The sequence below is a fragment of the Syngnathus floridae genome, chromosome 3 (assembly GCF_059516105.1).
Source record: "Syngnathus floridae isolate MCC-2025c chromosome 3, RoL_Sflo_1.0, whole genome shotgun sequence".
Lineage (NCBI taxonomy): Eukaryota > Metazoa > Chordata > Actinopteri > Syngnathiformes > Syngnathidae > Syngnathus > Syngnathus floridae.
Window position 1 is genome coordinate 2645001 of NC_142415.1, and position 66911 is coordinate 2711911.

The 66911-nt window shown below is 45.1% G+C and overlaps 2 protein-coding genes across 4 annotated transcripts; one reads left to right on the forward strand and one right to left on the reverse strand.

The window, feature by feature from the left end:
- Positions 1-12511: 12511 nt before the first annotated feature.
- tlnrd1 (talin rod domain containing 1) lies at positions 12512-15655 on the reverse strand. The gene has a single exon (XM_088371490.1). The coding sequence runs from the start codon at positions 14145-14147 to the stop codon at positions 13083-13085; it is 1065 nt and encodes a 354-aa protein (XP_088227616.1). The 5' UTR covers positions 14148-15655; the 3' UTR covers positions 12512-13082.
- Positions 15656-30851: 15196 nt separating this feature from the next.
- mesd (mesoderm development LRP chaperone) lies at positions 30852-46405 on the forward strand. Of its 3 annotated transcripts, none has more exons than XM_088371492.1 (4): positions 30852-31044; positions 34937-35017; positions 45581-45813; positions 45916-46405. In XM_088371492.1, the coding sequence occupies exons 1-4, from the start codon at positions 30889-30891 to the stop codon at positions 46172-46174; spliced, it is 729 nt and encodes a 242-aa protein (XP_088227618.1). In that variant the 5' UTR covers positions 30852-30888; the 3' UTR covers positions 46175-46405. The 3 variants fall into 3 exon arrangements, with proteins under 3 accessions (XP_088227618.1, XP_088227620.1, XP_088227619.1); XM_088371493.1 differs by lacking the exon at positions 30852-31044 and adding an exon at positions 31900-32001; XM_088371494.1 differs by lacking the exon at positions 34937-35017 and having other exon boundaries at positions 30855-31044.
- The last annotated feature ends 20506 nt before the right edge of the window (positions 46406-66911 follow it).

Genomic DNA, 66911 nt, shown 5'->3' on the forward strand with positions numbered 1-66911 from the left:
GAAATAAAGAACTCAAACACAAGGTTTTGTGTGCTTTGGAATTTGTGGATTGACTAATATTTACACATATAAATTAGGTTTCTCGTTAATGTATCAACATTTAACAACATGCTATTTAGCCAGCAGTATCTGAGAAATCTACATTTGTTCAGATTCATTGCATTGGTAACACAAGTATTTTTTGATTCGCTTGTTTTTTTTTTCACTCCGTATATTTGTGACGGCGGCTTTGTAGCAGACTTTCGTGACGCCCACATTGCTCCACTCCCGACTACAGTAATGGATTTCACACTGCTAGACACGCCTACACAAGCTTGTCGGAAACGGAAATGAAAAAGCTTTTGCACGCGTTTGTTCGTTGTTTCCGGTGGAGCATTTACTATGAAGTTCCAGACACGTGTGGCGTGTCAATGCTCGGGCACACGCGTTTCATTCTGGGATACGACCGCCATCCTGGATGCTAGTTCTATTGTAAACAAACCCAGAGACGGAGACAGAGGGGGTAGATGGAAGCACAGTTTGAGCGAGAAAGAGAAAGACATGTCTGACAAAGGATGTGGGATATACCGGGACACACTGTAGAAGGAAGCCAGAGATCGGTACGAACAGAAGATTGGAATTATAAAAGGGCTGGACCCTTACGAAGTACGAAGCAGGGACTAGACTAGAGTGTCGATAAAGATTTAATGCCGTCGTTCACCATTTCGGACGTATTTGCCTACCTTACCAACAGTTTAGATCTTACAAGTCACTAGAAGCGTACAAACAGCTGACAAGTCGATATATACACAAAATGAAGCTCATTATACCAAATGAGAATATCGCCAGAGCAGAGGTAAGCCAAGTGTTTTAAAAGTGTATTTAAGGCTCACAGGCTAGGTGTAACGTTAAACATCCACCTCTATCTCAGTAAAAGCATGTAGCCATGTGCACACGTCCTACGATACAAATATTAACATTAACGTTCCTGTCTTAAGATTCAAGAGTTTTTATTCGCCATGTTTGAGCGTGCCAAACAAGGAATTTGATTTCGGAAAATCACAGCCTCTGTTCAACATTTAGGTAACTAACAACACTCAGGACATGTGAAAAATGACAAATATTTTCATGTGAAAAATGACAAATATTCTCAAACATCCCCTGATCTTAAACTCCCAAGAGGGCAAGGAAAAACTCAAAACTCCAGCTAGGGGAAATGAGAAACCTTGAGAAGAGACCACAGATGGGAGGGTCCCTCTTCTAGGGTGACCAGGCTGCAATGGATGTAGAGATGACACATAGTACAAACAGTGTAGACAATTCAAAAAAGGTGTGGAGAGCAGGATGTTATTGCACAGTAATGACTCTGAGACTCTAAGAGTGGTGTGAGTTCATCAGAGCAACAGCCTGGGGGAAGAAGCTGTCTCTGTGTCTGCTAGTTTTGGCGTAAAGAGCTCTATAACGCCGTCCGGAGGGGAGTAGTTTAAACAGGCTGCAACCTGGGTGAGAAGGGTCTGTAGAGATGTTACTTGCATGTTTCTTGGTCCTGGACAGGTACAAGTCTTGGATAGATGGGAGGTTGATTCCAATTATCTTTTCTGCAGTCCTGATTGTCCGTTGCAGTCTGTGCTTATCTTGTTTGGAGGCCAATCCAAACCAGACAGTGATGGAGGTGCAGAGGACAGACTGGATGATGGCAGTGTAGAAGGTCTTCAGCAGCTCCCGCGGCAGATTGAACTTCTTGAGCTGTCTCAGGAAGTACAGCCTCTGCTGGGCCTTCTTCCGGACAGAGTCTATGTGGCCGGTCCATTTCAGGTCCCGAGAGATTGTGGTTCCCAGGAACTTGAAAGTGTCTGTGGAGAGAATAGTATTACTGCGGATAGTGAGGGGTGAAAGTGGTGAAGGGTCTCGCCTGAAGTCCACTGTCATCTCCACGGTCTTGAGCGGGTTCAGCTCCAGGTGGTTTTGGCTGCACCAGTGGACCAGCCGCTCCACCTCCTGTCTGTACGCAGTCTCATCACCGTGCTGGATCAGTCCGATGAGAGTGGTGTCGTCTGCATACTTCAGGAGCTTCACAGGAGAGTCACCTGAGGAGAAATCGTTGGTGTAGAGAGAAGAGCAGTGGGGAGAGGACGCACCCCTGAGGGGCTCCAGTATTGGTGGTGCGGGTGTCAGATGTGATGCTCCCCAGCCCCACACGCTGTCTCCTGTTGGTCAGGAAGCTCGTGATCCACTGACAGGTGGAGGCAGGCACCGGGAGATGGATGAGCTTCTGTTGGAGGATGTCAGGAGCGATGGTGTTGAACGCCGAGCTGAAGTCCACAAACAGGATCCTGGCGTACGTTTCTGGGGTGTCCAGGTGGTGCAGGATGTAGTGCAGTCCCATGATGACCGCATCATCCACCGACCTGTTTGCCTGGTAGGCAAACTGGAGGGGGTCAAGCAGGGGGCCCGTGACATCCTTCAGGTGGTTCAGCACTAACCTCTCGAAAGATTTCATGACCACAGATGTCAGTGCGACAGGTCTATAGTCATTCAAATCTGTGATGGCGGGCTTCTTGGCCACTGAAACGATGGTGGAGCTCTTGAAGCACGAGGGCACCTCACACAGCTCCAGGGAACGGTTGAAGATCTGTGCAAAGGTGGGCGCCAGCTGCTCAGCGCAGACTTTCAAGCAGGAAGGTGACACGCCGTCTGGGCCCGGTGCCTTCCTGATCTTTTGTCTCCGGAACATCTGGCGCACTTCCTCCTCACGGATCTGGAGTGCGGGCGCGGCCTCTGCAAGAGAGCGAGTCGGTGACAACGGTGATGGAGGTGTGGACAGAGCAGTTGTGGGGGGAGGTGAGTATGGAGATTGTGCTGCAGGAGGTCCTGTTGTGTGGGAGGACCGATCAAACCCGCAGTAGAACCTGTTTAGCTGGTTAGCAAGCCTTGGGCTCTCCACAGGACGGGGGGTTCGTTTCTTGAAGCCCGTGATGCTCTGCAGACCTTTCCACACTGTTGAGGGATCTGGATTGGCAGAGAGGTGTCTCTCCAGGCTCTCCCCGTAACACCTCCTGGCTTTCCTGACCTCTCGGTTCAGCGTGTTTCTGGTCTGCTTGAACAGGTCCCGGTCGCCGCTCCTGTAGGCCTCCTCCTTGACTTTGCGCAGCCTCCTGATGTTCGGTGTAAACCAAGGTTTGTCAGCAGAGGACAAAGAAAACACGCAAAATAAGACAAAGAAACAGAGAGCGACTCACCGTGGCGGCCATCCGCGGCGCCATCATGACGTTAAATGACCCAAGGTTCCTGACAAAATGTTATCCTGACTAGTCGCAATTGTCACTATGAATTATAGTTACACCACAAACTGTTCAGACAGAAGTCGCAAACAGCTCAGCCTCTCCCCTTAACATTCTTTCAATGAGTATAGCAGGCTAACACTGGTACGTGACAGTTAGCCTTTGAGCTAGTGGTTTTGGTTAGTGTTTTCTGCAGAGCATGAAACGTACTGACATTAACTGTCATTGTTACAATGTTAAGTGGTATTCTACTGTTACTGTTTTCCTACTGAAGGAATGAGGTAAAAATACAAAAAGTCCTGCCGAGCTAAAAAAACAGATATGCTCAAACCTCATTGAATAAAGTACATAAGCAGACAAGTATATTCAAATATTAAATAAATAAAAGAAACATTTTAAGCATATAATTATACCTACACGCCAAATCAATAAAGAAGACATAACTAGACATTTTTGATAAGTGGTGATGAGAAAGGTTTTTATAACTTTATGATCTGATATATATTTCTGAGCACTTTGAAATAACAAATGACTTTTGATATATTGCCTAAATAGCTTAATGACCCTTAAGGAACTGTGTAATACATTCCTGATGTTTTTTCTCTAAATCATGGACACGGCCAGAGTCGTCTTGACCGTTCAGTACTTGATTGTATCTTATGTTTTGACTAATGCCAGTTTTTGATTACTACTGAACGCTCTCATAATTTCGTACAAAATGACAAAATTGAAAGAATGAGGTACGACAGTGTATGTCCAAGATTGGAGAAGAATGTTCACAGGAAGGTCACGTGGAGATAAAACCAGCAGGTGCCAGAGGGAGCCAGCCAAGGACTCGGCCAAAGATGATCGCCAAGGCCGAAAGATGGGATGGAAGACAACAGCCCCCACACACACCAAATCGCCCATAACCAGCACCCACTCCCATGGCGAACTTGCCCCACCCCAAAGACTCATCACCCATCAATCTCGGCCCACAATGCGCAACTTAATATAAGCTGATCAAAGAACATTGCCTTTTCTGAATCGAGACTTTCCGCTTCAGTGTCTTAGCATTTTCCTAAATCTGAAGAAATCAAACGAGCACGCAGTGAGCAAATTGGATAACAGGTGATTGGCAATGGCTTTTGCCGTGAGGCGCAGATAACGCGCTCCCTAAATTGTGGACAGAATCCAGCACTACTTAAGGCAAATGAACAATGTGTGTCCATCTTTGTCTCCTTAGGTCATGCACTCCCAGCACCTATATGACATGCAGTCAAACCTCGGTTTTCGAACGTCCCGGTTCTCGAACAAATCAGAATTCGAACGAAAAATTCGAGATTTTTTGTGCTTCAGAGTTCGAACCTCGCGAGATGAGGACCCGAGAAAACCAGACCGCGCGGCCCGGATGCCGACTGACTCGGTTCGTTATTGTATTTTCGTTACTTTGAGGATTGTATTAATGCGACCAGCGCGCTGCGGTTGCGCGATCGGACCAAATTAAGCTCCCTGCGCACTGAGGTCTACTTAAATTTTGGAAAGTACATCAGGACTTTAAAAATATTTTTTAAATTTCAGCGACGGCTCTGTCACAATAATGCGACCAGCGCGGTGTAGTTGCGCGGTCGGCTGCGTGCTACGGTTGCGCGTTCGGCGGTGCACTGCAGTTGCGCGATCGGACACAAATGCGCAAATGAGACAAATGCTTGAAAAAAGGCGTTGTTTTTTTTTTGTGTTGGAACGGATTAAAAGTTTTTCCATTATTTGTAATGAGAAAAATAGATTTGGAATTTGACCAATTCACTTCTCAAACCGCCTTCTGGAATGGATTGTGGTCAAAAAACGAGGTTTGACTGTACTTCTAAAGCCATGGGTCATCATAACCTGCAAGGGAGAGGTTAGCTGTGCCCACTATACCTGCATGCCTGGAACTGCAGAGTCCTGTACTCATGTTGGGGCTCTGCTCAACACAATAGAGGCACATGACCGCTGCTGAGAAGCGAAGACTGTGAGTGATGTCCCTGCTTACTGGAAAATTCCATCTGGGATCAGGAAAGTCCGTGGACAGGTTGGTCTCAAGATGGACTTCACGTCGGCGTATTGCAACGTATTGCTATGAATAGAGTAATCAATGATGACATCCCCATGCCTGGCCCACGGACACAGCCCAGAACATAACCCACACCATGAATCACACTGGCTGATCTGGCGCCACTGCATAAGAAACGGGCAGCGTGTATGTCAACAATGGAGGGCTACTGAATATGCTGACCATGTCTAGCCAGCAAAAATTCAAGTCCACCTGCTTGACCCCGGGTTGAATTAACGCCTCAATAACAGACATCTTCTAGCATTACAAGAGTGACACACACTATGCAACAACTGCATAGTGAAATTTGCTGACGACATGACTCTGGTGGGTCTCATCACCAAGAGTGACGAAACTCAATACAGGTTGGAAGTTGACCTTCTGACCACATGGTGCAAGGACAACAACCTCCTGCTGAATGTTAGCAAGACCAAGGAGATTGTTGTTGACTTCCGAAAGGGTCACACCCAACACCTGCCACTGACCATCGATGGTGCTGTGGTGGAGAGTGAGCAGCACCAGATTCCTGGGGGAATTCTCAGTGCCGCCTGTACTTCCTGCGGAAACTCAGGTGAGCAAGTGCTCCATCAGCCATCATGACCACATTCTACCTAGGCACCATTGAGAGCATCCTCTCCAGCTGTATCGCTGTGTGGGGTGGAAGCTGCACTGAATACAACAGGAAAGCCCTGCAGCGCATAGTGAACACAGCTGGAAGGATTATTGGTGCTACACTCCCCTCCCTGGAGGACATTTACACCTCCCATTTCACTGGCAAGGCGACCACAATTGTGAGTGATGTGAGTCACCCCGCTCACAATTTGTTTGATCTACTGCCCTCTGGGAAGAGGTACAGAAGCTTGAGCACCTGCACCAGACTCACCAACAGCTTCATACACCAGGCTGTTAGGATCCTGAACTCTCTCCCCCCTCCACTGCATAACATCCTGGCATTTTGGGCCATGATGGCTGCCTTGCACTACGCCACTTGTACTTTTGCGCTATTGTACTCACAATTGCTCCATTTCAGCCAAGTTGCTCTTATTTATTCATTGTATGTGCCTTCTTATTTTCACTTTTTGTATTGTTTACTTGAATGTTTTGTTTATCTGTGGACCAATTGGGTGTAATATGTCTTGTCTCCAACATGGGATAGTGCAGGGGTCTCAAAGTCCAGTCCTCGGGGGCCGCATTCCTGCATGTTTTCCACGTTTACCTCATTAAACACACCTCATTCAATTATCAGGCTGCTGCAGAACGTGAGGATGAACTGATCATTTGAATCAGGTGTGTTTAACAAGGGAAACTTGGAAAACATGTAGGAATGCAGCCCCCGAGGACTGGACTTTGAGACACCTGGGATAGTGGGAAACGCAATTACGATCTCTTTGTATGTCTTGACATGTGAAGAAATTGACAATAAAGCAGACTTTGACACATCACAGCTGTAACACAAGAAGAAGCTCAGTACATCACCACAGGAACGGAGTATTCTGTGTCCTCAGGTTATTGCTAGTTGTACTTTACTGTATTTACACAGTCATTCTAATGTCACTTTAGATTGTTTTGTCATGTTACTCGAAAATAAATAATGAAACGCACACTTGGCTGTATGTCATGGCATATTTATTTCAGACACCAACTTTGCACAGCACTCTTGCTCATGTTGGTCAGAGCACTACATACAGACAATCTTGTCAAGGAATGTTTTGTCTTCACCTTGGCATGACAACACTGTCGATTGGTACTTTTGCTGACTAAAATGTGTATGTTTCTGACAGTTCAAATGACCCTTTATACATAAAGTCCGAGATGGGCAATCTTCCTTGTGTTTTCCACATCTCTTGCTTCCAACTGACAGTGTCCTTTTATGAAGGTCGGGATTTTTACCTCGGCACACAAAAGTCCCACACTCTCCTCAATCTCAAAGCCGCGATCAGCTAACACCACGTCTCTGGGTAGTAATTTATGTGAGGAAAATTATGTTTGGTCGTCTTACAGCAGTGATCCATGCTAAGCGACGACGCTTATGTTGGGCACGTGGTCTCCGTGGAGGCGCCTTTAAAGAGCAAAACGGTAAAAAGAAATAATATTGTCGATTTCCCTCACCTTACTGTCACGGCTTGTGCTATTGCACCCCACGACACAGCAACGTGCGACCACAGCAGACCAAATAAAATTTAGGAACACGACTAGGCGATTGTACGTCCTTGGCGCGCAGTGGAAGCAACGTAAACACACCAGCGTTAAAGGCCTAGAGACATCCCTTTTTTTTTTTTCAATTAGAACGGAATTTGATAGAATGTATAAAGTGAACACATTTGCCGCATTGGAAATTAAAAATGGACACCGATTACTAAGAATAAAGCTAAAATGAAATGCCAGTTTATCGATCGGGTCCCGCACGAAGCCACACTGGCGGCGCCATTACTGTGACGTCACAAGTTGTACATCTGGATGTCAACAAACTCAAACAACATGGCAGATGATAGCGACAGCTCCGTTTCTAGCGGCAATATTAGCATCATTTTATCCTATTCAAAAACCTCTTTTGACGCAGAATATGATGAATCTAGCAGTTCACTTGGGCTGAGCTGAGCACATTTTCTGAATTGTGCCCCTCCCGTCACTCTGGTTAGGTTGGCATAGTAAAAAGTGCTCTTGGGGGCTTTAGAGTGCCGAGTTGATCTCGGCACATGAAGACATGACTACCTGCAACGTTTGGTTTAGGTTTTATAAGCATTTTTAATTTTATTGCTTAAATCGCATTTTCTCGACGAGCTGAGCACGTTTTCTGAATTGTGCCTCTCCCGTCACTGTGGTTAGGTTGGCAGAGTAAAAAGTTCTCAGGGGGCTTTAGAGTGCCGAGTTGACCACTGCGCATGGAGAAATGAACATCTGCAGCGTTTGGTTTAGGTTTTAGGCGCATTTTTAATTTTATTGCTTAAATCCCATTTTTTCGATGAGCTGAGCACGTTTTCTGAATTGTGCCCCTCCCGTCACGCTTCGACATACTTTTCAAAGTCAAAGTCTCAGTCTCCTTTATTGTCAATTACTCCGCATGTTAAGACACACAAAGAGATCGAAATTACGTTTCTCACTATCCCAGGGTGACAAGACAGAGTTCACAACGCACATACAAGTAAACAACACAGGAAAATTGAAACAAGAAGATGAACAATAAGAGTGATAGCACGCTAGCCGCTCCCGATGCACAGCAGAGTCCGGAAAGATGACAGTCAACCAGGCCACTGTGAACACGAGCACACAGCAGGCACGCACTGTCCGGTTCGTGGATCCTATCAGGCGAACGCAACCCATCTTGTCGTCCCGCGAACGAACGTACGCCGGGAGAATGGTAGGCACGGCTAGGCGAGCTGGGTTGGCCGCAAACCTGGCCCGACGTCTCCGCGCTGGCCCCTCTTCTCTTTTTGTTTACATTCACTGAAGCTAAACGCGTACAACTTGTGGCGTCATGAGACGTCACTTCCGGCTGGCGGCTCGGTGCAGTCAAACTCGTCTGCGCGGCAAATTTAAATTATATTTTTCAGAGCAACAGCTTCATTTTCGTTGTTTCGATCGTCAATTTATATTTATAAGCCCATAAGCTAAGTAAAACCGATTTATACATATACCGGTGTCTCTGGGCCTTTAAAGCATCCAGTATGGCCGGCGCTCAAGTGGTGACGTCACACACCCGAGTCGCATTAAACGCCGAGGTCAGGAAAGCGTTGAAGAAGACAGAGGCAAAATGAAGGCTGCTAAGGTCACATTTTCATAGCCTTAACCCACGGCCAAATTTGACGGCTGGTTGTCGTCTGCGTGAATTGGGACACCTGGGGTTCGGTCTTCTCGCGCCGGAAATGACGCCACGTCGTCGCCGCGAAGTACTTTGTAGGACGCTATCTATTAATTTGTACGGAGCTGTTCCGCCTGTCCAAATTCGCCACGGCTTGTGCTGTCCACGGAGGCGGAGCTTCTAGGGCCGGGAAAGAAGGACCCAGCCTTCGAACTGGCCTTGGAGGACGCAGCCTGCGAATTTGTACACAGCTGATGTGAGAGCAGTACGTGTATAGGCAGGGCACATTGAAAGTTTTTAGAACGCACCCGAGCGTGGCCAGAGGTTTGCTGCCATCTTCTGCTGAAATGTTGTTCTCACCAACAGAATAATGGAGTTCAACATTTGATCAATCAACGTTACAGTCATCCACTCTTAGTGCAGCTTTGTGTTTGACGATTTGCCTGTTGCAACCACGTGAACAAATTGGACATAAAATTGACAAGTGGGGTTCGGCGTCTTGATGATCACGCGCCTCTTTCAGTGAAAATCCTAAGAATAAGCTAATAGTGGCTTTGTGCAAATACAACGGTATTGAAAGTATACACAAAATTGCAACAGATGACAAATATTAGGGCTCGTGCTATTACAGAGAAAACAACTCCTGTTTTTTTTTAAAGAACATATCGTTACAAAATACCTTTTAAGTTAAGTTCTTAACGTAGGTATTTTGTCAAAAAGTATACAACTACAATGTCAAGAATGCTCAGTTCCCATTGGCAGGGGTATGAATTCCACAATGTGTTATTGTAGTTCTCATTTGCCACAGTTGGATTTCACCCCATCATAAGAGATGTAATCGAATAATTTGATTACCTTATTTATGTCATAAATAAATAAATAAATAATCACCTTTACAAAACGTTAGTGCTTAATTTGAGTATGTCTGTTACAGGGCAATTATGTTAATGATAGAATGGAAAGATAATATTTAAACTAACACACTTGTGGTTGTCACAAATTTCACACATTTAGAACACAAACCTGACTCAGGTCTGATATGAATGGTTTGATTGATGCAGTTATCTTTCTTTTTAGTGTCATTGTCGAGTTAATGGTGGAAATCTTGGGGCCATGCATCTCTTAGTAACAGGCTTTATTGTGAATTTGGCTGCAACAGTAGAATGGCTGCTATGCCACTCAATCAGCCAAAGGTATACATTATTTAAACAGGATCAGTTGCTCTTATCGGGTTGCCACAACACAATGTGTTACAAAGTAAACGGAGATGACAACAGTTTTGTCGTTCTGCTCTTGTACCACATGGATTTTGTTTAGTGCTAAAAGGTTAAAAACTGGAAAGTTCCTTTTGTCATTTTTTCCTAATTACAGGCATCCGGTTTCCAGGTAACAAACAATGTAAACAATAATTTTTGTGTTTGTGAATCAGCATCCTTATCCTTGGGTCCATGGATGGAAGCCCCTTGGGGGAAACGGATAGGCAAGTGTTCCTCTCGTGAAGCAGGAAATGGGCGAAGCCTTGCCTGAAAATTATGACTCCAGTCCTTTGTCATGTGAAGGAAGCCACTCCTGATAGCACAGGCTAAAGGTTTCCTGTTGAAGGCCAATGGTTTTGTGCAGGCAGGAAGGCTGAAGAATGCTGGGAGATGAGCTGCCTAAAGTTGTACGGGATCATAGCACAAATAGCTAGTGAGCTGCTTTTGTCATAATTGTATACACATAAACATTTAAATGTGTGCACACACTTTGACTCCTGGTCCCACAAGTATTTTTGATTTCTTGGCTTACTGAAAATAATCAGGTCTAACAAAATAATTGTAATTCAATATATGATTAAATTATAATTATATAATTATATTATATAATTAAATATGATTTATAAAAACACAAAATAATTATATTTCAATATATTATAATAATATATATAATAATATAATATATATATATATAATAATATATTTCAATAATATATTATATAAATTATAATTATATTATATAATTAAATATGATTTAAAAACACACACACAAGGAAAAAGGGAAACACACCCCGGGGTAAAGGTGATGGACAAAAATGTCTTCCATTTACATTACAAGTTACTTATGTCCTCTTCTAACTACAATTATTGACCTATGTGTGCAAAAAACTGAAGGAAACCTTTTTCAAACAACTTTTGTTCAACTATATTGTATGTGCTAGGTTGTTAGGTTAAAATGACATTGTATTTTTTAGGTAAAGTCTTCCATACTAAGTCTGAAATTCACTTTTTTCTTATACTAAAGTAAAAAACTTTAACACTCAAATAATTAAGTTGATATTAATAACAAAGATCTTACTGACAAACCAAGGCAAATTGTTAGTTTGGTTCATGTTTGTTAGTTCATTTGGGTTGCACGCCAGTTTTCTTTTATCCTGCATAGTAATCTGACACAAAGGTTACCTTTATTTTCTGAAATTAACAAAATAATTTCCTTGTAAAATATAAAGGCATCAATGATTTTAGACATACATTTTCAACATCTGCAGAACAAATTTTTAATCACTTTACAAATTAAATTTTGCTTGAAGAAAAATTAACTTATCAAAACTGACAGGATTTGTCATGTGACTTGTTGCCACAAAAATCTTTTACCCACCCTCAAAAACATGTTATGTATACATAGCAGTTAGGTTTACCTTTGGGTAAATCTTCACTGATCATACATAACGCGTATACTTGACAAATATATTAGTACGTCATGACTGTGAGATTGAGGCAGTGTAAACACCAGGGCCTCAGTCTTTATAGTTCTAAATAACCATGTTTGTTTCCTCATTGTTACCTCAAATACCATCATTAAATGAAGAGAACCTGGTATCTGAAGCATTTTTTTATTTAGTATTAATGGCAATTTACTGGCAGCACATAATGCCAACTCACAGGTGCATCTTTAAGTCACATAGCTAGACACAGAGGCTCGAGGCGAGTGTCTGCTGCTGCACAACACTTCAGCTTCTGTTGGCTGACACAGAGACATGAAGTCTTACTACTCAATGAAGTATAGTGTAAAATTTTAACTGAAAATTATTATTTACTGTACCTAAATACTTGTATGTATATATGTGGGGTCACTATTGTCTTGTAAGTTAGTTCTAACCAACAACATCAAGTTGTGCTACCTTAATTCTATGGGAGATTTTAGAGTCTACAAGAACACTTAATTTAAGTTTAATAGGATTGATGACATTTGGAAACCCAAAGACCCAGCTTTTCAAACAAAACTAGTTCTTTGAAGTCTAACAAAAATCAATCAAAACAAACCCTTTATTATGTATATTATGGGTAATTGGGTGAAATTAAAAATCAAGGTTTGATTAAATAAATAAATGAGTCAAGCAACAGCTTATCAGAAACATTTTAATTGTTAAAATAAATACTCCATTACATGCATTGTTGAACACATTAAAATACTATATGAAGTCTAAAAATGTGTAAAAACCTGTGGCACACTCACAGCAGCTTTACCAAGTAGGAATTCACACACATTGAACAAAGCAAAATCGAGACACCTCACTCCTACCAAGCTGGAACAGGTCAGTTAATCATAGGTTCACATAGCAAGGCTACATCCATCCTACATCAGGGCTGGTATTTTCACCAGAACTGAAAACTGAGGTAAACTTTTCAGGTTAGGAGGGTGGCGTCAGTTTGTGAAGATCAGGAAGTGGGCCTGAGCTCACTTTAGAGTGACGGTGTCAAAGTGGCCTGATTACATAGGTTAAGAGTCACATCCAGCATGACACAAAACCCTGAAGAGAATTGCTCATTGATGTTTCAGCGCTCTTCATGAACACCAGACTTCCGAGCACGTTTGTCGAAACCTTTTCCTAACCTGATGAGCGGGGATAATATGTCTCTTTGGTATGTTCTTATCGGACAGAGTTGGACCAGAAATCATACTGGCTCTCCCTGAACTAGGTCACAGATTGAGAGTTGACTGGCGGCAGAGTCCTTGGAGACGAGCGCTCTCTGAGTGCCTGTGTGAGCAGGGTGCAGCCATCTGACACTGCACACGCTGAGTTCCGTAGGCGTTCCCGGTAGTCGGCCATTTTGGAGCTGCTCTCAGGGTGTTGGGCAACATCCCTGAGTCCCTGGGTGAGAAGGACACACGCTGAAACCACACTCATGGCACCCCCTAACACTGCAGTCTGTACACCCTTCCCTTCAATAGAAATACTTGCAGCTCTCCCCAGGAACTGAGGCTCTGTGGCAAAGCCGACCAGCGCATTGACTGCTTGGACCAGTGCGGCACTGAAGAGAACACAACGATTCCTTGTTAGCTCGCTGGGCTGAGTTTTGACCTCTTTTACGCAAGCCAGGAAAGCAGTGCCGCTCGTGCTCATGCTCTTGACGCTCAGTTTGAACTGCTCTTTTCCAAAACGGTCCCTGGACCTTTCGCTGGCCAGCGATGAGATGTCTGTCAGAGTCTTGAGGTTGGTGGAGATGTTCTGGGAGAGCTCGAGGAGGAGCTGGGGAGTGAGGTTCAGCAGTGGGGTGACTCGGAGGACGCTGCAGCTTTGTTCAACCTCATGCCGACAACGGGTCACTTTGTAACGGTCCACAAGACCAGGCAAGCAGGGCTGTGAGCCAGTGGTCTCTACTGCTGCCAGATACGCAGCATGGGCAGAGCACTCAGTCAAAGAAACCACTAGATCAGCCATCTCCGACAGGCGATCCCCCACCTCTGTGAATCGGCCCATGTTGAGCTGGCTTTGTATGTCATGGGTGAGAATAGAGAGCTCTTTCGTCCTTGCAATGACCGTGTCGCGACACTGGTCAAAGGTGTCCGCCACTGCCACACCCTCAGAAGTCATGACTGGCCTGGTCTCACTGGACAGTAGGAGGAGGTCGGCCACCAGCTGCATTTTGCCCTTACATGTGTCACAGATAGATGAAAGGCGCTTTCTCTGCTGAAGACTGCCACTGGGTGTGCTGATGGATCCCTCACTAGTCGATTTGCCAGAGCCACCACTAGCCATAATAAGGAGGGGAGTGCCAGTTGGGGTGGTCAAACCGCTCTTTTTGACAAGGTTATTTATAGTTTTCCGCTGTTGCTGCAAACTGCATTGTTCTGTTGAAGAAGTTCCAAGCCGATGCTCACTGCAGTTTAAAATTTCAGAGCAAAACAAAAAGCAACTGGCCAAAAGTGTTCCTTAAATTTCTTCAGAATATGGCAAATCAACTGTACATTATATGCTGTTACACTGGAGTTATTGGTTATAATGCTATTGTAAACACTGGTGAAAAGCAAAATAAATGTACTGCATTATTGAAGTGACAATCCAATTGTCCCCCTGTTATTTACTTCAATCAGTTACTAATACTAGCGTATAAGAGCTTGTGCTGACCGATTAATGCAAATGCCCTGAGTTAAAAATACAAGTATCAGAATAGCCTCAGGCAACAGAAACAGAAAAATTCACAGATTGAATTTGAAATGAAATCACAAACTGCAACTAAATGCCTTACGATAGGCAAAGTGCAGATGGAAAATGGTCCATTATGCAATTTACATAGAAAAGGGACAAAAAAAATCTAGTTAAAAAACTTTGAATACATTTGAAAACTGTGCTGTTTTAGTAAAATTAGAGATTACACCTATTTATCTGTGACAATGAAAAAAAACCTCAAACTTTTTAGACAACTATAAAGTCTCTTTCAGTTTAACTCAATGGGATATCATCTTGTGTCCACTCGAATAAGGGCGGATCTTGAACAGCACCTTGCTCGACTGGTTCCCGTTAAGTTTGACCGGTCTGCCGTACTCAGGCTGGTTACAGACGGAACACCATCCGGGCAGTACTTTTGGACAGCGAGAAAAGGTGGTTTTCCTTCCAGCGCCATCGTTTCATGAATCCCACTGGAGAAAAAGAAATCAATCCTCTCGGTTAAAGTCCATTCACCCAGACCCCGCGATCCAGTTTCAACCTCGTCTTCTTCAAACACCAGCCCGGGTTACACTCTAGCGGTCGCTTCGACTCCATATGCATCGCCCGTATGTCCACCTCCTCCTTGACGTCTTAACCCGGGACCAGAGCGCGTGAAACCCCGCAGAGACTCTGTGACCACTCGCTTCTTACACCCATACCGTTCGATAGTCGTCCCACGTGTAATCCACTTGCGAGTACAGGCGGCAGTGTCCCCAAAAATAAAAATTGGTTTGCAAGAGGTGGCCGTTATTCCCAGAGATTCAAAGCGGGGTCGCGCGCTCCCACTGCAGTACTTTGAGGAAGCGGGGAGGGTGTGGTCGCGCTGAACGGCCGCTGGAGTGAGACAACTTGGAGCGACACACTGATACAAGGCACCTTTTGCTTACGACGAGCCACGCTCCACTTTGGGGAACTCCACAGCACCAAATAAGACTTCAAAAAGGCGATCTGGTGATCATGGTCGGCGTATTTAGAGGCGTTTTTAAATTTGCTCTTTCACACTCCTCGTAGTTCTGCCATGAGACATCCCCGAGTCAAGTGTAACACCAACTCACCGAGCCGACACATACCGGATGTTTAAAAAATAAAGGCACAAAACGTTAAATTCTGTGTAGAAATGTTGAGAATGATATTTAGTACAAGTTAAAATTCAACACTAAACAAATTAAGTTAAAATCGTTTAGGATTATTTTGGTCCACAATATAATGCATAAATGTCAAACTTGATTGTATTGGTTCTTTCCAATAAATTTGAACATTTATAAATAAGAGACACCTAAAGTATTGTGGGATAAATGTATTCAATATGCGGTAACATGAGCATATATGTAGAGTATGTAGATTGCTTTTGTGTCAGTCTTGTTCATCTATCTAGGGGCACAAATTCCTCAGCACTTTGTGATTCAAATAGGATGACTCTCATGGCAGTTATGAAAAAGCCCCACAAAATCTTCCTGGCAACTATGTTTTTCTCATTATTTTTATTTTTTTGCTTCGGACGTCGGACGAAATTTTGGTTGTCGAACCTCGCGAGATGAGCGGAGAGGACCTGCATGCCGACTGACTCCGTTCGTTATTACATTCTCGTTACTCTGAGGATTGCATCAACTCTAATCATGCCTCCAAAGCACAGGTGTCAAACTCAAAGCCCGGGGGCCAGATACGGCCCGCTACATCATTTTATGTGGCCCGCGAAGACAAATTGTGCATCAAATTCATGTGTCATTACTAGAATTGCAAATTGTCTTCACTTTTAATAATATCATTTTTTTAAATATTTGACCAGTTTTTACTCGTCTGATTTGAAAACGAGTTATTTGTCAGTTTGTTTTGTAGCTTTTACTGTATATAATAAGGAGGTGCTCATACATTTATTTGGGTTGACAGTCATAATGGCCCTCCGAAAGAAGCTGACTACAATGCGGCCCACCAAAAAAAATGAGTTTGACACCCCTGCTCCAAATGAAGCAAGTGGAAACAGTAAAGCCATCCTAAAACTCAAAGACGCTCCTAAAGCAATGCAACAGTGAGCGCCCGGCGCGCTGCGGTTTCGCGATCGGACCAAATCAAGCTCCCTGCGCACTGAGGTCCACTTAAATTTTGGAAAGTCCATTAGGACTTTAAAAATATTTTCGAAATTATAGCGACCGCTCTGTCACAATAATGCGACCAGCGCGGTGCAGTTGCACGGTCGGTGGCGCGCTACGGTTACTCTCAGAGTAACGACAATGTAATAACGAACGGAGTCAGTTGGCATGCGGGTCCTCTCGGCTCATCTCCCGAGGTTCGACAACCATATTTCGCCCGACATCCGAAGCAAAAAAATCTAGAATTTTTTGTTGGAATACCGATTTGTTCGAGAACCGGGACGTTCAAAAACCGAAGCTCCACTGTATGTGTGTGTGTGTGTGTGTATATATATATATATATATATATATATATATATATATATATATATATATATATATATATATATATATATATATATATATATATATACACACACACCAACAGTGGATATATATATAATATATATATAGAGAGAGAGAGCGAGAGAGAGAGAAAGCGAGAGAGAGAGAGAGAGAGAGAGAGAGAGAGAGAGAGAGAGAGAGAGAGAGAGAGAGAGAGAACAGACAGACAGACAGATTTCTATGAGTCCACTTGTTCGGGTTTACAAAATTGACACAGGTGACAGGTCCTGACAACCCATGCTAGGCAATGCTAGCTATAAAATTATTAGTGGTGTACAGGTTCATACAATTACACACAGACTTTAATTTTCCCATAATGTGTATTAAATAATGCTTGAAGTGTATGTTTAGTTGAAAATTATAAGAAGTAGTAGTAATAATTCAGTTCAGGCACCTGTGCGGGTAGGAGGCTTTGTTCTGCTCTCAAGGTTATGCTGTAAACTGAGAGATAGAGGCATACAGACACACGGACATGCAAAATACAAATTACTCAATACAAAATAGCTTTACTTGTACAAGGAATTAGCAGAAGAAATATTTTCTTTTTCTAATTTTTGATCGATGGTGCCAAAAAAGGATCAGATAATGTCCGATGCTTTGGAAGAAATCAAAAATCAGCTGAAAATTCTGCGAACTCTGGAAAAAAATCAGCAGAAAAGTTTGAACACTCTTCAAGAGACTGGTGAAGAGATCAGAGACAATAAAAAGTGTATCATGGAAATGGAGGCTCGAATGACTTAGAAACCAAGATGGAAGAGATTGCATTTCTCAAAGCTGAGAATTCCAAGAAAGACCAGCCGATAAAAATTCTCACCAACAGTGGAAGATATTCACCAACAATATAAAATGAATGATGTGATCATCTCTGGGCTCAAGATCTCACCTAGAAAATGGGACCGATGGTAGAGACGAGGTAGACAATTGATCCGTGGAACAGCAAGTGGTGGATTTCCTTACAACAACAAAACAGCACTGGACAAGGCAAATGTGGATTTCTGTCCACTTCTTACCAAGAGGGGCAACTGGAAGTAGGGTAAGTGAAAATCATATGGTACTACTGGGATTACAGTGAACAGATATCTCTTGTATTATGTCTACAATACAGACTGGTGCCTGAACTGCTGATGTGTGCAAATGTTATTATGAAATTCTTCAACACTGTCGTCAAATGCTGATACCGAAATACACAAACAATATTGTGGAATGTTGAATAATACATAAATAAGAGGGAGTTGCAAGCTGTGCGCGCTCCCGCGGCAGGGGGAACAAAATCTCACGGGGGAACCAAATCGAGCACAACACCTTCCGTCGGTGGAGACGATTCCCGGGGTACCTTTGGGATTGTGACTCAAACCCTCTCGAAATTGATTAAACTGTCTTCGTTGTTTTCAAATCAAACTGTTAAAACATATTGTCACTAAATCAACTTGGCTGTATTCAAAACAAATTGATATAGTAAGTTGTTATGCAAAATTTCTGCATTTGTCACGTCTCGTCTCCGCTCCTCATTGTTTCCTCGTGTGCCAGTGATTTTAAAGTTTTCTTTCGCGTCTCTGTCCCGCGTCTGTGCATTCGCCCCTTCCCGCCTGTGTCCTACCAGTAATCAATATAATCACCATCACCTGCCTCTCGTTACCAGTCTTGTATTTAAAGGGCTAGAGACACCGGTATATGTATAAATCGGTTTTAGTTAGCTTATGGGCTTATAAATATAAATTGACGCTCGAAACAACGAAAAGGAAGCTGTTGCTCTGAAAAATATAATTTAAATTTGCCGCACAGACGAGTTTGACTGCACCGAGCCGCCAGCCGGAAGTGACGTCCCATGACGTCTCAGGTTGTACGCGTTTAGCTTCAGTGAATGTAAACAAAAAGAGAAGAGGGGCCAGCGCGGAGACGTCGGGCCAGGTTTGCGGCCAACCCAGCTCGCCTAGCCGTGCCTTCCATTATCCTGTCGTACGTTCGTTCGCGGGACGACAAGATGGGTTGAGTTCGCCTGATAGGATCCACGAACCGGACAGTGCGTGCCTGCTGTGTGCTCGTGTTCAGAGTGGCCTGGTTGACTGTCATCTTTCCGGACTCTGCTGTGCATCGGGAGCGGCTAGCGTGCTATCACTCTTATTGTTCATCTTCTTGTTTTAATTTTCCTGTGTTGTTTACTTGTATGTGCGTTGTGAACTCTGTCTTGTCACCCTGGGATAGTGAGAAACGTAATTTCGATCTCTATGTGTGTCTTGACATGCGGAGGAATTGACAATAAAGGAGACTTTGAGTCTTTGACTTTGAAAAGTATGTCGAAGCGTGACGGGAGGGGCACAATTCAGAAAACGTGCTCAGCTCGTCGAAAAAATGCGATTTAAGAAATAAAATTAAAAATGTGCCTAAAACCTAAACCAAACGCTGCAGATGTTCATTTCTCCATGCGCAGTGGTCAACTCGGCACTCTACTCTTTTTACTATGCCAACCTAACCACAGTGACGGGAGCGGCACAATTCAGAAAACGTGCTCAGCTCGTCGAGAAAATGCGATTTAAGCAATAAAATTAAAAATGCTTATAAAACCTAAACCAAACGTTGCAGGTGGTCATGTCTTCATGTGCCGAGATCAACTCGGCACTCTAAAGCCCCCAAGAGCACTTTTTACTATGCCAACCTAACCAGAGTGACGGGAGGGGCACAATTCAGAAAATGTGCTCAGCTCAGCCCAAGTGAACTGCTAGATTCATCATATTCTGCGTCAAAAGAGGTTTCTGAATCGGATAAAATGATGCTAATATTGCCGCTAGAAACGGAGCTGTCGCTCTCATCTGCCATGTTGTTTGGGTTTGTTGACATCCAGATGTACAACTTGTGACGTCACAGTAATGGCGCCGCCAGTTTGGCTTCGTGCGGGACCCGATCGATAAACTGGCATTTCATTTCAGCTTTATTCTTAGTAATCGGTGTCCATTTTTAATTTCCAATGCGGCAAATGTGTTCACTTTATACATTCTATCAAATTCCGTTCTAATTGAAAAAAAAAAAAAGGGATGACTCTAGGCCTTTAAGTCCTCCCTGTCGGATCGTTCTGTTGCTACCCCTGCAGCCAGCTCTGTTTGCCCGTCCCGTTAATTCCTGCCGGTTAGTCCTACCATGCACCAGGGATGAAAATCTTCCGCAGATACGCGGATTTCTGTGTTTTTTTCCGTCGGGAGTATCATCTTCGTGAATCGTGTAGCTCCGTTGAGAATTTTTTTTTTTTATATGGGGGGAGCGGCTGGCAGGAGTATTGCGAAAACAGCCGCCCTATTTTCGGCAGCATTTTGGCGCTACTTTCGTCACATCATTTGCCTACTCATTTGCCTAATTAGCAAAAGTTTTAGCCAGCATGGCAAAAGTTTTAGAGAAAAAAGGCGAGTATTGTGCCAGGGAAATAGACAAATCGAACGGGATCAGGAACTGCTTCAGATGGGCATGGCTCGAGAGAAGCGTCATCTTACAACTCGGAACACAGTCTGTAACCACCTGCCTGATGGAACATATCCATAAATTAGATGTCCCGGGGAAGGTTTTGTGCATTCTTTGTCAAGATGTGATAAGCTATGGAGGTCGCGGCACTTCGAACATGAAGAAGCACATCAAAACAAAAAAACACAAAGGTACGTTTTTACTTTTACAAGCATGATGTTACATGTAAGCTAATGTTAGGCTATTGTCATGATATCTTTAAAGAATAAATCTTCAGTGATAGATAGATAGATAGATAGATAGATAGATAGATAGATGATAGATAGATAGATAGATAGATAGATAGATAGATAGATAGATAGATAGATAGATAGATAGATAGATAGATGTTGCAAAAAATTAACAGTTTTCATCCATCCATCCATCTTCTTCCGCTTATCCGGGGTCGGGTCGCGGGGGCAGCAGCTTCAGGAGGGACTCCCAGACTTCCCTCTCCCCAGCCACTTCGTCCAGCTCATCCCGGGGGATCTCAAGGCGTTCCCAGGCTAGCTGAGAGACATAGTCTCTCCAGCGCGTCCTGGGTCGTCCCCGGGGTCTCCTACCGGTGGGACATGCCCAGAACACCTCCCCAGGGAGGCGTCCAGGAGGTATCCTGATGAGATGCCCGAGCCACCTCATCTGGCTCCTCTCGTGGAGGAGTAGCGACTCTACTCCGAGTCTCTCTCGGATGACCGAGCTTCTCACCCTATCTCTAAGGGAGAGCCCAGACATCCTGCGGAGAAAACTCATTTCGGCCACTTGTATCTGGGATCTCGTTCTTTCGGTTGCGACACATAGCTCGTGGCCATAGGCGAGGGTAGGAGTGTAAATCGACCGGTAAATTGAGAGCTTTGCCTTTTGGCTCAGCTCTCTCTTTACCACAACGGACCGGTACAGAGTCCGCATTACTGCCGACGCTGCACCAATCCGCCTGTCGATCTCGCGCTCCATCCTCCCCTCACTCGTGAACAAGACCCCAAGATACTTAAACTCTCCACTTGGGGCAGGATCTCATCCCCGATCTGGAGAGGGCATTCCACCCTTTTCCGATCGAGGACCATGGACTCGGATTTGGAGGTGCTGATCCTCATCCCGACCGCTTCACACTCGGCTGCAAACCGCTCCAGTGAGAGCTGGAGATCACGGCCTGAAGAAGCCAACAGCACCACGTCATCTGCAAAAAGCAGAGACGCAATGCTGACGTCCCTAAACCGGATCCCCTCAACGCCTCTGCTGCGCCTAGAAATTCTGTCCATAAAAATCATGAACAGAATCGGTGACAAAGGGCAGCCTTGGCGGAGTCCAACCCTCACTGCGAATGAATTCGACCTACTGCCGGATGTGTGGACCAAACTCTGGTATTGGTGATACAGGGACCGAACCGCCCTTATCAGTTGGCTCGGCACACCGTACTTCCGAAGCACCCTCCACAGAACCTCCCGAGGGACTCGGTCGAACGCCTTCTCCAAGTCCACAAAACACATATGGACTGGTTGGGCAAACTCCCATGCACCCTCGAGGATCCTGCTGAGGGTGTCGAGCTGGTCCACTGTTCCACGGCCAGGACGAAAGCCACACTGCTCCTCCTGAATCCGAGGTTCGACCTCTCGACGGACCCCCCTCTCCAGCACCCCTGAATAGACCTTACCAGGGAGGCTGAGGAGTGTGATTCCCCTGTAATTGGAACACACCCTCCGGTCCCCCTTCTTAAAGAGGGGAACCACCACCCCAGTCTGCCAATTCAGAGGTACTGTCCCCGATGTCCACGCAATGTTGTAGAGGCGTGTCAACAATGACAGCCCCACAACATCCAGAGCCCTTAAGAACTCCAGGCGGATCTCGTCCACCCCCCGGGGCCTTGCCACCGAGGAGTTTTTTAACTACCTCAGTGACTTCGACCCCAGAGATTGGAAAGTCCGCCTCAGAGTCCCCAGGCCCTATTTCCACGATAGAAGGCGTGTAGGTGGAATTGAGGAGGTCTTCTAAGTATTCTCCCCCCCGACTCACGACATCCCGAGTCGAGGTCAGCAGCACGCCATCCCCACTGTAAACAAAGTTGACGTCGCACTGCTTCCCCCTTCTGAGACGCCGGATGGTGGACCAGAATTTCCTCGAAGCCGTCCGGAAGTCATTCTCAATGGCCTCGCCAAACTCCTCCCACGCCCGGGTTTTTGCCTTAGCAACCGCCGAAGCCGCGTTCCGCTTGGCCATCCGGTACCTGTCAGCTGCCTCCGGAGTCCCGCAGGCCAAAACGGACCGATAGGACTCCTTCTTCAGCTTGACGGCATCCCTTACCGCCGGTGTCCACCAGCGGGTTCGGGGATTGCCACCACGACAGGCACCAACAATCTTACGGCCACAGCTCCGGTCGGCCGCCTCAACAACGGAGGCGCGGAACATGGTCCACTCGGACTCAATGTCCCCCGCCTCCCCAGGGACGTGGGAAAAGCTCTGCCGGAGGTGGGAGTTGAAGCTCTTCCTGACAGGGGATTCTGCCAGACGTTCCCAGCAGACCCTCACAGAGCGTTTGGGTCTGCCAGGTCGGACCGGCATCCTCCCCCACCATCGGAGCCAACCCACCACCAGGTGGTGATCAGTTGACAGCTCCGCCCCTCTCTTAACCCGAGTGTCCAAAACATGCGGCTGCAAATCCGATGACACGACTACAAAGTCGATCATCGAACTGCGGCCTAGGGTGTCCTGGAGCCAAGTGCACACATGGACACCCTTATGCTTGAATATGGTGTTCATTATTGAAAATCCGTGTCGAGCACAGAAGTCCAATAATAGAACACCGCTCGGGTTCAGATCGGGGGGGGGGGGGGGGCATTCCTCCCAATCACGCCCTTCCAGGTCTCACTGTCATTGCCCACGTGAGCATTGAAGTAACCCAGTAGAACGATGGAGTGCCCAGAAGGAGCGCTCTCCAGCACTTCCTCCAGGGACTCCAAGAAGGGTGGGTACTCTGAGCTGCCGTTTGGTGCATAGACACAAACAATAGTCAGGACCCGTCCCCCACCCGAAGGCGGAGGGAGGCTACCCTCTCGTTCACCGGGGTGAACCCCAACGTGCAGGCGCCCAGCCGGGGGGCAATAAGTATACCCACACCTGCTCGACGCCTCTCACCGTGGGCAGCTCCAGAGTGGAAGAGAGTCCAGCCCCTCTCGAGAGGGCTTGTACCGGAACCCAAACTGTGCGTGGAGGCAAGTCCGACTATGTCTAGTCGGAACCTTTCTGCCTCGCACACCAGCTCGGGCTCCTTTCCAGCCAGAGAGGTGACATTCCATGTCCCAAGAGCCACCTTCTGCAGCCGGGGATCAGACCGCCAAGGTCCCTGCCTTTGGCCGCCGCCCAGCTTACACTGCACCCGACCCCTTTGGCCCCTCCCACAGGTGGTGAGCCCATGGGAAGGGGGACCCACGTTTCCTTTTCGGGCTGTGCCCGGCCGGGCCCCATGGGTGAAGGCCCGGCCACCAGACGCTCGCCTTCGAGCCCCGCCTCCAGGCCTGGCTCCAGAGGGGGGCCCCGGTGACCCGCGTCCGGGCGAGGGAAAACGCAATCCATTTATGTTATTCATCATAAGGGGCTTGTGAGCCGTGCTTTGTCTGGCCCCTCACGTAGGACCCGTTTGCCATGGGTGTCCCTACCAGGGGCATGAAGCCCCAGACAACATGGCTCCTAGCATCATAGGGGCACGCAAACCCCTCCACCACGATAAGGTGACGACTCACGGAGGGGACAGTTTTCATCAAAAGGAAAAACTCCAGAATTGATTGTGCCATTTTGATGTATTATATTCACCTTGGTAGCCCACCAAGCAGGAATATTTTTTATTGAACTGTTGAAATTGAGTGATGAAATTAATGGTTTTGGGGTTGCTATACTGCCAAAATCCAGGAGTTTTCCAGGGAGGTTTGCCCCCTGAGCCCCCTCTGGGGCATTGCCCCTGGCCCTCTGCGTCCCCCAATGGGGGCTTGTGGGTCCTGTCCCCCCCAATATAGGGACTGTGGCCCCTGGCCCCCTGTGGTCCTCAATGGGGGCCTGTGGGTCCTGTGGCCCCCAATAAAGGGGCCTGTGGCCCCTGGCCCCCTGCAGCCCCCAATGGGGGCCTGTGGGTTCTGTGGCCCCCAATATAGGGTCCTGTGGCCCCTGGCCCCCTGCGGCCCCCAATGGGGGCCTGTGGCCCCTGGCACATTGCGGCCCCCATTTCGGGCTGCAGCCCCTGGCCCCCTGCGGCCCCCAGACCCTGGCTACTTTTTAGTGTTTTTTTCATTTGCCGTTCTCATCCCTGATGCACTCCTGCTTGCTTGTTCCCCTCATCCGCTCCTCTACCACCCTTTTCCCTCAATAAACCCTGGTCCAAGCTGCATTTTGGTCACCCTGCTCCATTCTGCCCGTGACAGTATTCAACTCGTATTCAAACTTTCAGTGTATTTGTTATAGCTGTATTCAAATCATTGCCGTATTCAAATCATATTAAAACTTTGTCATTGCTGTATTCAAATCATATGTTACCCTATATGTTATTTCAGTTTTCTTTTGTATCTCTCTATACACGATTATGAAACCTTGGCTGTAATCGGGACAGGACTAGATAAGCAGAATTGCTTCAACCCGATTCCCTTTTCAACAAGTCATGTAAAATAAAATGTGAAATGAAGTTGTAGTAAGTGTGTTGTACTTGATGAAATAAACAATTCAAATGAAAAAATCAACTCATAACCTTCAACTTTTACACAAGGCATGTGGCAAAAATCAAACAGTCAAATTCCCTCTAAATTAACTTAAATTTCAAGCAAGTCACAAGTCTGCTCATACAGTCTTTTCATTCAGTAACTGCACTTGCATTACTTAACTGTACTAAAATGTTCACGAATGCATAGTTTTTTTTTAAATAAATGTCCCAAACTATTCTTCACATTATTGTTGTCCTCTCAGTTCAGACACACGACAATCATTAAGTTGAGTTAATGTGTGACCTGTTGTCAGTGAGCTAAAACATGAAGTTAACGTACCTGATCTGTGTTATGGGTTTAATTAGTGATGGGTGGTGCATTTTTGATCTGGGCCTTTTCGTTTCCTTTCCTTCCTCGACAAATGTACTTGGGTGGAGAAAAAGGTATAGTAGAAACCCTTTCTACCAGTTGTCAATTTTATTTAAATCGTGAAAAACTTTGCTCAACACGAAAGTCCTCCTGCTGATTAATGTATTTCAGTTTGGAAAAACTTTACATACAGTCTAATATTGTGACTTGTTAAAATGCTGCATCATAGTGTACTGGTGGGTTGCCAGCTTTGTGTGCACATTGACAATAACAAAATTCTAGAACAAAGCAAATGCATTTTTTCAAACGTAGGCCAAACAGGTTAAAAGTCAATCCATCCATCTATTTTCTGAACCGGTCCTCTTCACGTGGGTCTCGGGTATGCTGGAGCCTTTCCCAGCTGACTTCAGGCACACCCTAAACTGGTTGCCAATCAATCGCAGTGCACACATAGACGTACAACCATCCACATACACGCACGCACTCACACACACGTTTTTGGAATTTGGGAGGAAACCAAAGCACCAGGAGCACATGCAAATTTCACACAGGAAGGCCGGAGTCAGAATCAAACCCACCACCTCTGTGAGATGGCGTGCTTCCCAGTGCGCCATTTGTCAAGTTGTATATCAAATTCTGAGTCAAAAGTCTCATGCAAACCAAAGTCAAGTTGAGCCTTTTATAAGTCTGTGCCAAGCAAGTCCCCAGACTTCTGAGTTATCAAACCTTGCGAAAAATGTAGGGGTGGGCGGGTGATATGAGGTATCAATTTCTGTTTCGACATATTTCATGGTATCGGTATTAGCAGTGTTGGCCGATTCCAGTATTGTGGCTGTTTTACAATCACAAACTAGAAATTAGAAGACTAGAAATTTTAAATGAATCTTTTGTAATGTTGAGTAAAATACTATATCGGGATATGAAGGTCTTTCAAAAAATATCTGTTATTGTTTCTTGGGGAAATTGTACGTATCAAAAATACAAGTGTTATTGGTGCTTGATTTTGGTATTGGTGACTACGCAAGCACTTGTACTGGAATCGGTCTGAAAAAAATGCATCCCTAGAAAAATGTTAATAGTTGACAAACTTACTAGTAGGTATGACAAATGTAATTAGCTTATCCCTCCCTAAGTTCAAACATCTCTCAATGTCACTCACATACATCAGTAAAATCACCCCAAAATACTCAAAGATAAGGAATTACAGCCGCTGCTTACCTTCCCAAAGTAATATGTGGCCATTGTGAACGGCAGCTTTTGTTATCAATACTATTCGGTGGAGCTAGGGCTTTGTGACTAAGCAAGCGGGAAGTTTTGTACTGTACTGCCCAAAGACTGCTGGGTTAGGCTCTGGGACGCCCATGGCCCTTGTGAGGATATGCGGTTCGGAATAGAAGATGAAAAAGATGTGACAGTATCATCAAGTAAAATGTCATTTGCAATTACATGAGATTACATTTGAAAGGAGAGTGCTTATCCATCCATGTTTCACATGCAGAGGACAAATTGACAACTTTCCATGAACAACATGCTGTTTGTATCCTGATGCAGAGAAATTATAATTACTTGTTGGAGACATGCTAGTCTGTTTCCTGACTCCTGTTGAAGCACCTTTGAACCACGTACAAGCACAACCACTCCAAACTCAAGAGGTGCAGCAGCACTGTTTCCACATCCTGTTCAATCATACTTGCCTCACTGTGTGGTGTGCAATACAAATATACAGCAGTGTGTGAGTTCAATTTCCCCACAAGAGATAATGATAAAATACAAGGCAGCATTGTTTGCGTTTTGACTTTTTTTTTTCTTCACAGCAGTACGTTAAGCTTAGCCCTCTGGCTCCTAAACCCAAATCCTTACAGATGAGCCACTGCTGTCCCCCCAATATACTGTCAGTAATGTCAGTTCAGTCAAGTTTCTGCCATAAAAATACATACCGTATTGGCCCGAATATAAGACGGTGTTTTTTGCATTGACACAAGACTGAAATAGTGGGGGTCGTTTTACATTCGGGGTCTAGACATTATACATTTTTGGACACTTACATCACCGCGCCTCAAGTCTCGCGTGAGTTACCTCAATTTATCACGGTTGGTGGAGCTTGTGCGCAGCGGTAAGTTAAAAGTTGCTGGTATCGACTGAGTGTGTTGCTGTGATCGTGAGCGTCTTTGACAAAAAGTGAGTATATACATTTCATTGTTACTACTGTCTACTGTTGTGCTGTTTGTCTGATCGCGGTTTGTTTCGTGTGTGCGCCGTTTGATTGATAGCTTCGGCGCGCTCCTTTAAGTTCCCCTCGCATCGTACGAGTAGCCGTTACGCAGCGCCACGGCGACTAACGGTCGACAGTAAATGTATTTTGTTGTCTCGATTGATGACTTAAGTTTGGTGTGTTGCCAAGAGTATTTCATTTATGGTTATTTAGTATAGCGGAACCGTTACGCGCAGTTAGTTATGTAATGTGTGCCGTCTACTAGTGTTGTGTGATGTCAGAAGTTGAGCGTTGACTTACGTGCTATATTTCTGTCTGTTGCAAAACCACACACCACACACACCACACACACGCATACACACACACACACGCATACGCACACATATACGCACACATATACACACACACACACACACACACACACATAGGCGCACGCACACGCACACACACACCACACACACACACACACACCCCACACACCCTTCACACGCTTCATACAATAATCACACACACACAAGAATCACATTCACACACCCAAACACTCACCCATGTACACTACACACACCTGCTCTCACATCCTTACGACCAAACGTGTGCCTATACCGTTTGCCTGTATGCCCCTATGAGCCACAGTGCCTGTTACTTTTTTTGCCAATAATTCAGTAAAGCAATCAAAACTGAACCGCGTCTTCCCTCCTGTGTTCTGACCGACACCCGGGGGCGAAAATCTTCCGAGCCAACCCCCTATACAGTCCTCAGGCTCCCCAACAAAAACGTGGCGACAATCTGGAGAAAAGTGTGTCGAAGATCGGCCAGGCAGCCTACGAGAAGTTATGAGGCAAATTTCAAGATGGCGATAAATGAGGCAGAGTCTTCAAACAATTGCAAAGCGGCTGTGAAATATGGTATCACAGAGTGTAATGTACGGAGATGGAGAGCTCAAAAAGATCGCCTAAAAAATGCTCACAATCAGAGAAAAGCTTTCCGTGGTCCTCAGAGCAGCCGCTTTCAAGAGCTCGACAGGATCATTTGTTTCAGATGTACTGTAAATATTTTCTGTATAAAAATTAAATTTGGTGTTCAAAAAGTCTTTCTTCCAACTTGAGTCTTGAAAAAGAGGGGGTCGTCTTATAATCAGGGTTGTCTTATATTCGGGCCAATACGGTAAATACTTTTTAAAATATACTATACTATAATATACTGATATTTTTAAAGCTCATTGTCGCCAAATAAAATGTTTCTTTTTCGTGCATAGGAGTAATTATCTTGGAATTATAACCAAACTGCAGGAATGTTTTTTTTTTCCCACAAATTTTTACATACGTACAGTATGAACTAATCCCTGTGCAATTTACGGTTACGGTTTGTAATAACTGTAGTGTGAGTGCTGCTTCTCGACTATACTTTAGCACAGGGCTCAGTTCCATTGGGTGGAGTTAGCCAAAGCGGAAACAGCTCTAAAATGTGCATGACTCGGGCTGTAACTCTGATCTGTACAACAAGGTCACTGCCATTGTATTCTACCTTGTAACATTGTGACCATGTTCATGAATGGCTGTGGATGCCAAATTCGCATGTAATTGGGAAGGATAAGTTCTAAAGAACTTAAACGTTGCACCAGTGTTTATATTTGTTTTTAATAGGACATTGCGTTTGGTGTACATTTTTGTTCTCATCCAAAACAATCCTACCCTAGCCTATCACATAAATCTTATCCGCAAAGGTTGATTTGAAGCAATTTGCGGACTACGCTAACAATGTGTCATAACCTTCTTTTATATTATCAAATGTCAGACCAATTATTTGAATAGATTACAACAATTTGGTTTTGTACAGAAAATGAACTGCAAAATTAGATTCTAAATAACATTTGGAAAATGAATGAATAACCCAGTTATTCTTTTAGATGAGTGCACTCTTATTTTTCCTAACCTTTTGTCTAAAGTCCATTCTAACACACGCACACGCGCGCACGCACCCCCCACACGCACACACGTGCGCGCGCGCGCGCGCACACACACACACACACACACACACACACACACACACACACACACACACACACACACACACACACACACACACACACACACACACACACACACACACACACACTGACACTGTTATTCGATCCACCTCTTCCGACACTTCATGATCCTTTGCATGTGGGAGGCACTTCTGTTTTTGCGCAACCGGCGTTATTTCTATGGGAATTGTTGGCGCACTCCACTTTCAATGACAGTTACAAAACTTTAACAATGTAGGAACGCCAGTTATTGTCGGTTATAAGAGGAAAACATTTCCAACTTGCTTCCTGCAAATCCAACAGTGTAGGAAAACGAAAAAAATGTCCAATGATGAACTCTGTCAATTCAGACATGAGGAATTTGAAAAGCGAATAAAGATAGTCGCATTTTGTTGTCTTATTTAGCTTAAGCATCTACATTCAACTCTTATGGTCACGAGTTGAACAAGGTAACGAAGATGAGAACGGAGTTTTCTATGACGTTCATCATGGTGGCTGCTCCTCTGCATTGGGAGGACTCAAATGTGATGGTTCGGGGCATCTGGTTAAGATGTCTTCTGGACGCCCTTGTTTTGTGTATGTGTCACATCTGGAAGACCCTATTCCCTTTTCCTGATAAGAGGGTATCTGTTTGACACAACTGAGTCAATGTGAGGAGGTTTATAGAGAAAATAAAGTCAAAAGTTTTTTTTACAATAATCTGTTCTATGCACCCCCGCTGGTCAATAATAATCCGAATGATTTTGCATTTGTGGAAGATCAATTATGCGGAAAAATCCACCTGCTTGTATTCATCTTAATTAATGTGCTTTTTTTGGCTCGAACTTTTACAATCATATAAAGACAAGCTAATTTAATTTACTAACGGCTTGTACGTGTGTGTCCTAGTACATTGAGATTTGCACAGTACATCTCCGGTGACGATATATTTTTATTTTGAAAGTACCCCAGATAATGTTTTTGTTTCCCGTGGAATTTTACCGCTGAGACGTGTCCCACTGTCTTGTGACCGGCAAAAGCCGCAGCCAATCAGCTGGGACCATATGCCAACATGGCGTCTGCCTTTCGGTGGAAATATGCAGCGCTCCTCTTTTGTACTTGTTTGCTTCATTCTTTAGCGGCTGGCAGTAAAGATAAACCTAAGAAAAATAAGGACATAAGAGATTACAATGATGCAGATATGGCTCGTCTTCTTGAGCAGTGGGAGGTACTGCAACATGCTACTTTTCATTCATTTGATCATTATTAGCATAGCGTATGTTTAACAAAATAGCTACAGTACACGTTTTCAAATGTCCAAATAGTCACTATCGATATTCAGACACATTAACGTCATCCTCAAATTTACCCTTGGGTGTGATTTAGCCGTCGTTGGATCGACTGTGACAAAGTTCCCTTGCCAAACATAAGTATCAGTGGGATGGTGATCCTCAAATTATATCAAATGTTTATGCATGTATGGTACAGATTTCGGACCAACCATTGCTATCGCGGGCTTCCTCTGCAAGTACGAAAGTGCACCAAAGTGTGGAATTTGATTTCAATAATTTTCCAGGTCCGGAAAAGTATTGCAAATTATATGGAAAAGACAATTATATTGGTGGACCTGATATTGTCCAGTGGTACCTCTACTTAGGAACTTGTTTCGTTCCGCGATCGGGTTTGTAAGTCGAAAAGTGTGTAAGTAGAAGCAACGTTTCCCATAGGAATCAAAATAAAGGAAATAATGTCACACTATTCCAAAAGTCAAACTTACCCTTTTACTCTATGTAAAAGACTCAGAAGATAAAAACAACAGTTTAATTTTTGTTTTTTCAAATCTTTATAAAAATAAATAAATATCACTCCATTTTTTTTACCTCTTTTTGCTTGGAAAGGGGGGCAACTAGGTCTAATTTTCTACACTTAAATAAAATACCCCCGATAAGAATAGAAAAAGTCAGGCTAGTAAATTGCTTCATTGCTTTTAGGTATAATTTTGAATTTTCCGACTGTGTGAATGGTCATTGAACGCACCTCGCGCAATAAGCGAGGGAGAACCGAAAAAGAAACAAGATAAGGAACCAAAAGTGTATTCATGTTTTTATTGAAAACACGCTGGTACAGTTTGCCGCACGGCAACGGCTTCTGCTTTTCACTCAATGCGTACGCACACCCGTGGCAGGTGATACCAGTTTTCACGGGGTTCCTATTTTGGCACAACACCGAGCATGCTCGACGATACGCATACCTTCGCCTTGCTTCTTTAGGATTTTGAGTTTCATCACAATAGACTTAGGCAACATACTCGACTGCACTACTTGCTTTTTACACTGCTAACGCGCTGAGACGAAGAGGGAATGGCTGAGTAAAGGAGACAGGGTGGGTGGGCAGGCTTTTGGGGCACCGGTTCGGAAGTCAGAATTTGGTTCATAAGTGGATGCAAAAAAAGAAAAATGCGAAGTTGCGGTTCGTATCTCGAAAAGTTCGTAAGTAGAGGTACCACTGTGTACGTTTCATACATCTCTAGTTTCTGTAAATTAAACATAGTTTCAAATTAATTTATAGGTCCCTTGTTAGGTTAGCAATCAGCAACCTGACTGTTAGAGATTTGCTCACTCCAACTTATTTTGCAAGAACCACACGGGAGACAAGTAAGTCCTTTTGGACACCTGCAGGTGGAGAGTTCACTCGCTCCAGAACGAAGTCTGAAAAGTCTCCTTCCTGCAAGGGCATATTTATTAGGAGGAACAGAGTGGGGGTTGAGAGTGGGGGTCAGAGTAGACAAATGGCCGAAGCCCCTGGCTGATCAAAGCACAGCAGGGGGTCCTTCACGATGTTGTGTGAACAAAACACTTTGATTGCTTCCTCTGCAGCTAGTCAATCAGTTCAAAAGATCTTAGCACTTTGTTCTACTACTTTTGTTAAGACAGGACAAGCGAGTTTAATTATTACAGGTTACATTCCAACATAATCATAGGCTCAAACTAACCTGAAAACCCTAACACTGACTGTCAGATTTGTTTAAATTCACCAACAGAAATTTGTGAATTTAAAACGAGTGATTTCATCATTGTCTTTATTTGATAATTGTAACACTTGATGACTAGGATGCTTCTGAATAATTAAGTGAATGATGGTGACAATTTTATGCCACCGCCCGGTCAATGTAAACTGTAGAACATTGCCAGCCTAAGAGCTTGCATCATCTGTCACAGAAAATTTGAATATTGTGATGAAGTTCTTTATTTTCTGTAATGCAATTAAAAAACCAAAAATGTCATACATTCTGGATTCATTACAAATCAACTGAAATATTGCAAGCCTTTTATTATTTTGATATTGCTGATTATGGCATACAGCTGTTTTAATTTTTTTTAACCTGGTCTGAGGAAATATTCTAATATTTTGAGATAGGATATTTGAGTTTTCTTAAGATGTATGCCATAATCAGCAATATTAAAATAATAAAAGGCTTGCAATATTTCAGTTGATTTGTAATGAATCCAGAATGTATGAAGTTTTTGGTTTTTAGATTGCATTACAGAAAATGAAGAACTTTATCACAATACAATGGAGCCTCGGTTTTCGAACGTCCCGGTTCTCGAACAAATCGGTATTCGAACAAAAAATTCTAGATTTTTTTGCTTCGGATGTTGGACGAAATTCGGTTGTCGAACCTACCTCGCGAGATGAGCCGAGAGGACCCGCATGCCAACTGACTCCGTTCGTTATTACGTTCTCGTTAGTCTGAGGATTGCATCAACTCTAATCATGCCTCCAAAGGAAGCAAGTGGGAGCAGTAAAGCCATCCTAAAACACAAAGACGCTTCTAATGCAATGCGACACTGAGCGCCCGGCGCGCTGCGGTTGAGCGATCGGACCAAATTAAGCTCCCTGCGCACTGAGGACCCACTTGAATTTTGGAAAGTACATTAGGACTTTAAAAATATTTTCTAAATTTCAGCGACCGCTCTGTCACAATGATGCGACCAGCGCGGTGCAGTTGCGCGGTCGGCGGCGCGCAACGGTTGCGCGATCGGCGTTGCGCTGCAGTTGTGCGATCGGACAAAATTAAGCTCCCTGCGCACTGATGTCCACTTAAATTTTGGAAAGTACATCAGGACTTTAAAAATATTTTCTAAATTTCAGCGACGGCTCTGTCACAATAATGCGAGCAGCGCGGTGCAGTTCTGCAGTCGGCGACGCGCTCCGGTTGCGCGTTCGGCGGTACGCTGCCGTTGCGCGATTGGACAAAAATGCACAAATGAAAAAATGCTTAAAAAAGGCGGGGGTTTTTTGGGCTTGGAACGGATTAGTGTTTTGTTTTGTTTTCATTATTTGTAATGGGTAAATATGATTTGGAATTCGAACGATTCACTTCTCGAACAGCGTTCTGGAACGGATTGTGTTCGAAAACCGAGGCTCCACTGTATTCTTATTTTCTGAGACAGTCCTGTATAATTATTCTGAATATATGTGTAATAATGATAAAAAAGATTAATTGTTAAATCTGTATTTAACATTGTTAAGCTAAAAAATATTTTTTGTAAGGGTACTGAATAGCATTTACATTCCTTCAGAAAATTCTGAGATTGCATTCAATCGTTATAAGTGAAAATAAACTGCTTTAGCACATCATAAATTGCACATCTATTTCCTCAAATGTCACAAATTACTAAAGAAGTGTGAAAATTAGGTTCTGGACAAAGGATACAATTTTGAAATCTCCAATGCGTAGGTTTGGAAACCTGGTACTTTGTTTTTAATTTATTACAAATTTAACGTAAAATAAACAATCACTTCCAGAGCAGGATTATTATAATTTTGGAATTTTAATTATACCGTAATTTTCGGAATAAAAGTCGCTCCGGAATATAGGTCGCATTAGCCATAAAATGCACAATAACGTTGTTGGATTTTGTCCACAATTTAGGGAGCGCGCTATCTGCGCCTCATGGCAAAAGCCATTGCCAATCACCTGTTATCCAATTTGCTCACTGCGTGCTCGTTTGATTTCTTCAGATTTAGGAAAATGCTAAGACACTGAAGCAGAAATTAGACTTACACAGGTTGGTTGAGTTCAATCACAATTCTTGTTAAGAAAGCTCTGTTTTCAGGAAAGTACAATACAGCGCTGGGCCCTTCGTGCGACCATGCTCAAGAGCAGAAAGTCTCCATTCAGAAAGGCAACGTTCAAGGTTCTTTGGTCAGCTTATATTCAGTTGTACATTGTGGGCCGAGTTTGATGGGTGATGAGTCTTTGGGGTGGGGCAAGTTCGCAGTAGAGTTTGATTCCATGGAAGTGGGTGCTGGTTCGGTGAGAGCTGGTTCCGTGGGGTTGGGTGCTGATTATGGGCGATTCAATGTGTGTGGGGGCTGGTGTTTTTCATCCTATCATTCGGCCTTGGCGATCACCTTGGCTGTTTTCCTCCTGGCTTTCTCCCTATGGCACCTTTGCTGGTTTTCTCTCCAAATGACCTTGCTGTAAACATTCTCCTCCATTCTTGCACATACACTGTCGCACCTCATCCATTCATCATTCTTTCAATTTTGTCATTTTGTACGGAATTATGTGAGTTTTTGGCTGCGACATCATCAATTTATTGATGTTCCCTGACTATGCAAAGTGTGTACTCACCACTTACCATGTTTTTTTTTGTTTGTTCTTTTGATACTCCATGTACTTGCTTACGTCATCATATTCTTAGTTTAATCATGCTTTCAACCATATCTTTTCTTTGTTAGGCAAAATAGTTCCCTCTGTCCAGAACGTTCAGTAGTAATCGAAAACTGGCGTCTAGCATTAGTCAAAACATAAGATACAATCAAGTACTGAACATTTTTAGACGACTTTGGCAGTGTCCGTGATTTAGAAAATCATCAGGCATGCATTAAACAGTTCCTTAAGGGTCATTAAGCTATTCAGGCAATATATCAAAAAACATTTGTTATTTTAAAGTGCTCAGAAATATATATCAGATCATAAAGTTATAAGTCATTACCACTTATCAAAAATGTCTAGTTATGTCTTCTTTATTGATTTGGCGTGTAGGTATGCTTAAAATGTTTCTTTTATTGATTTAATATGTGAATATACAGTGGGGGAAATAAGTATTTGACCCCTTGCTGATTTTGCAGGTTTGCCCACTTGCAAAGAATGCAACGATCTATAATTTTAATCATATGTACATTCTAACAGTGAAAGACGGAATCCCAAAGAAAATTCCAGAAAATCACATCATATGAATTTATAAAAATTGATAACCGTCTGATGAGGAAAAACAAGTATTTGAACCCCTGGACAAACAGCATGTTAATATTTTGTAGAAAAGCCATTATTGGCCAGCACAGATGTCAAACGGTTTTTATAGTTGGTGACAAGCTTTGTGCACATTTTGGCAGGGATGTTGGCCCACTCCTCCCTGCAGACAGCCTCCAAATCATTCAGGTTCCGAGGTTGTCGCCTGGCAACTCGAATTTTAAGCTCCCTCCAAAGATTTTCAGTTGGATTCAGGTCTGGAGATTAGCTAGGCCACTCCAGAACCTTGATGTGCTTCTTCTTCAGCCACTCTCTTGTTGCTTTAGCGGTGTGCTTAGGATCGTTGTCGTGCTGAAACACCCATCCTCGACCCATCTTCAGCTCTCTCACTGAGGGAAGGAGATGTTGGTCCAGAATTCTACGATACATGGCCCCGTCCATCCTCCCCTCAATACGATGGAGTTGTCCCGTCTCCTTGGCTGAAAAGCACCCCCAAAGCATGATGTTGCCACCACCATGCTTGACGGTGGGGATGGTATTCTTTGGGTTGTACTCGGTGTTCTTTGGCCTCCAAACACGACGAGTTGAGTTGAGGCCAAAAACTTCTATTTTGGTCTCATCTGACCACATCACCTTATTCCAGGCCTCTTCTGAGTCGTCCAGGTGCTGAATGGCGAACTTCATGCGGGCCTGTACATGTTTCTTCTTGAGCAGGGGGACCTTGCGTGCGCGGCAGGCTTTCAATCCATGACGGCGTAGTGTGTTACCAACCGTTTCTTTTGTAACTGTGGTCCCAGCTGCCTTCAGTTGATTCACTCTTGTGGTTTTGGGATGATTCGGTGGTGTGGTGCTTCTTTCATTTCCTGATAACTGCACCGACAGTTGATCTTTTCTCTCCAAGTTGCTTTCCGATTCTCTTGTAGCCCATCCCAGCCTTGTGCAGATCAACAATCTTGTCCCTGATGTCCGTAGAAAGCTCTTTGGTCTTGCCCATGGTGGTGATGTTGGATGCTGGTTGTTTGGGTGTTGACAGGTGTCTTTTATACAGGTAACGAGGTGAGGCAGGTGTATTTGATGTAGATAATTGGTTGGGATTGGGGCTGTGTCTTAAAGAAAGAATAACTGGCTTGTAGTAGCCAGAATACTTGCTGTTTGTCCAGGGGTTCAAATACTTGTTTTTTCTCATCAGACGGTTATCAATTTTTATAAATTCATATGATGTGAATTTCTGGAATTTTCTTTGGGATTCTGTCTCTCACTGTTAGAATGTACATATGATTAAAATAGTAGATCGTTGCATTCTTTGTAAGTGGGCAAACCTGCAAAATCAGCAAGGGGTCAAATACTTATTTCCCCCACTGTACTTGTCTGCTTATGTACTTAATTCAATGAGGTTTGAGCATATCTGTTTTTGTAGCTAGGCAGGGCTTTTTGTATTTCAACCCCATTCCTTCACTCCCTCTGTTGACCAGTTTAACTGAGGTCACCAAAACCATTGATACCACCAGGGTCCCTCTGTTAGCACACCACGTCCCTCTGTGGAGCCGCATCAAATCCCTCTGTGGGGCCGCCAATGAGTGAGAAAAATAAATATAGATAAAATTCATACCCAGACATTTGTGCAAGATGGAGAGTGGAAAGGCAATTGGCCTAGACGACATTCCAGTGACAGCATGGAACTATCAAGCAGAGATGGCAGGGGAGATTCTTAAAAAGCGAGAAGATTCCTGGAAAGGTGCTGACTCCTATTTTTTATTTCAGGCCACGGCGATGCGCAGAACTGTAGCAGCTACAGAGGTGTTATGTTGATTAAGCAAAGCATGAAGTTATGGGAAAGAATGTTAGAAGCGAGGCTTGGAAATCTCTACTGGCCAAAATAATGGACAGTGTGGCAGAGATGAAGATGTTGCAGGACATGCAGATGATTGGTGTGACAGGACAGAAAGATATGGAAACGATTGCTCTGCAGTTGCGGCCCCTAACAAGAGCAGCCGAAAGAAGTGGAAGATGAGAAAGAAAATGTGAGAGAAAAATACATAAACAAATAACGAAATACATACATACATATATACATACCGTATTTGCCGGTGTATAAGTCGACTCGGTGTATAAGTCGACCCCCTAAAATTCGACGGAAATTTACGATTTTATGATATATCCTTTGTATAAGTCGAGCTCAATTGTTGCATTATATTAAACTTCAAAATTCAATCAGAAATATGCGAAATTTATTGACGAAATGTGTTCAAATTCACGAGTTTGTAGCGAGCGATCTATACGCCATTTTAAATATTATTTACTTCATGACCCTGTGATATTACGCGCCGAAGAGACTAACAACAATGAACACTCTTAGAAACTGGTTTATTTTTAGTTAAGAAACAACAAATTATAATTATAAAGTGATTGCTGGTACATAGAGTTCAAAATTCGTCTTCATCGTCGCTATTTCCGAAAAGCTCGTTCCATTCGTTTTCGTTTAGTTTGTCGTCATAAAGGGCATCTTCTTGGTCTTCTCTATCCTCAGATTCCTCCTCCTCTTCCCAGATAAGGTCGTCTTCTGTCCCATCGAGAGCGTTTGGTGAATATTTTCTAAGTGCCAACGGCTCTTGCGCCATAAAGAGTCCGCCTCGGCTGGTTCCCCATGTCGGCCAGAACAAGTGAAAATTCGGCCTCTTCCCCTGGAAGTCTGGCCAAGTTTGGCGAATATTTTCAAAGTGCGAACGACTCAACCGCCGTGAAGTGTCCGCCTCGGCTGGTTCCCCGTGTCGACCACCGGCCTGGATGCCTTTACCATACAGACAATTGGTAAAGGCATCCAGGCCGGTTCGGAGGCAGGTTCGTGTGTGGCCTGAGGGTGCCTCCGATGCACTTCGTGACTGCTCCGACTCCACTGACTTGTTTAAGCAGGCAGCCACCTACAACGATTGGACGGACATAGAGGAGTATACTGACACTGTTACCTCTTACATCACGAAGTGCATCAATGATGTGACTTGCTCGAAATCCGTCGTCACTCGCGCGAACTGGAAGCCGTGGCTGACGGGGGCTGTCCTCGGACTGTTGAGGGCCAGGGACAAGGCTTTCAGAGCGGAGGATGAGGCTGGCTTGAGGACAGCGAGGGCCGACCTGTCCCGAGGCATCAAAGAAGCGAAGAAGGCGTTCTCTTGCAAGGTCTCCACCCACTTCAAGGACAGCAAGGACGCACGTAGCCTTTGGCGGGGCATTCAGACCATCACGGACTACAAGCCCGCGCCGAGGAGCTGTGAGGGCGACGTCCGTCTACTGAACGATCTGAACCGCTTCTTTGCTCGCTTCGACGCCCAGAACAGCACTTGCCCGCTGAAGACCGCTCCCCCCCCCACACGAGCAGCCCCTGCGCCTCTCTGCCGACGGTGTGAGGAGGGCGCTTGCCGCTATTGACACCCGTAAGGCGGCGGGCCCTGACAACATCCCGGGTCGAGCGCTGAAGGACTGCGCTGGGGAGCTCTCGGGTGTCTTCACGGACATCTTTAACGTTTCCCTGCAGCAGGCCATCGTCCCCTCGTGTTTCAAGGCTGCCACCATCGTACCTGTGCCGAAGAAACCTGCACCGTCCTGCTTCAATGACTACCGCCCTCTGGCACTGACGCCCATCATCATGAAGTGCTTTGAGCGGCTGGTCATGGAGCACATCAAGTCCGTTCTCCCCCCCACCATTGACCCTTTCCAGTTTGCGTACCGTGCCAAGCGGTCCTCTGAGGATGCCATCTGCTCTGCCCTCCACTCGGCCCTCACCCACCTGGAGAGAAAGGACTCATATGTGAGGTTGCTGTTTGTGGACTTCAGCTCTGCCTTCAACACCATTGTGCCGCAGCGTCTCATCTGCAAACTCGACGAGCTGGGCCTCAGTACCTCCCTCTGCAACTGGGTACTGGACTTCCTCTGTCAGAGGCCTCAGGTGGTGCGTGTTGGCGACAAAATCTCCGCCAGCATCACGCTGAGCACAGGGGCCCCCCAGGGCTGCGTGCTCAGTCCATTGCTCTTCACCTTGCTGACGCATGACTGCACTGCGACCTACAGCGCCAACCGCATAGTGAAGTTTGCTGACGACACGACTCTGGTGGGTCTCATCACGAAGGGCGACGAGACTCGGTACAGGTCGGAAGTTGACCTTCTGACCACGTGGTGCAGGGACAACAACCTCCTGCTGAACGTCAATAAGACCAAAAAAATCATTGTTGACTTCCGGAAGGGTCACACAACACACCTGCCGCTGATCATCGACGGTGCTGTGGTGGAGAGGGTGAGCTGCACCAAGTTCCTGGGGGTGCACATCAGTGAGGACCTCTCCTGGTCCGCTAACACCTCGTCACTGGCAAAAAAAGCTCAGCGCCGCCTGTACTTCCTGCGGAAGCTCAGGCGTGCATGTGCTCCTCAGGCAGTCCTGTCTACATTCTATCGTGGCACCATTGAGAGCGTCCTCACCAGTTGCATCGCTGTCTGGGGTGGTAACTGCACTGAACAGAACTTGAAGGCCCTGCAGCGCATAGTGAATACGGCTGGTAAGATTATTGGTGCTTCGCTCCCCTCCCTGAAGGACATTTACACCTCCCATCTCGCCCGCAAGGCAACCTCGATTGCCAGAGATGTGAGTCACCCGGCTCACTCTTTGTTTGACCTTCTGCCCTCTGGGAAGAGGTACAGGAGCCTGCGCTCCCGCACCACCAGACTCGCCAACAGCTTCTTTCTCCAGGCTGTTAGGGCCCTGAACTCGCTACCCCCTTCTGCGTAGCGTGCGGCACTGTTGCGCTATTTTCGGGAATGTCTGCTGTACGCGCACTTGCTCCTTTTTTTTTTCCTGCTCCTCTTATTTATTTATTTATTTATTGTTGTGTTATTGATTCATTATTTATTCAGCACGCTTTTGTTATACTTGTCTACTTGTTTGTCTGTTGTGAGCCATGTCTTGTCACCGTGGGATAGGGGGGAACGAAATTTCGGTTTCTTTGTGTGTCTTTGGCATGTGGAGAAATTGACAATAAAGCTGACTTTGACTTTGACTTTGACTTGACAAGTGAAAATTCGGCCTCTTCCCCTGGAAGTCCGGCCAAGTTTGGCGAATATTTTCTAAGTGTCAATGACTCAACCGCCGTAAAGTGTCCGCCTCGGCTGGTTCCCCATGTCGGCCACCACAAGTGAAAATTCGGCCTCTTCCCCTGGAAGTCTGGCCAAGTTTGGCAAATATTTTCAAAGTGCGAATGACTCTACCGCCGTAAAGTGTCCGCCTCGGCTGGTTCCCCGTGTCGGCCACCACAAGTGAAAATTCGGCCTCTTCCCCTGGAAGTCTGGCCAAGTTTGGCGAATATTTTCTAAGTGCCAACGACTCAACCGCCGTAAAGTGTCCGCCTCGGCTGGTTCCTCCGGTCGGCCAGAACAAGTGAAAATTCGGCCTCTTCCCCTGGAAGTCTGGCCAAGTTTGGCGGATATTTTCTAAGTGCCAACGACATTCATTTAGACATGGCGATTGAATGTTTACGTACCGGTAGTTATTGTCGTTGCTTGACGCGCGATGACTCGCACATTCGCTCAATACCCAGTACTTCCCCCAGCAGTCATCGTCGCTGCCTGGCTTTCGATGTCCGTTATTGAGGTGAGAATATTTGAAATTGTTGCTGAGGATGCGTGTTAATGCGACGAACGCTTTATAATGATTCAGTTTCTCGCTGTTTGATGAGCCTGACGGACGCACACCCACGCACAATGAGATGCATGAGAAACGGCCTTGGTTACCATCACATTTGAAGCGATGAATACGAAGTTAAATTTTATGACTCGGTGTATAAGTCGAGGTCGATTTTTTTCGGTCGATTTTGGATCGAAAAAGGTCGACTAATACACCGGCAAATACGGTACATATAGACAGACAGACATCGAACGATTGCCCATTCGGTCACTCAGTCATTCAGTCAGTCACTCAATGAATCACTCAATGAATCACTCAATGAATGAATGAATGAATCAATCAATAAATCAATCAATCACACAAGTGTTGACTAATTTGTAATAGTATTGCAAGCAGTTTAAACTCTCATGGAATATGTGGATGTCCATATCAGTTTTATCAAATTCTAATCCTACTTTACCTTTGTATAAGGCACAGGTGTCCAACTCAAGGCCCCGGGGCCAGATGCACATAATTTTATGTGGCCCGCGAAGACAAATTGTGCTTCATATTCAAGTGTCATTACTCAAATTGCAAATTGTCTTCCCTTCCAACAATATGTTATTTTTAAATATTAGACCAGTTTTTACTTGTCTGATTTGAAAACGAGTTACTTGTCAGTTTGTTTTGTAGCTTTTACTGTATATTCAAGATTCAAGATTCAAGAGTTTTTTATTCGCCATGTTTTAGCGTGCCAAACAAGGAATTTGACTTCGGTAAATCACAGCCTCTGTTCAACATTTAGGTGACTAACAACAACACTCAGCACATGTGAAGAACGAAAGATATTCTCAAACATCCCCAGATCTTAAACTCCCAAGAGGGCAAGGAAAAACTCAAAACTCCAGCTATGGGAAATGAGAAACCTTGAGAAAAGTCCACAGATGGGAGGGTCCCTCTTCTAGGATGACCAGGCTGCAATGGATGCAGAGAGGACACATAGTACAAACAGTGTAAACAAAAAAGGTGTGGAAAGCAGGATGTTATTGCACAGTAATGACTCTGAGACTCTAAGAGTGGTGTGAGTTCATCAGAGCGACAGCCTGGGGGAAGAAGCTGTCTCTGTGTCTGCTGGTTTTAGTGTACAGAGCTCCATAACGGCGTCCGGAGGGGAGTAGTTCAAACAGGCTGCAACCTGGGTGCGAAGGGTCTGTTGAGATGTTACTTGCACGTTTCCTGGTCCTGGTCAGGTACAAGTCTTGAATAGATGGGAGGTTGATTCCAATTATCTTTTCTGCAGTCCTTATTGTCCGTTGCAGTCTGTGCTTGTCTTGTTTGGAGGCCGATCCAAACCAGACAGTGATGGAGGTGCAGAGGACAGACTGGATGATGGCAGTGTAGAAGGTCTTCAGCAGCTCCCGCGGCAGGTTGAACTTCTTGAGCTGTCTCAGGAAGTACAGCCTCTGCTGGGCCTTCTTCCGGACAGAGTCTATGTGGCCGGTCCATTTCAGGTCCCGAGAGATTGTGGTTCCCAGGAACTTGAAGGTGTCTGATGAGAGAATAGTATTACTGCGGATAGTGAGGGGTGAAAGTGGTGAAGGGCCTCGCCTGAAGTCCACTGTCATCTCCACGGTCTTGAGCGGGTTCAGGTCCAGGTGGTTTTGGCTGCACCAGTGGACCAGCCGCTCCACCTCCTGTCTGTATGCAGTCTCATCACCGTTCTGGATCAGTCCGATGAGAGTGGTGTCGTCTGCATACTTCAGGAGCTTCACAGAAGAGTCACTTGCGGAGAAATCGTTGGTGTAGAGGGAGAAGAGCAGTGGGGAGAGGACGCACCCCTGAGGGGCTCCAGTGTTGGTAGTCAGAGTGTCAGATGTGATGCTCCCCAGCCTCACACGCTGTCTCCTGTTGGTCAGGAAGCTGGTGATCCACTGACAGGTGGAGGCAGGCACCGCGAGCTGGATGAGCTTCTGTTGGAGGATGTCAGGAGCGATGGTGTTGAACGCCGAGCTGAAGTCCACAAACAGGATCCTGGCGTACTTTCCTGGGGTGTCCAGGTGTTGCAGGATGTAGTGCAGACCCATGTTGACCGCATCATCCACCGACCTGTTTGCCCGGTAGGCAAACTGGAGGGGGTCCAGCAGGGGGCCCGTGACATCCTTCAGGTGGTTCAGCACTAACCTCTCGAAAGATTTCATGACCACAGATGTCAGTGCAACAGGTCTATAGTCATTCAGACCTGTGATGGCGGGCTTCTTGGCCACTGGAACGATGGTGGAGCTCTTGAAGCACGCGGGCACCTCACACAGCTCCAGGGAACGATTGAAGATCCGTGCAAAGGTGGGCGCCAGCTGCTCAGCGCAAACTTTCAAGCAGGAAGGTGACACGCCGTCTGGGCCCGGTGCCTTCCTGATCTTTTGTCTTCGGAACATCTGGCGCACTTCCTCCTCGCGAATCTGGAGTGCGGGCGCGGCCTCTGCAAGAGAGAGAGTCGGTGACCACGGTGATGGAGGTGTGGACAGAGCAGTTGTGGGGGGAGGTGAGTATGTGGATTGTGCTGCAGGAAGTCCCGTTGTGTGGGAGGACCGATCAAACCTGCAGTAGAACCTGTTTAGCTGGTTAGCGAGCCTTGGGCTCTCCACAGGACGGGGGGTTCGTTTCTTGAAGCCCGTGATGCTCTGCAGGCCTTTCCACACTGTTGAGGGATCAGGATTGGCAGAGAGGTGTCTCTCCAGGCTCTCCCCGTAACACCTCCTGGCTTTCCTGACCTCTCGGTTCAGTGTGTTTCTATTCTGCTTGAACAGGTCCCGGTCGCCGCTCCTGTAGGCCTCCTCCTTGACTTTGCGCAGCCTCCTGAGGTTCGGTGTAAACCAAGGTTTGTCGTTGTTGTACGTGCAGAAGGTCTTAGTCTGCACACACAGATCCTCACAAAAACTGATGTATGATGTGACAGTGTCAGTGATTTCATGCAAGTCTGAATCTGCAGCTTCGAAAACTCTCCAATCGGTGCAGTCAAAGCAGGCTTGGAGGTTCTGCCTTGACTCCACTGTCCACTTCCTGATAGTCCTCACCACAGGCTTAGAAGTTTTTAGTTTCTGTCTGTAGGCAGGGATCAGATGAACTAGACCAGGGGTCACCAACACGGTGCCCGCGGGCACCAGGTAGCCCGTGAGGTCTGCATGAGTCGCCCGCAGGACTGTTCTAAAATTAGCTCAAATAGCGGCACTTGTCAGTGAGCTGCATCTATTTATTTTACAGTCAAACCTCGGTTTCCGAACGTCCCGGTTCTCGAACAAATCGGAATTTGAACAAAAAATTCGAGATTTTTATGCTTCGGTTGTTGAACAAAATTCGGAGGTCGAACCTCACAAGATGAGCCGGGAGGACACGAGAAAACCCGACCGCGCGGCCCGGATGCCGACTGAATCTGTAGTAATTGTATTTTCGTTACTTTGAGGATTGTATTAAATTTATTTTGGGAAAATTTTTGAAAAAATTCACATAAGTCGCCCCCCACCCAAACTATGAAAAAAAAAACGCGACTTATAGTCCAAAAATTACGGTAGTTAGTCTTCATTTAGTTTTAAGTTTTTTCATTTCAAATTTAGTTAGTTTTAATTAGATTTCAGAGTCATTTTCGTTTTTTAAAGTCAGTTTTGGTATTAGTTTTCCTTAAAAATGTTTTGCTTGTGCGCAGGATTAAAAAACACCATGGTAAGTAATGTGTAGTAAAATGAAACATTATTTTAAAACAGTTTGATAATACAGGGTACATTTTCACAGTCCACAGACTTTGAATTAGACCAAGTGCAATAAATAATACCGCTTCTTACAACATTTCTCCTCCTATGCACACAGAAAGATGATGACATTGAGGAGGGTGATCTTCCAGAGCACCGGCGAGCTCCTCCTCCTATTGACCTTTCCAAGGTTGACCAGTCCAAACCTGAGGATCTGCTGAAAATGTCCAAGAAGGGTCGCACGCTGATGGTCTTTGCTACAGTGTCAGGGGAACCCACTGAGAAGGAGACGGAGGAGATCACAGGCCTGTGGCAGGGCAGCCTCTTCAATGCAAACTATGACATCCAAAGGTATGACACGTATTTGACCATGTTTGACTTTTTATCAATTTCCTTTTTATTTTTGCTTGATAAAATTAAAACAGTACACGTGTTCTCTGTGTCCCCCTGAAGGTTTGTGGTGGGGTCCAATAGGGTGATATTCATGTTGCGAGATGGCAGCTTAGCCTGGGAAGTCAAAGATTTCCTGCTGACCCAGGAGCGCTGCTTGGACGTCACGGTTGAAGGACAGGTCTTCCCTGGGAAGGCTGCCAAGAAAGACGGCAAGCATGGGGATGAAGTGACTGCCAAGAAGAAGAGCAAAAAGAAGACAGAGAGCACCAAGCTAGATTTGGAAGGTAACAGAGCCAGCCGTGGGAAACAGGAGCTATGATAGAATGGCAGTCGGCTTTTGATTTGTCTGAGAGGCTGCAGGACCACAGGAGCAGGTCTCAGTTCGAGGTCGTTTATCGTTGAACGAATAAATCATTTCGGGATTAATTTCTTTGGATGCTGAGAACTACCACTTATGATTTGTTGATCAATATTTACTGCGTTGTTAAAAACAGCTTGTACATTTCTCAATTTCACTTCATGAAAATAAATGATTTTTTTTAATACAAAAGTTGTGAAATGTTTTTTGTTCAGTTTTCATTACATAGACTGTTTTGTTTTTGTTTGTATGTTCCTTCCTCCATTGGCTCTGTTTTGTATTTTGGTCCATTCATTATTTTCCCCCCCACTTGTATTTCATTTGTAAGAGTGCGGGTGGCATCTTCTCTGTAAAATTGCATCCCATTACGAATATGGATAAAGGCAAGAGGTGACGTCAAGTAAGAGGACAAATGGGATGGGAAATTTTCAACCAATCCTTACATCCAATCATTAACGGGCAAACTCAGTCGTTGTGTTTGTTTGTGCTTACCGTATTTTCCGCACTATTAGGCGCACTTAAAAACTTAAAATTTACTCAAAAAACCACAGTGCGCCTTATAATGCAGAGCGCCTTATATATGGATCAGTTGATAAATCTGTTGATCCATACTGGTTGTACACAGTGCTCTGCCAAAATGTTTCAGGATGTTTTAGTACGACTAGTAAATTACAAGGTCGCATTGCTTTCCAGCATTACGGCAACCGTGGTCAGGGGGCGTCACTGAATAGCTGTTGTACCCGCGAGGCTATTTAATTTCAAAATAGGCTGTTCCGTTAATGTTTTTGAGTACGTTTACGGTAGTGATGGGTCCATGAGGCGTCGTGTGTCATCCCGACACATTGGCAAACTGTATCGACACTGTCGATACTGTGTCGCTGACTGCTGACACCCGCTGGACCTTAAAAATACTACAGGCATAGTAGTTGACAGACTCAACTGACACTGATTTGATGACCTAGTATATACATTAATTCATTTAAGTAATTATATATTACTATATTGTAAAATATAATATATATTGTATATACAGTGGAGCCTCGGTTTTGGAATGTCCCGGTTCTCGAACAAATCGGTATTCGAACAAAAAATTCGAGATGTTTTTGTTTCGGATGTCGGACGAAATTCGGTTGTCGAACCTCGCGAGATGAGCCGAGAGGACCCGCATGCCAACTGACTCCGTTCGTTATTACGTTCTCGTTACTCTGAGGATTGCATCAACTCTAATCATGCCTCCAAAGGAAGCAAGTGGGAGCAGTAAAGCTATCCTAAAACACAAAGATGCTCCTAAAGCAATGCGACAGTGAGCGCCTGGCGCGCTGCGGTTGCGCGATCGGACCAAATTAAGCTCCCTGCGCACTGAGGTCCACTTAAATTTTGGAAAGTCCATTAGGATTTTAAAAATATTTTCTAACTTTTAGCGACCGCTCTGTCACAATAATGCCACCAGCGCGGTGCAGTTGCGCGATCGGCGGCGCGCTACGGTTGCGCGGTCGGCGGTACGCTGCAGTTGCGCGATCGGACAAAATTAAGCTCCCTGCGCACTGAGTTCCACTTAAATTTTGGAAAGTACATCAGGACTTTAAAATATTTTTTAAATTTCAGCGACTTGAAGATTTCAAGATGGCGGCGCGTGCACACGCAGCGGCCACTCTCTGTCCCGTCAGTACGGTGATTTGTTCGTCTAATGAGTGTTCGTCCGACAGTCTTGTGTGTTCGTCTCGTCCGTGCTACAAGTACAGCAGGCAGGTTCTGCTTGACATCGGCAGAAGTGGGTTTTGCGGCGTTCTGGACTTTGAAGCGTCGACATTAAAGGCGCTCGGACTGCTACGTCCTGATCCGTCGCCGACCTCACCCGCTATTCCTCCCCCGGTTGGGAGTCGTCGGAAACGGTGTGCGAGGAAGCAGAAGAGGGGCAAGCGCGGAGGCAGTGCTGGTCATGGAGCACATCAAGTCCGTTCTCCCCCCCACCATTGACCCTTTCCAGTTTGCGTACCGTGCCAAGCGGTCCTCTGAGGATGCCATCTGCTCTGCCCTCCACTCGGCCCTCACCCACCTGGAGAGGAAGGACTCATATGTGAGGTTGCTGTTTGTGGACTTCAGCTCTGTCTTCAACACCATTGTGCCGCAGCGACTCATCTCCAAACTCGACGAGCTGGGCCTCAGTACCTCCCTCTGCAACTGGATACTGGACTTCCTCTGTCAGAGGCCTCAGGTGGTGCGTGTTGGCGACAAAGTCTCCGCCAGCATCACGCTGAGCACGGGGGCCCCCCAGGGCTGCGTGCTCAGTCCATTGCTCTTCACCCTGCTGACGCATGACTGCACTGCGACCTACAGCGACAACCGCATAGTGAAGTTTGCTGACGACACGACTCTGGTGGGTCTCATCACGAAGGGCGACGAGACTCGGTACAGGTCGGAAGTTGACCTTCTGACCACGTGGTGCAGGGACAACAACCTCCTGCTGAACGTCAGTAAGACCAAGGAAATCATTGTGGACTTCCGGAAGGGTCACACAACACACCTGCCGCTGATCATCGACGGTGCTGTGGTGGAGAGGGTGAGCTGCACCAAGTTCCTGGGGGTGCACATCAGTGAGGACCTCTCCTGGTCCGCGAACACCTCGTCACTGGCAAAGAAAGCTCAGCGCCGCCTGTATTTCCTGCGGAAGCTCAGGCGTGCATGTGCTCCTCAGGCAGTCCTGTCTACATTCTACCGTGGCACCATTGAGAGCGTCCTCACCAGTTGCATCGCTGTCTGGGGTGGTAACTGCACTGAACAGAACTTGAAGGCCCTGCAGCGCATAGTGAATACGGCTGGTAAGATTATTGGTGCTTCGCTTCCCTCCCTGAAGGACATTTACACCTCCCATCTCGCCCGCAAGGCAACCTCGATTGCCAGAGATGTGAGTCACCCGGCTCACTCCTTGTTTGACCTTCTGCCCTCTGGGAAGAGGTACAGGAGCCTGCGCTCCCGCACCACCAGACTCGCCAACAGCTTCTTTCTTCAGGCTGTTAGGGCCCTGAACTCGCTACCCCCTTCTGCGTAGCGTGCGGCACTGTTGCGCTATTTTCGGGAATGTCTGCTGTACGCGTTTTTACGCTCCTCTTAATTAATTGTTTATTTATTTATTGTTGTGTTATTTATTCATTATTTATTCAGCACGCTTTTGTTATACTTGTTTACTGTTTGTCTGTTGTGAGCCATGTCTTGTCACCGTGGGATAGGGGGGAACGACATTTCGGTTTCTTTGTGTGTCTTTGGCATGTGGAGAAATTGACAATAAAGCTGACTTTGACTTTGACTTTGACTTTGACTTTGACTGCTCTGTCACAATAATGCGACCAGCGTGGTGCAGTTGCGCGGTCGGCGACACGCTACGGTTGCGCGTTCGGCGGTGCGCTGCAGTTGCACGATCGGACAAAAATGTGCAGATGAAAAAATGCTTACAAAAGGCGGGTTTTTTTTTGGGCTTGGGACGGATTACATTTTTTTCCATTATTTGTAATGGGGAAACATGATTTGGAATTTGAACGATTCACTTCTCGAACAGCCTTCTGGAACGGATTGTGGTCGAAAACCAAGGCTCCACTGTATTTAAATTTAAAATATATTTTATTTCTTTGTTACAGTCATTATTATTATTACATTATTATGTGAACATGTAAGAGGTGCTTGGACACTGGGATTTGTGTTTTACAAATTTTATTAAAAAGAGTACGTTTTTCCAATGTCTTAAAAGTAAGCCTGTTGCGTTTTTTTGGACACAATTTCTCCCGCCATTTAAAACAGCCACTCACACGACACAGATGAGGCTGGAGTGCAGTGTAGTGGGTCTTTAGATTGTCCCAGTCTCTGCCTTGGGGACCGCAAAAGATCAGATATTGTTTTAGCAGATCCAACCCGTTGACAATGCGCTTCCTTTAACGGACCTTTGGCGTGCTTCCTTGACAGACTATACTGCTGCTCGTTCGGTCACGTGACTTTTTTTAAAAGCGGTACGCGCACCGACACGGGGCTTCACTTTATGAGCTCACCACATGCGCCGACTCATCGGTGTCGCCTGACCCATCACTAGTTTACGGATCAATATCCAACGGAGTCATAAATAAGCAGCACCAATGTGTTAAATCAGTCTTCAGTCGGTTCCGATCACATTTATGGGAGAGAGTTTGAGAAACGTGATTATTTACCGGGGGCCGCCATGACACTTTGCTGAGGCTCATGGGAGTCTGCGAGCTGAGTCTCGTGGGAGTTTACGGGTGGCTAATGCTATAATGATAGCTGCTATACGCACGAGGCTATTTCATTTCAAAATAGGCTGCTCCATTAATGTTTCGAGTAAATTTACGGATCGATATGGAAGGGAAACATAAGTAAGCAGTACCAATGTGTTAGATCGAACTTTAGTCGGTTCCGATCACTTTTATAGGAGATAGTTTGAGAAACACGATTGTTTACTGAGGGCTCATTGGTTATTGGCTAGTGGATGCATACCGCAACCCTAGTCAACCTCAGTTTGTTGCAGTATAGCTTCCATTTTATGCGCCTTTTAATCCGGTGCGCCCTATATATGAAATAATTTCTAAAATAAAAAATTCAATGAGGGTGCGCCTTATAATCCATTGCGCCTTATGGAGCGAAAAATACGGTAGTTTTAGTGTGTGTGTGTGTGTGTGTGTGTGTGTGTGTGTGTGTGTGTGTGTGTGAATGTGTATGTGTATGTGTACGTGTGTGTATGCTCTAGCCCAGGGATGGGCAAACCTTTTGACTTGCGGGCCGAATTGGGTTCTAAATTTGGACCGGGGGGCTGAACCAGGAGCAGATGGATGTAGTGTTTGTGTGAAGTAATATAAACGACATGTAAAAGTCATTGCACAAAAGGTTTTGGCCTTTAGTAGGTAGTAAAGCATGGATATTCAAAAAAGGCTTTTTGAAAACAAATGCTTTTATTAACAGCATTAAAAAAAAAAATGTCACCAAAAAACTGCGATCAGTGATTCTCATAAAATACGACACTGTTATTATGAATAACAGTCTCCATCACTTCAGTGCCTGCAGGTCAGATTAATGAAAGATGTTTATCTTATGAGGCGAAATCACATCAAATGGCAAACAATCCGACCGGATAAGCGGAAGAAGATGGATGGATGGATACTTATAAAGTGAAAAAAACAAGTTTGACATTCTAAATTGGATATAAAAAATGTGTTACTTATAAAGTGAAATAAAAACAAGAATGACATTCTAAATTGGATAGTACTGTATTTTTCACTTACTTTAGCACAAACTTGTTAATAATAATAATAACAGCGTATTTTTCTGACTAAAAGTGGCTCCGGAATATAGGTCGCATTAGCCATAAAATGCACAATAATGTGAAAAAAAAAACATATATAAGTCGCTCCGGAGTATAAGTCGCATTTTGGGGGGAATTTATTCGACAAAATCCAACACCAAGAACATACATGAACGAGCAACAACAGGCTAAACGATAGGTATGCTAACGTGACATAAACACAAACAAAGAGCTGAGAACGGGCCTGACGTAACATTCAGAGTTATTCAAATAACTATTACATAAATAACACGTTTATAAAACCATCTGTGTTATTCCAATTCATTAAATCCATCGATCGTTCTTTATGTCAACAATGCCGGCCTGCGCGCTGCTGACGGCGGTTGCACTTCAAAATATTCCACAGGGCCATATAACGATATATAAATTATACATCAAATAACTATTATATAAACAATAATATTATCAAATCATCAGTGTCACTCCAAATCATTAAATCCATCGATCGTCCTTTATGTCAACAATGCCGTCCGGGTGCGCGCTGCTGACAGCGCTTGCACTTCAAAATATTCCACAGGCCCATATAACGATATATAAATTATATATCAAAGAACTATGATATGAGCAATAATATTATCAAACCATCTGTGTCACTCCAAATCATTAAATCTTTCAAACTCTTCATCCTCCTTACAAACAAAGCCGATAAGGATGCTGGTAGCACGTGGGCGCCTTCGTCATCTTCTTGATTGAATCTTTGTCCTTTATGTAAACAACTGCCGCGCCGCGCCGCTGACGTCATTTGAAATTCAAATTACAATAATCCCTTGCTACATCGCGGTTCGTTTATCGCGGTTTCACTTCTTTTTTTTTTTTTTTGGGAATTTTGAAAATTTGTGAAAAAATTCACATATAAGTCGCTCCTCAGTGTAAGTCGCCCCCCCACCGAAACTATGGAAAAAAACCGCGACTTATAGTCCGAAAAATATGGTACATCCAAATAAAGTAATCAAAACGGCAACACAGTGAGGGGTATCTGAAAATGAGAGCAGAGTTTTAACTCCCAAACACCTGGTGACAGAGGTGAGGAAAAGGGAAACACTTCCTTAAAGTAAACCTTAATAACTTTACAGGTTAAGATTAGTCGCAAACAGGTGATGCATCAATGTCCTTGAGCATCCTGCATTGTTTGAAAATGAGAATGGTCGTTAGTTTCAATCCCCACTATTTGTACAAATTATTTTCAAAATGCATTTTTTATTTTGCAACAAACTAGAGAAACTCCCATTCATTTTCAGTGGGAACAGTGTTGTTGGTCTCCCTTTTTTTCAAAGTCAAAGTCAGCTTTATTGTCAATTTCTCCACATGCCAAAGACACACAAAGAAACCGAAATTTCGTTCCCCCCTATCCCACGGTGACAAGACATGGCCCACAACAGACAAACAAGTAAACAAGTAAAACAACAGCGTGCTGAATAAATAATGAATAAATAACACAACAAATAAATAAATAAGAGCAAAAAAGGAGCAAGTGCGCGTACAGCAGACATTCCAGAAAATAGCGCAACAGTGCCGCACGCTACGCAGAAGGGGGTCGCGAGTTCAGGGTCCTAACAGCCTGGAGAAAGAAGCTGTTGGCGAGTCTGGTGGTGCGGGAGCGCAGGCTCCTGTACCTCTTCCCAGAGGGCAGAAGGTCAAACAAAGAGTGAGCCGGGTGACTCACATCTCCCGCAATCGAGGTTGCCTTGCGGGCGAGATGGGAGGTGTAAATGTCCTTCAGGGAGGGCAGCGAAGCACCAATAATCTTACCAGCCGTATTCACTATGCGCTGCAGGGCCTTCAAGTGCTGTTCAGTGCAGTTACCACCCCAGACAGCGATGCAACTGGTGAGGACGCTCTCAATGGTGCCACGGTAGAATGTAGACAGGACTGCCTGAGGAGCACATGCACCTGCGGAAGCTCAGGCGGCGCTGAGCTTTCTTTACCAGTGACGAGGTGTTTTCGGACCAGGAGAGGTCCTCACTGATGTGCACCCCCAGGATCTTGGTGCAGCTCACCCTCTCCACCACAGCACCGTCGATGATCAGCGGCAGGTGTTTTGTGTGACCCTTCCGGAAGTCAACAACGATTTCCTTGGTCTTGTTGACGTTCAGCAGGAGGTTGTTGTCCCTGCACCACGTGGTCAGAAGGTCAACTTCCGACCTGTACCGAGTCTCGTCGCCCTTCGTGATGAGACCCACCAGAGTCGTGTCGTCAGCAAACTTCACTATGTGGTTGTCGCTGTAGGTCGTAGTGCAGTCATGCGTCAGCAGGGTGAAGAGCAATGGACTGAGCACGCAGCCCTGGGGGGCCCCCGTGCTCAGCGTGATGCTGGCGGAGATTTTGTCGCCAACACGCACCACCTGAGGCCTCTGACAGAGGAAGTCCAGTAGCCAGTTGCAGAGGGAGGTACTGAGGCCCAGCTCGTCGAGTTTGCAGATGAGTCGCTGCGGCACAATGGTGTTGAAGGCAGAGCTGAAGTCCACAAACAGCAACCTCACATATGAGTCCTTTCTCTCCAGGTGGGTGAGGGCAGAGCAGATGGCATCCTCAGAGGACCACTTGGCACGGTACGCGAACTGGAAAGGGTCAATGGTGGGGGGGAGAACGGATTTGATGTGCTCCATGACAAGCCGCTCAAAGCACTTCATGATGATGGGCGTCAGTGCCACGGGGCGGTAGTCATTGAAGCAGGACGATGCAGGTTTCTTCGGCACAGGAACGATGGTGGCAGCCTTGAAACACGAGGGGACGATGGGCTGCTGCAGGGAAACATTAAAGATGTCCGTGAAGACACCCGACAGCTCCCCAGCGCAGTCCTTCAGCGCTCAACCCGGGATGTTGTCAGGGCCCGCCGCCTTACGGGTGTCAATAGCGGCAAGCTATTAGGTTAGCAACACGAGAGATTTAGAGGTTCAAAAGAAAGACATTTAAAAGAAAATAACATTTTTGATTTGGACAATTGCAGGCTAACAGGAGCATGAGAAAGAAGAGCTGAGAAGCGGGATCAAACGGGATCGGGGAGATTGGAAATTCTTCTTATTCTAAGTCACATTTTTGAGCAAACATGACACAGGTAATAACGTTTGAGAGGTCAAGACGTAAATCGGGACTAGATTTGGAACGCAGATGCTTGATGAGTTAATTTTGAATACTTTTATTGAAGACACACCCTACATCTCATTAAATTGCATTACAGCTTTACACAAGAGTTGGAAGCGGTATCCAAAATTGAAGGCTTGAAGTGGGAAAGACAGAAGGATGAGGGATCTAAGTGAGGTATGGAACGAGGGGAGCTTGGAGTAAGACCCCTGGGGGGGATGTGGTATGCACATGGAGCAAGGAGTGGTCTCAGCGGTTCCAACTCAAATAATTAGAATTATTATGAATAGATTAGAAGCGAAAATAAGAAAACAGACAAAATGTATCTCAAAAACAGGATGAGTTTGCAGGACTTACAACATAAAAACGAGATGGCGGTTACTAGGAGAAGTTGAAGTTTGATAAACAAACGTTATTAGCGAATTGATGGTAGCAGCTATATTTGGAGATAATCTTACAAGTTTGATGTCCCAGTCTGTCACTCTCAGTGCCAGGATCCCTGAAACTCGATCTCGAGACTCCGCCTGCAGCCGTGGACGACTAGAAAACGATGCCTGGCTTTGAGGCACCTTTGACCTTTGGCAAGAACAAAGAAAGACTGTTTTTGTGCTTGGAGGGGGCAAGTACTCTCCGGAGGAAAGACGACATCCTCAGGGATGAGAAAAGACAGTGAGAAGCGGAGGAACTCACAATGTTGAAAATTGACTCATTCGAACAATGGACTCATTCGAGAGTGATGGATGGTGTTAGGTTACGGATTTTAGTTATTGATCTGACTCCAAATTGCGATCAACACTTAACACATAAATTGCTATGTCCTAATCCACACACTGGCGCACCTAACAATTTTGCGAGTTCGTTCTGTCAAAGAGAAGACCAGTAGATCAATCAGACCAAATTTACCAATTGTTTATTCCTGACAAAGCGCACTAATACAGGCCTGGGTCCCGGGTCCCTCACACTAAAACCCGTGCGTTTTTGTGACCACCAAAAGACGACACATTCTTCCGGGTTGCCCAGTGTTAAAGAAACACAATATGAATATTAAAGCATGCAAAATATTGTGAGATGATTGGTCGATGGCCATCTCCTCCCCGGTCCAGGTGTCGCTGAGGTCAGACGGTTGGGTTTTCCCCTCGAAGGCCGGGCTCATAGACGTGCTGTTGTTCTCGTTCCTTCACCGACCTTGAGGTGGTCTCCTCCGGTACTCCCTATCCGGGCCTATTCCACAACACTTCGAAGAAAACAAGTTTATGCAGTTTGCCTGCACATTCCTCGGCCCCCACCAATCCACACGAGCACTCCAATACTAGATATTAATATGATTATAAGTTTAACACAACCTTAAAAATATGTTTGCAAACTCCCAAAAGCACATTTCCCTTTAATGGGTTGGCTCTGAAGCAACAACAAAAGAACATCAATTTGAGAGGGTGAGGTGCTGCAAAAGACACATGAGACATGAAGTGTCCGACAACCAAACCGCACTCCTTGCTGAGGCGTTACCAAACTTGGTGGAGCTTGGGTCAAAGTGGACGGGAGCTTCCTTGTGCACTGAGTTTGACATAACTGAGGAGATTTGATAAAAAATGGAATCATGTGAGAGCTACAGAGAAAAGCATCATAATCTGAGATTGAACAGATTTGGATAAAACAAATAGGCTAAAACGGTGAGAAACAAGAGCGAGATCTGATATTTTGGCTCGTCAGGCTTAAGAAGTAGAAGTCGAGTTATATACATTTTAGACTAGGATATTTGGGCTAAAGTGAATTCAGTCAAGAGGAAGCTAGGTTGCTCAATGTACCTACTCAATACGATAGAAATTCGTTGCACCACAGTGTAGGTTGGGTGGTCAGGTAGTTAGATATATTCAAGACGGAACGGCCATAGGAATTTTTGACTTTCACACAATCATGCATAGGAGTCCCACAAGGCGACAGTTGACAAGATAATGAATGCGATAGGGCTCAATTACGAATGCACCGACATGGCAAAGTAGAAGCAAGAGTGAGAAATTATATGCTAAACAGTCCGCTTTAGAGTTACCAATAGGAGTTTCTATCAAAAGCAGTACTAAGAGGTGAATGTGAAGATGACAGGAGGACGTAGGTTTTTCAGAGGTTTGATAAGGGCAAACTCCATTGTCAAAGATAGGATTAGAGCGAGTGGGACTAGGGACATTTTGGCATTTTAACAGGGATTGACATCGAGGGGAGATTGAGTAAATTACATTAAAAACTGTTCATTCGAGGGATGGGACTTGGCGCTCCCTGTGTGGAGCTGCAGCTTTGCAGAGGAAGGCAAGACCGCGCGAGTGATTGGATGAAAGGAGTGGTAATAGGCGATGACGTAAGGAAGCAGGGAGCGGTGCTGGATGGTGTGACAGGCAGGATTTTTAGGGGAAAAAAAGGAGGATGGATGCTACAAGGGGTATACATTACAAAGGAGATCCTTATACTTTATAGTGATCTTCATTAATCCATTTTCATTATTCAGCTGTTTTCAAAGCAACTTAATATTGTTGCATTTATTAATTTGCATTATAATTAAATGCTGACACTATAGCAATGTCAAAAGTGTTAATTTAAGAAAAAGCCACACACGTTTTGTGATGAAATCTTTCATAACGAGAATGATTTGAGTGAATTGATTTGAATGAATGGTTGAGAAGAAGTTTCAGTTCTGAAGGCTCCTTTTGTCCCAAGCAAAGTGACAGGTGGTGGGGAAGGGGGATAAAAATTGTAACAGGAACTCTATAAAAATGTCAACCCGTGAGAATTTGTGCCCTCCTCCCCTTTTGAGAACGGTGAGTCCTGGACATCGACTGGCTTCTTTTCTGTCTTCCTGGGGGTCTGTTCAGGTAGTGTGGCAAATTTGAACAGGTTGCCTCATTCCTAGCCTTAATTACAGGGGGGGGGACAAATCCTCACAGTGGCCCTGTGAGAATTTGTGCCCCCCTCCCACTTTGAGAACGGTGAGTCCTGGACATCAACTGCCTTCTTTTCTGTCTTCCTGGGGGTCTGTTCAGGTAGTGTGGCAAATTTGAACAGGTTGCTTCCTTCCTAGCCCAAATTACAGGGGGGAACAAATCCTCACAGCGGCCCTGTGAGAATAAGTACCCCCCCCATTTAAAACGGTGTATATGTGTGTGTGTTTGATTAATGAGTTGCACTTCGATTTCCATGTTTGAAAAGCTAAACCAATACTCATAGTGAAGAAGTTATTGAATGCATTGTACAATACTAACTTAATAATAACGGAGAAGAAAAAATAAATAAATGATAACTTAAAAACAGTGATAACTTTACAATATCGGATAGTAAATAATTGATTAAATAAATAAACAAATAAATCATTTTGTTGTCCTAATTTTGGTCAAACAAGTTTGTCTTGAATTCAAACTTGTCACCGAAGCACCCATTTTATGCTACTTACAATTCAGTTAAGTTTTACACAGGGAAGTACTATATCACCGCTTCTTTGTTTTCACAGATGATTCATCTAACGTGCTTTTTTTCTGGGGAAGTATTTTGCTTTACTTTTATTTATTTCTTAATAAAGTTAATAATAAATAATAAAGTTATTATTTTTTTATGTGTGTTATATGACGAAGAAATGTTAGAATTCAAGTTTGAATTCAAGACAAACTTGTTTGACCAAAATAAGGACAACGAAATTGATAAAGTGCCGTGATAAAACTATCACTGCTCAAATCATTCATCTATTTTTTCTTCTCCGTTATTATTAAGTTAGCACTGCACAATGCATTCAATAATTTCTTCACTATGAGTACTCAGTCATACAACTGTTAAAAGGAACATTTGTAATAAAACCCTCTCCTAATATATGTATTGGTTTAGCTTTTCAAACATGTAAATGGGTTTCCTATTTCCTGTCTGGCTGTTGAAAAATTTGGCTCCTGGCACTTCCACCTGTTTTTTAACTATAACTCTATACTACGGATTTTAATGTTTTTAGTTTAAAGGACTATTCAGTAACTAGCAAAGAGCATATTCAAACAACATTGGTGGATGATTTCTGTGATTCCGGATATTTGGTGGATTCACTCTTCCTCGGCCTACACACCTGCTGTGCTGAACCAGCCTGAACCAGAGACAAAGATTCAAGAGTTTTTATTCGCCATGTTTGAGCATGCCAAACAAGGAATTTGACTTCGGTAAATAAATCACAGCCTTTGTTCAACATTTAGGTGATTAACAACACTCAGGACAAGTGAAAAATGGCAAATATTCTCAAACATCCCCTGATCTTAAACTCCCAAGAGGGCAAGGAAAAACTCAAAACTCCAGCTAGGGGAAATGAGAAACCTTGAGAAGAGACCACAGATGGGAGGGTCCCTCTTCCAGAATGACCAGGCTGCAATGGATGCAGAGAGGACACATAGTACAAACTGTGTAGACAATTCAAAAAAGGTGTGGAGAGCAGGATGTTATTGCACAGCAATGACTCTGAGACTCTAAGAGTGGTGTGAGTTCATCAGAGCAACAGCCTGGGGGAAGAAGCTGTCTCTGTGTCTGCTGGTTTTGGCGTACAGAGCTCTATAACGCCGTCCGGAGGGGAGTAGTTCAAACAGACTGCAACCTGGGTGAGAAGGGTCTGTAGAGATGTTACTTGCACGTTTCAGGCAGTCTGACTGAGAATACCCAAGGATCCCACTGCACTAAGTTCATCTCATCCTGAACCAGCGGATAAACATGTCCCGGGGCAACAGAAAAAACATCAGTAGTAATGGAGATTTTGTCACCGCAGAGGCATTGAAAGAGATGATGGATCAGCAGAAGGAGTTCTATGTGGAAATGCTCAACAGACAAGAAGCAACTGTCATGAACTTCACCAAGATTATCATGGAATCTACAACTAGAATCGACGGACTCATGAAAGAGCTTCGGGAGGTAAAATCTAGTGTTCAGTTTTCTCAAGGCCAAATTGATGACCTGAGAGAGATTGAGAAGAAAGTTGGCTCTCGAAACACAGCTGCAGGCTCTGCCTTCTCAGTCTACGAACTATGAAAACAATGACATAATTTCCAAAATTGACTATATAGAAAATCAGAGTCGACGAAACAATGTCATTATTGATGGTCTACAACAGGGCAACTCCGATGAGTCCTGGGCAGACAGTGAGCAGAAGGTCAGAGAGTTCTTCTGTAAAATTGACACTAAATCTATTGAAATTGAAAGAGCCCACCGTACTGGATCTGTGAAACAGAACACTGGAAAACCAAGGCCCATGGTTGTGGAATTCTTAAGATACAAAGACAAAGAACTCATCATGACCAAAGCGAGACCCCATCTTAAGAACACTTCGATTTACGTAAATGAGGACTTCTCTGATCTATTAAGGAAGAAGAGAGCTGACCTCATTCCTGCAATGAAACAAGCCAGGGAAAACGGAAACTATGCTGTCATCAATTATGACCGGCTGGTAATCAAACCAATTCAACGTAATGGTGAGTTTTATTTTTATCTTTTATACTTGTTTTTACGCCAGTTGCATCATTTTATTTCATCCTATTTATATATTTATTACAAATGTATTATTTATTTATATACATACATGTATTATTTATTTATATAAAGGCCTGTCCACGAAAATATTTCTGACACGTAACTGGTCCGTGGCGCAAAAAAAGTTGGGGACCACTTTTCACACGATTCCTTGGCATGATGATTGATGGATCATTGTCCTGGAAATCTCATATCATGACTATTTCCACAAAAATGGCCAAGAACATTGGTATTGTACGTAAAACCCGTCATCTAATCAGCTCCGAGGTAGCCACTATGCTATACTATTGAATGATCTATCCGTATATTAACTATTGTAATATTGCTTGGGGTAGTACTCACCAGACCAAACTTGAGCCTATATATCGTCTGCAGAAACAAGCTCTAAGAGTAATATGTTGTGTACATCCGAAACATTCATCTCAGCCTCTTTTTACTCGGCTAGGTATCCTCACTGACTTCAAGTCAATCATTTTCAAATTGGTCTCTTTGTTCATGGCTCATTGGGGAGAACCCTTCCCCTATTTTTTCATAACTTATTTAGACATAATTCTCAGGTCCATAATTACCCCACACGCAGCTCAAATGACCTCAGACCCGTACAGCCCAAATTCAATTTAACATAGGCTACAGAGGGTCAAAGATTTACAATTCGCTGCCACTATTTTTATGGGACTTGTCTTCTCACCAATTTAAGAAGGCTGTGAAAATACTTATCTTAGACACTAAATACTTTCCATATGGTATGCTAAATGAACCTGGATCCATTCATTATTCTTTTTAGTTATAGTTTTGGTGTGTTTTTTCCCTATTGTTGTATGTTGCATGCCTTATCCCTGTTATTATTTTTTCATTTTTTTCATCAGTATGACATGTATTAGGATGCATATTTCTCTATCCATTGAAATTTTACCTTAAATGTATTCATATTTCTGGAGAATGCCACTTTGCAAGCCCCTGGAGGGATTTTTAGACATTCTCCATCACATTTATTTAATCTATGTACGTACATTTTAAATGTTTTTGTATGTGAAAATAAACAAACAAACAAAAAAACCAACAAACAAACAAACAAACAAACAAACAAACAAACAAACAAACAAACAAACTAACTAACTAACTAACTAACTAACTAACTAACTAACTAACTAACTAACAAAGTCGAAGTGCACCTCATTAATTAAACACACACACATATACACCGTTTTAAATGGGGGGGTACTTATTCTCACAGGGCCACTGTGAGGATTTGTTCCCCCTTTAATTTGGGCTAGGAAGGAAGCAACGTGTTTATATTTGCCACACTACTGAACAGACCCCCAGGAAGACAAAAAAGAAGCCAGTTGAAGTCCAGGACTCACCGTTCTCAAAATGTGGGGGGGATCAAATCCTCACGGGGCGGCTGCGAGGATTTGTTACCCCCCCCTGTAATTAGGGCTAGGAATGAGGCAACCTGTTCAAATTTGCCACATATCTGAACAGACCCCCAGGAAGACAGAAAAGAAGCCAGTCGATGTCCAGGACTCACCGTTCTCAAAGTGGGAGGAGGGCACAAATTCTCACGAGGCCGCTGTGAGGATTTGTTCTCCCCCCTGTAATTTAGGCTAGGAATGAGGCAACCTGTTCAAATTTGCCACACTACCTGAACAGACCCCCCCAGGAAGACAGAGAAGAAGCTGGTTGATGTCCAGGACTCACCGTTCTCAAAGTGGGAGGGGGGCTCAAATTCTCACAGGGCCGCTGTGAGGATTTGTTCCCCCCCTCTAATTTGGGCTAGGAATGAGGCAACCTGTTCAAATGTGCCACACTACCTTAACAGACCCCCAGGAAGACAGAAAAAAAGCCAGTCGATGTCCAGGACTCATCGTTCTCAAAATGGGAGGGGGACACAAATTCTCATGGGTTGACATTTTTATAGAGTTCCTGTTACAATTTTTATCCCCCTTCCCCACCACCTCTCACTTTGCTTAGGACAAAAGGAGCCTTCAGAACTGAAATCTCGTCTCAATCATTCATTCAAATCAATTCACTCAAATCATTCTTGTTATGAAAGATTTCATCACAAAACGTGTGTGGCTTTTTCCTAAATGAACACTTTTGACATTGCTATAGTGTCAGAATTTAAATATAATTTAAATATAATTTTAATGCAAATTAATAAATGCAACAATATTAAGTTGCTTTGAAAACAGCTGAATAATGGATTAATGATGGTCACAATAAAGTCTAAGGATCTCCTCTGTAATATATACCCCTTGTAGCATGCAATGCTCCCCAAAAATTGGAGCTCCTTTGCATCAAGGTTTATGCAAAGAGCTCACGTAATTATATCATTGCTTTTTGGTGAAGTATTTGAGTGTTCCGTCTGTAGATTGGTATTTGAACGCACCTCGCTTCAACGGCAGAACACGAATGAACTTAAAGAATAAAATGAAATAAATCCTTTCTTAAAAATTAAAATTGACTGACGCAAACGTGAGTTCTTCATGTTTTTTGACAACAACATAGTGCTGACGCCGTACGGCATTGGTTTTTTACTTTCCAAACAAGGCGTGCGCGCTCCCGCGGCAGGGGAAACAAATCTTCACGGGGGAACCAAATTTGGCGCAACACCTGTTTTCCTGCGTGGAGTTTGCTTGTTCTCTCCGTGCATGCATGGGATTTCTCCAGGTACTCCGGGTTTCCTTCCGTATTCCATAAACATGCATGGTAGGCCGATTGACCACTCCAGATTGCACGTTGGTGTGATTTGTCTATGTGCGCTCTGCGATTGGCTGGCAACCAGTTCAGGGTGTACCCCGCCTACCGCCAAAAGACTGCTGGCTTCAGCACGCCCGCCGCCCTCCTGAGGCTAAGCGCTTTGGATGATGAAAATCTAAAAGAAAAAAAATCTAGAGGCATACTGTGTATTAGTCTATTGTTTTGTCCACAAGGTGGCACTAGACTGTAGTGACAAGAGGACAGTTTAAAATCAAATAGAGTAGGCTACAGTGATCTCACCTTTCGCGAATGCGCTACTGCTGTGACGTGAGAACCACGTTTAAATACACGCTTTTAGCGCGGGGCGTGCCTCTGAGCAATGTGCTTCACTGAGGACAAGCGCGGGGTAAGAAAAAAGGAAAAAAAAACACGGCCGTCCAGGAGCCGAGACAGTTGCAATGAGACCCGAGCGGGGCGTGCCTCTGAGCAATGTGCATCACCGCGGACTTGACCGAGTTCAAGCATAGGAGGTGGCAGCTGGCCACGCGCACCAACCGGTGCAGAAGGACACGTAACGAATGTTACGTGTTTGTTTTGTTATTTACTGTGAAGGTACAAAACATGCACAGAACAGTGTAGGAATGGTTATTGAGGGAATGGGAAAGGTTTATGTAGTGTAAAAGTATTAGAGTACACAAACACAACTTAACAGGGGGCCTTAATTAATAGCGAAACCAAAGTGAGTCATGGTTGCGCATGAATCTCCTGTTGCAGTGTGGTCCAGTACACAATATTAAAGCTTTTTAAACCCTCCCAGATGCAGTGATCGGTTTGACATGTGTGTGCCGTACAGAGTTGAGAGTGTGTTGAGAAAGAACCTTCGAGAGAGCGTATGTACATAGTTCCTAATAAAAAGCGGCTAAGAAGAGCCTGAGAGAAAAGCTGTTTTTGTCTCCAACGCTCTTTCTTCAAGTCACACGCAGTACAACGGCACGAAGCTCAACACCCCCCCCCCCCCCCCCCCGTTAATATAGTATGTTAATACTGAAGGTGGACACTTTGCATTGCCTTGCAGGTAAAACCATACTTCTAATTCTCTCTAATTTTTCATGTGTCTGTGCAAACACACAAGCTGCCTGTGCACACTGTGGACAGTGGTGTTGCACACAGTGGTGTGTAACACCAGATTAAATAAATAAATAAATAAATATGCTCATGTGCTTCACGGAGACATGGCTGAATGATCTCTCGCCCGACTCACACTTCTCCCTGGACGGATTTCAAGTAGTGCGGGCTGACAGGAGAGCTACGGAGAGCGGTAAGAGGAGAGGAGGGGGACTCGCTGTGTTTGAGAACGATAGATGGTGCCATCCCGGCACGTCAGTGTTAAGGAGCAGCTTTAGCTTTGCTCCAGTGACTTGGAGCTGTTGGTGGTTAGCATGCGACCATACTACCTGCCGAGGGAGTTTTAACATGTTGCTATAACTGCGTACATCCCTCCCTCAGCTGTCGCTGCTACCGCTATGAACCTGATCCACTCTATCGTTTCTAAGCTTCAAACTCAGCATCCCCAATCCCTCCTCCTCATCTCCGGGGACTTCAATCATACTTCCCTGGCCTCTTCCCTCCCCACCTTTACGTAATTTGTCAATTGCCACACCAGAAACAATAGAACTTTGGACCTGTTGTATGCTAATGTCAAGGATGCATACACCTCATCCCCTCTCCCCCCACTTGGTCGCTCGGATCACAACCTCGTCCATCTGGTCGCAGACTACACCCCGGTGGCGAAATAGCGTCCACCTGAGAGGAGGTTTGTGATGTTGTGGTCTGAGAAATCTACTGGCAGGCCCAGAGACTGCTTTGAAAATACAGACTGGGAAGCTCTCTGTAGCCCCCATGACAGCGTGACCCACTGCATTACGGACTACATTAATTTCAGTGTGGAGACCACTGTGCCCTCCCAGTTGGGCAGGTGTTTTCCCAACAACAAACCCTGGGTGTCCTCCAAGATAAAGGCTCTGCTTAATGGGAAGAAGAGAGCCTTTGGTTCGGGGGATGTGGTGGAGCTGCGTAGAGTCCAGAAGGAACTCCGGCTGAAGATCAGGAAAGGGAAGGAGAACTACGGGAGGAGGCTGGAGAAGCAAATGGAGCTTATCAACGCCAGGAACATCTGGAGGGGTCTGCAATCCATCTCGGGCCATGGTAAAGGGGTTGATCGGAAGCCAGCTGATGGGGACAAGGACTGGGCGGATGAACTCAATCTGTTCTTTAACAATTGATTCCGCCTCCCCCCCCGCCCCTTCACCCCTCTCCTTCCCCGGCCTGCTCCCCCCCTCCGCACCTCAGCCTGCCACCTTCAACACTCCAGCCCCCCCGCCAGCTCACCAACCCCCTCTCACTCCCCCGAAATCACTCTTCAGTCTTCACTCCATCACCCCAGTCTTCCAACACCCCCTCTCCTTTACAGTTCTTCAGGTGAGGAGTAGTCACCTCAGAAAGCTCAAGGCAGGAAGGCCCTGGCCCAGACGGCATCTATCCAAGACTGCTCGGGGACTGTGCAGACCAACTGAGTGGCGTGGTCATGTACCTGATGTCAGGAACAGAGATAAGGCAACCAAATGCAGCATGATCCTTTATTGAAAAGGGAGAAAGTGGAACGCTGGACTCGCGATCTGGCTGGCGTGGCTGTGCAGAAGAGCGCAGCGTGTCATCGTGGTCGGGGCGCGCAAGTAGTCGGGGCAGGTGATGATTGGAGCGTGGTCAAGGACGAGCAAGTAGTCGGCAGGCGGCGATCGGAGTGTGGTCGGTCAGTTTATGGAAGCGGTTGGCAACAGAGAAAAAGGCGCAGGCTGATAGGCATAAGCACAGCGTGAGAGTGAATGGGTACCATACAGGAACAAGTACAGAGAGTGAATGGGTACCATACAGGAACGAACTGACAAAGGAGTGACTGGATGACAGGGTTTAAATAGAGAGACTGACAGGTGTGGGTGATTCAGATGATTGGGGCGCGGCCAAGTGGCAGGTGATGCAGGAGCGTGACACCTGTTCAACCTGAGCCTGAACAAAGTTCCAGCCCTGTGGAAGATCTCCTGCGTGGTCCCCGTACCAAAGGTGCCGCGCCCCAAGGAGCCTAACCACTTCAGGCCTATTGCCTTGACTTCCCACCTGATGAAGACGATGGAGAGGTTCATCTTGGGTCACCTTCGTTCACTGGTGGGAACGCAGCTGGACCCCCTGCAGTTTGCTTACCGGCCTGGTGTTGGGGTGGACGATGCAGTGATTTATTTACTGCACAGAACACTGCTTCACCTGGAGGACATGGGATCATGTTCTTCGATTTCTCCAGCCCTTTTAACACCATCCAGCCGTCACTGCTCAGGGTGAAGATGGAGAAGGCGGGTGTGGAGCAGCGCCTGGCTGCATGGACAAAGGACTTCCTCACCGACAGGCCGCAGTATGTGAGGATACATTGCTGTGAGTCCGACGTGGTGTGCTGCAGCACAGGTGTCCCCCAGGGTACGGCGCTCTCTCCTTTCCTTTTCACCCTGTACACTTAGGACTTTACCCACGACACTGCACACTGCCACATCCAGAAGTTCCCAGACGGCACGGCCATTGTTAGATATGTTTCGGAGGGGAACGATCTGGAATACAGGACGGTCATCAAGGACTTTGTCAGCTGGTGTGAGCTCAACCAGCTTCAGCTGAAAACCAGCAAGACGAATGAGATGATTGTAAGCTTTGGGAGGACAGCACCCCACTTAACTCCAGTGAACATCCAGGGATCAGACATTGAGGCAGTGGAGAACTACAAATTCCTAGGTGTTCGCCTAACTGGACTGGACTGATCACACCCACGCCCTGTACAAGAAAGGCCAGAGTCGCCTCCACCTGCTGAGGAGACTGAGGTCCTTCGGTGTGTGCAGGGCTCTCCTCAGGACATTCTATGACTCTGTGGTGGCCTCAGCCATCCTCTATGCTGTGGTCTGCTGGGGTGGGGGCAGTACGGACGGGGACAGGGGG

Excerpts from the sequence above, each read along its gene's own strand:
- tlnrd1 (XM_088371490.1), bottom strand. The coding sequence starts at position 14,147 with ATGGCTAGTGGTGGCTCTGGCAAATCGACTAGTGAGGGATCCATCAGC.
- mesd (XM_088371492.1), top strand. The coding sequence starts at position 30,889 with ATGGCGTCTGCCTTTCGGTGGAAATATGCAGCGCTCCTCTTTTGTACT. Across the intron at positions 31,045-34,936 it reads GTCTTCTTGAGCAGTGGGAG|GAAAGTACAATACAGCGCTG; the intron begins GTACTGCAACAT and ends CTCTGTTTTCAG. Across the intron at positions 35,018-45,580 it reads TCAGAAAGGCAACGTTCAAG|AAAGATGATGACATTGAGGA; the intron begins GTTCTTTGGTCA and ends CTATGCACACAG.